This window comes from Larus michahellis, unplaced genomic scaffold, assembly GCF_964199755.1.
Source record: "Larus michahellis unplaced genomic scaffold, bLarMic1.1 SCAFFOLD_340, whole genome shotgun sequence".
Taxonomy (NCBI): Eukaryota; Metazoa; Chordata; class Aves; order Charadriiformes; family Laridae; genus Larus; species Larus michahellis.
In genome coordinates, this window is record NW_027436227.1 from 1 (window position 1) to 70276 (window position 70276).

The window sequence follows — 70276 nt, forward strand, 5'->3', positions numbered from 1 at the left end:
CGTGGGGAGGGAAAGGGGACACCGGGGGGGGCTGTGGGTGCCGTGGGTGGCTGTGGGGCACTATGGGGGGCTATGGGGCGCTATGGGGCGCTGTTCACTTGTGGGGCAGTTCGAGCTGGGGGCCTTCATGCCCAACCTGCCGGCCGCCATGCGGGAGCCGCCCCCCCAGACGAAGGAGCCGCTGACGGAGGGGCAGTTCCTGGCCGCCCTCCCCGCCATGAACACCACGGCCACCGTCCTGGGGGTGCTGTGGGTGCTGCGCAACGAGCCCGTCGACATGGTGAGGGGCCCCTCCCCCACCCCCAACCCCCCCCCCCCCATCCCACCCCCCCATCCCCCCCCATCACCCCAATGACCCCCAGGGCACCCAGGTGCCCCCACCATGACCCCATTGACTCCACTGACCCCATTGACCCCCATTGACCCCATTGACTCCCATTGACCCCATTGACCCCATTGACTCCATTGACTCCATTGACCCCATTGATCCCCATTGACTCCATTGACTCCATTGACCCCATTGATCCCCATTGACCCCATTGACTCCATTGACTCCATTGACTCCATTGACCCCCATTGGCCCCATTGACTCCATTGACCCCATTGACCCCATTGACTCCATTGACTCCATTGATCCCCATTGACCCCATTGACTCCATTGACTCCATTGACTCCATTGACCCCATTGATCCCCATTGACTCCATTGACTCCATTGACTCCATTGATCCCCATTGACCCCATTGACTCCATTGACTCCATTGACTCCATTGACCCCCATTGACCCCATTGACCCCATTGACCCCATTGACTCCATTGACTCCATTGACCCCATTGATCCCCATTGACCCCATTGACTCCATTGACTCCATTGACCCCATTGACCCCATTGACCCCATTGACTCCATTGACTCCATTGACTCCATTGACCCCATTGACTCCATTGACCCCATTGACCCCATTGATCCCCATTGACCCCATTGACTCCATTGACCCCATTGACCCCATTGACCCCATTGACTCCATTGACTCCACTGACCCCATTGACCCCATTGACCCCATTGACTCCATTGACCCCATTGACCCCATTGATCCCCATTGACCCCATTGACTCCATTGACCCCATTGACCCCATTGACCCCATTGACCCCATTGACCCCATTGATCCCCATTGACCCCATTGACCCCATTGACTCCATTGACTCCATTGACCCCATTGGCCCCATTTGACCCCATTGGCCCCATTGGCCCCATTGACCCCATTGACCTCATTGACCCCATTGACCCCATTGGCCCCATTGGCCCCATTGACCCCATTGACTCCATTGGCCCCATTGACCCCATTGGCCCCATTGACCCCATTGACCCCATTGGCCCCATTGACCCCACTGGCCCCATTGACTCCCATGGCCCCAATGACCCCATTGACCCCCATGGCCCCAATGACCCCATCGACACCATTGACCCCATTGGCCCCATTAACCCCAGGCCTTTGGGTGCCCCCATGACCCCATTGGCCCCATTGACCCCCCATGACTCCATTGATGCCAATGACCCCCATGACCCCATTGGCCCCATTCATGCCATTGATCCCATTGACCCCAATGACCCCATTGGCCCCATTGACCCCATTGGCCCCATTGACCCCATTGACTCCATTGACTCCATTGGCCCCATTGGTCCCATTGACCCCTTGACCCCATTGACCCCATTGACCCCAATGACCCCATTGGCCCCATTGACCCCATTGACCTTATTGACTCCCATTGACCCATTGACCCCATTGACCCCATTGGCCCCATTGGGCCCATTGGCCCCATTGGCCCCATTGACCCCATTGACCCCATTGGCCCCATTGACCCCACTGGCCCCATTGACTCCCATGGCCCCAATGACCCCATTGACCCCCATGGCCCCAATGACCCCATCGACACCATTGACCCCATTGGCCCCATTAACCCCAGGCCTTTGGGTGCCCCCATGACCCCATTGGCCCCATTGACCCCCCATGACTCCATTGATGCCAATGACCCCCATGACCCCATTGGCCCCATTCATGCCATTGATCCCATTGACGCCATTGACCCCATCGGCCCCAGTGCCCCCCATGGCCCCATTGGCCCCAATGACCCCCCTCTCCCCTCTCCCCCCCCAGCGCCCCCTGGGCTGTTACCCCGAGCGCCACTTCACGGAGGGCGCCCCCCGGCGCCTCATGCGGGAATTCCGCCGCCGCCTGGCCGCCATCTCCCGCCGCGTGCGGCGCCGTAACGCGCAGCTGCCCCGCCCCTACCCCTACCTCGACCCCCCCAACATCGAGAACAGCGTCGCCATCTGAGGGGGGGGGGGCGTGCCCCACACCTGCCCCACACCTGCCCCACACCTGCTCGCTAACCCAGTGCGGGGCTGTCCCCCACTACCCATACCTGGACCCCCCCCATCCCCCACCATCGAGAACAGCCTTGCCCTTTGGCGGGGGGGGGAGATACCCCATAGCTGCCCCATAAGTGCCCTATAACTGCCCCATAAGCACTCCATAATAGCACCATAACCCATCCATAACTGCCCCATAGCTGCCCTATAACCCAATGTGGGGCTGCCCCCCCCACCCCCCGCCATAAAGAACAGCGTCACCATCGGGGGGGGGGGGCGGGGGGGGGGGGCCACACCCCATAGCTGCCCATAAGCACCCTGTAACTGCCCCATAAGCACCCCGTAACTGCCCTGTAATCACCCCATAAGCGCCCTATAACTGCCCCATAACCACACCATAATGGCCCCATAGCTGCTGCTTAACCGCCCTATAGCTGCACTATAACCACCCTATAACTGCCCCATAGCTGCCCCATAACCACACCATAATGGCCCCACAACTGCCCCATAACCACCTTATAACTGCCCCATAAGTGCACTATAACTGCCCCTTAACTGCACTATAACCACCCTGTAAGTGCCCCATAACCACACCATAATGGCCCCCTAACTGCCCCATAGCTGCCCCATAACTACCTTATAACTGCCCTATAAGTGCACTATAACCACCCCATAAGCGCCTTATAACTGCCCCATAACAGCCCCATAACCGCCCCATAACTGCCCTATACCCACCCCATAGCTGCCCCATAAGCACCTTATAACTGCTCCATAACCACACCATAACTGCCCCATAACCACCCTATAACTGCCCCATAACTGCACTATAACCACCCCATAGCTGCCCCATAGCTGCCCCATAACTGCCCCATAACTGCCCTATAACCGCGCGATACCAGCCCCATCACCGCCCCATAGGTGCCCCATAACCAACTGCTCCTTAGACCCCCAATAACTGCCCCACAGCCCCCCCCCAACCCCCCCATAACTGGGACTGGGGGGGCCAAGCCCAGTGGTGTAAACTGGGGTGTAACCGGGACGGGGCGGGGGCCAAATCCATTGCTGGGGGCTTCAATGGTCCAAACTGGTCTGTACTGGGAGCTGTTACTGGTGTCAATAAAGTGCTGCCCCCAGCGGGGGGGAACTGCTCGTACTGGTCTTACTGGGTTGGGCCCCAGTGGTGTAAACTGGGGTGTAACTGGGATGGGGGGGGATGGGGGGCCAAGCCCAGTGGTGTAACTGGAGTAGGGTTCAAGCCCAGTGGTGTAAACTGGGGTGCAACTGGGATGGGGGGATGGGGGGGCCAAGCCCAGTGGTGTAACTGGAATAGGGGTCAAGCCCAGTGGTGTAAACTGGGGTGTAACTGGGATGGGGGGGGATGGGGGGCCAAGCCCAGTGGTGTAACTGGAGTAGGGGTCAAGCCCAGTGGTGTAAACTGGGGTGTAACTGGGATGGGGGGACGGGGGGGCCAAGCCCAGTGGTGTAACTGGAGTAGGGGTCAAGCCCAGTGGTGTAAACTGGGGTGTAACTGGGGTGGGGGGCCAAAGGCAGTGGTGTAACTGGGATGGGGGCCAAGCCCAGTGGTGTAAACTGGGGTGTAACTGGGATGGGGGGCGGGGCAAGCCCAGTGGTGTAAACTGGAAGGTAACTGGGGTGGGGGGCCAAACGCAGTGGTGTAACTCGGATAAGGGAACAAGCCCAGTGGTGTAAACTGGAGGGGGGGGCTAAACCCAATGGTGTAACTGGGACTGGGGGCCAAAGCCAGTGGTGTAACTGAGATAGGGGTCAAGCCCAGTGGTGTAAACTGGGCTGTAACTGGGATGGGGGGGGGCCAAAGGCAGTGGTGTAACTAGGATGAGGATCAAGCCCAGTGGTGTAAACTGGAGGGTTACTGGGATGGTGAGGGGGGCCAAGCCCAGTGGTGTAAACTGGGGTGTAACTGAGATGGGGGGCCAAAACCAGTGCTCCAAACTTGTGGCTGGGTCTATACTGGGGTGTAACTGGTCATACTGGGCCAGTCCTGGATCAGTGGTGTAAAAGGCTGGTGGGCCAAGACTCAGTGCTGTAAACTGGGGTGTAACCGGGGTGTAGGCCCAGACCCAGTGGCGCAACTGGGGTGGAACTGGGGTGAACTGGGATGCAAGTGGCGTAACTGGGATGGGGGTCAAGCCCTGTGGTGTAACCTGGAGGCGGGGCTAAGCCCAGTGGTGTAAACTGGGGTGTGACTGGGACGAGGGGGCCAAAGCCAGTGGTGTAACCGGGATGGGGGGCAAGCCCAGTGGTGTAAACTGGGGTGTGACTGGGACGAGGGGGCCAAAGCCAGTGGTGTAACCGGGATGGGGGGCAAGCCCAGTGGTGTAAACTGGGTGTAACTGGGACGAGGGGGCCAAAGCCAGTGGTGTAAGTGGGATGGGGAGCCAAGACTCAGTGGTGTAACTGGGATGAGGGGTCAAGCCCAGTGGTGTAAACTGGAGGGGGGGGGGCTAAGCCCAATGGTGTAAACTGGGGTGTAACTGGGATGGAACTGGAGTGAGGCCCAGACCGACCCAGTGGCGCAACTGGGATGGAACTGGGGTGGAACTGGGGTAAACTGGGATGCAACTGGGGTGGGGCCCAGACCCGGTGGTGTAAACTGGGGTGTAACTGGGATGAACTGGGATGCAATTGGGGTGGGGCCCAGACCCGCTGGTGTAAACCAGGGTGTAACTGGGCTGGGGGGGGGCTTTGCTGATGCAAGCAGGGCTGGAACTGGTCTTACTGGGCCCAGTGGTGTAACTGGGTGGGCCCACCCCGGGTGGGCCCCCCCCCGCCCCAGCATTCCTGGGGGGGACTGGGAGGGGCTGGAGGGAACTGGGAGGGACTGGAAAGGGACTGGGGGACACTGGGAGGGGACTGGGGGGGACTGGGGGGCACTGGGGTGGGACTGGGAGGGGACTGGGGGGGCACTGGGAGGGACTGGAGGGGACTGGGAGGGGACTGGGGGGCACTGGGAGGGGACTGGGAGGGACTGGGAAGGGACTGGGGGGCACTGAGGGGGACTGGGGGGCACTGGGAGGGGACTGGGAGGGACTGGGAGGGGACTGGGAGGGAACTGGGGAGGAACTGGGGCGGGACTGGGAGGGACTGGGACTGAGGGGCGGGGCGGGGGGGGGGGGGCAAAGGGACCCAGGAGCGCCCCAGAGGGACCCCAAAAGGACCCCGAGGGACCCCCAGAGGGACCCCCAGAGACACCGCCCCCCCCGAGGGACCCCAAAGGACCCCAAAGACCCCCCCGAGGGACCCCCCGAAGGACCCCCAGAGACCCCCCCCCCCCCCGAGGGACCCCGAGGGACCCCCGAGGGACCCCCCCAAAGACCCCCCCCCGCAGAGGGACAACCCCCCCCAAGGGACCCCGTCACCCTCCCAAGGAGCCGCCCCCCCCCGAGGGACCCTGGCGTCCCCCGAAGCCCCGTCTGTCCCCGAGGGGACCCCCATGGCCCCCGGTGACCCCCCCGCGCCCGGGGGGGTGCGGTACCGGCTGCGGGTGACAACGGGGGGCGCGTGGGGGGGGGGGACGCTGGCGACCGTCACCCTGCGGCTGGTGGGGACGCGGGGCCAGAGCCCCCCCTGTCACCTCGACTGGCCCCGCCACCGCCTGCGCCCCGGCTCCGTGAGTGCGGGGGGGCACTGGGGGGGACTGGGAGCACTGGGAAGGGACTGGGGGGCACTGGGAGAGACTGGGAGGGACTGGGAGGGATTGGGAAGGGACTGGGGGGCACTGGGAGGGGATTGGAAGGGGACTGGGAGCACTGGGGGGCACTGGGAGGGACTGGGAAGGGACTGGGGGGCACTTGGAGGGGATTGGAAGGGGACTGGGAGCACTGGGGGGCACTGGGAGGCACTGGGAAGGGACTGGGGGGCACTGGGAGGGACTGGGAGGGACTGGGAAGGGACTGGGGAGCACTGGGAGGGGATTGGAAGGGGACTGGGAGCACTGGGGGGCACCGGGAGGCACTGGGATGGACTGGGAAGGGACTGGGGGGCACTGGGAGGGACTGGGAGGGACTGGGAAGGGACTGGGGGGCACTGGGAAGGGATTGGAAAGGAACTGGGGGGAACTGGGAGGAACTGGGAGGGCACTGGGAAGAGACTGGGGGGCACTGGGAGGGACTGGGAAGGGACTGGGGGGCACTGGGAAGGGACTGGGAGAACTGGGGGGCACTGGGAGGGACTGGGAGGGGACTGGGGACCACTGGGAAGGGATTGCAAGGGGACTGGGAGAACTGGGGGGCACTGGGAGCCCTGGGGGGCACTGAGGGGCACTGGGAGCACTGGGGGGCACTGGGAGCTCTGGGGGGCACTGGGAGGCACTGGGGGGCACTGGGGGTTACTGGGGGGCACTGGGAGCTCTGGGGGGCACTGGGGGGCACTGGGAGGCACTGGGGGGCACTGGGGGTTACTGGGGGGCACTGGGAGCTCTGGGGGGCACTGGGGGTCACTGGGAGGCACTGGGGGGCACTGGGAGCACTGGGAGCTCTGGGGGGCGCTGGGAGGCACTGGGGGGCACTGGGAGCACTGGGGGCACTGGAGGGCACTGGGGGTTACTGGGAGCACTGGGGGGCTCTGGGAGGCACTGGGAGGCACTGGGGGGCACTGGGGGTTACTGGGGGGCACTGGGAGCACTGGGAGCCCTGGGGGGGCACTGGGGGGCACTGGGGGTTACTGGGGGCACTGGAGGGCACTGGGGGGCACTGGGGGGCACTGGGCGTTACTGGGGGGCACTGGGAGCACTGGGAGCCCTGGGGGGGCACTGGGGGGCACTGGGAGGCACTAGGGGTTACTGGGGGGCACTGGGAGCACTGGGGGTTACTGGGGGGCACTGGGCGTTACTGGGGGGCACTGAGGGGCACTGGGAGCCCTGGGGGGGCACTGGGGGGCACTGGGGGGCACTGGGGGTTACTGGGGGGCACTGGGAGCACTGGGGGTTACTGGGGAGCCCCGGGGGGCATTGAGGGGGGGCACTGGGAGCCCTGGGGGGCACTGGGAGCCCCGGGCGCGGGGGTGACGGCGGGTGCGGGCGCAGACGGTGGTGGCCTCGGTGGCCTCGGCGCAGCCCCTGGGGACCCTCCTGCTGCTGCGGGTCTGGAAGGAGCCGCTGGTGTCCCTTGTCCCCGACCGCTGGTTCTGCGCCAGCGTCACCGTCACCGGGCCCCTGGGGGAGGGGGACGAGGCGGGGGGCGACGACCAGGGGGGCGACAAAGGGGACGACGAGGGGGACGACGTCGAGGGGGACGGGGACGACGGGGGCCCCCCCACGGTCACCTTCCCCTGCCACCGCTGGCTGGAGAGCGGCTGCCTGGAGCTGCGGGAGGCCACCGGTGCGGGGACGCGGGGACAGGAGGGGACAGGAGGGGACGTGGGGACACCACGGGGGTGGGGGACACGGGGGGCCACGGGGGGACGGGGGGACAAGGGGACACCATGAGGAGGTGGGAAATGGGGACACACAGGGACATGTGGGGACACAAGGGGACAAGGAGGTGCCATGGGGACAAGGGGACACCGTGGGGACACCATGGGGACACCATGAGGAGGTGGGACATGGGGACAAGGGGACACCGTGGGGACACCATGGGGATGTGGGACAAGGGGACACCATGGGGACACCATGAGGAGGTGGGACATGGGGACAAGGGGACACCGTGGGGACACCATGGGGATGTGGGACAAGGGGACACCATGGGGACACCATGAGGAGGTGGGAAATGGGGACACACAGGGACATGTGGGGACACACGGGGACAAGGAGGTGCCATGGGGACAAGGGGACACCATGGGGACACCATGAGGAGGTGGGACATGGGGACACACGGGGGGACGTGGGGACACACGGGGACAGGAGGTGCCATGGGGACAAGGGGACACCGTGGGGCCACCATGGGGACACCATGAGGAGGTGGGACATGGGGACACGGGGACACCATGAGGCCACCATGGGGACATGGGGACGCCATGGGGTGTGGGGACATGGGGACACACAGGGGGACATGGGGACACAGGGGACAGGAGGTGCCATGGGGACATGGGGACACCGTGGGGACACCATGAGGAGGTGGGACGTGGGGACACAGGGGACAGAAGGTGCCATGGGGACGTGGGGACGCCATGGGGACACCATGGGGTGTGGGGACATGGGGACACCGGGGGGGACATGGGGACACCATGGGGACACCATGAGGAGGTGGGTCATGGTGACACATGGTGGGACATGGGGACACACGGGGACAGGAGGTGCCATGGGGACAAGAGGACACCATGGAGGTGTGGGACATGGGGACACCATGGGGACACCATGAGGACACCATGAGGACACCATGGGGTGTGGGGACATGGGGACATGGGGGGACATGGGGACGTGGGGGGACATGGGGGGACATGGGGACGTGGCGACACCATGGGGACATCATGGGGATGTGGGACACGGGGACGTGGGGACACATGGGGACAAGGGGCCACCATGGGGCCACCATGAGGAGGTGGGACATGGGGCCACAGGGCCACCATGGGGTGTGGGGACATGGGGACACAGGGCGGGACGTGGGGACAAGGGGGCACCATGGGGACACCGTGGGGACAAGGGGACACGTGGGGGGGACGCCGTGGGGACGCCGTGGGGCCCTGGGGCCACCTGTGAGTCCCATCCCCTGCCGTGACGTGGGGAGTGGGAGCACTGGGAGGGAACTGGAGGCACTGGGGGGACTGTCCCCCGTGACCCCCCTGTCCCCGTGTCCCCCCGTGTCCCCCTGTGTCCCCGTGTCCCCCAGCCCGGACCCCCCGCATGGCCGCCCGGGAGCCGCAGCTGCTGCAGCAGCGCCAGGAGGAGAGGAGGGAGCGGCGGGAGGCCTTCCAGTACGGACTGGGAGCACTGGGAGGGGACTGGGAAAACTGGGAGAGGTTGGGGGGCACTGGGAACGCTGGGAGGACACTGGGAGGGCACTGGGAGCACTGGGAGGGGACTGGGAGGGCACTGGGGGGGGGACTGGGAAAACTGGGAGAGGTTGGGGGGCACTGGGAGGGGATTGGGAGGGGACTGGGAGCTTTGGGAGGGCACTGGGAGGGCACTGGGAGCACTGGGAGGGGACTGGGAGGGGACTGGGAACTTTGGGAGGGCACTGGGAGGGGATTGGGAGAGTGCTCAGAACACGGGGGGGACACTTGGAGGGAACTGGGAGGCACTGGGAACACTGGGAGGGGACTGGGAGGGCACTGGGAGGCACTGGGAACACTGGGAGGGGACTGGGAGAGTGCTCAGAACACTGGGGGACACTGGGAGGGAACTGGGAGGGCACTGGGGGGGGACTGGGAAAACTGGGAGAGGTTGGGGGGCACTGGGAGGGGATTGGGAGGGGACTGGGAGCTTTGGGAGGGCACTGGGAGGGCACTGGGAGCACTGGGAGGGGACTGGGAGTGGACTGGGAGGGACTGGGAGGGACTGGGAGGGAACTGGAAACACTGGGAGGGCACTGGGAGGGGATTGGGAGGGTGCTCAGAACACTGGGGGGCACTTGGAGGGAACTGGGAGGCACTGGGAACACTGGGAGGGCACTGGGAGGGCACTGGGAGGCACTGGGAGGGGACTGGGAGGGGAGTGGGAGGACTGGGAGGAGACTGGGAGGGGACTGGGAACATTGGGAGGGCACTGGGAGGGCACTGGGAAAACTGGGAGGGGACTGGGAGGGGTCTGGGGGGCACTGGGTGGGGCCTGAGAGGGCACTGGGAGGCACTGGGAACACTGGGAGGGCACTGGGAGGACTGGGAGGGGACTGGTAAAACTGGGAGGGGACTGGGAACACTGGGAGGGGACTGGGAGGGGACTGGGAACACTGGGTGGGGACTGGGAGGGGACTGGGAAAATTGGGAGGGCACTGGGAGGGGACTGGGAGGGCACTGGGATAAACTGGGAATGCACTGGCAGGGGACTGGGCAGACTGGGAGGCACTGGAAGGGCACTGGGAGGGGACTGGGAAAAGTGGGAGGGCACTGGGGGGGGACTGGGAGGCGCTGGGAACACTGGGGGGGACTGGGAGGGGACTGGGAGGCACTGGGAGGGACTGAGAGGGCACTGGGATAAACTGGGCGGGCTCTGAGGGGGACTGGGAGGGCACTGGGAGGGGACTGGGAGCATTTGGGATGGGTCTGGGAGCACTGGGAGCACTGGGAGGGGCCTGGGAGGGGCCTGGGAGGTGGCTGGGAGCACTGGGATGGGACTGGGAGTACTGGGAGGGGACTGAGAGGGTGCTGGGAGGTCACTGGGAGGTGACTGGTGGGTGACTGGGAGCACTGGGATGAGACTGGGAGCACTGGGACGGCACTGGAATGGGACTGGGAGGACTGGGATGACTGGGAGGGTGCTGGGAGGTCACTGGGAGGTGACTGGTGGGGCACTGGGACCACTGGGATGTCACTGGGGTGTCATTGGGGTGTCACTGGGGGGGTACTGGGAGCACTGGGATGTCACTGAGGGGATACTGGGAGCACTGGGTTGGGACTGGGAGCACTGGGATGGGACTGGGAGCACTGGGTGGGCACTGGTGGGTGACTGGGATGGCACTGGGATGTCACTGGGGGCGTATTGGGAGCACTGGGTTGGGACTGGGAGCACTGGGATGGCACTGGGGGGGTACTGGGGGGGCACTGGGAGCACTGGGATGTCACTGGGATGTCACTGGGGGAGCACTGGGGTGTCACCGGGAAGTCACTGGGGTGTCACTGGGGGGGCACTGGGGGGGCACTGGGAGCACTGGGATGTCACTGGGATGTCACTGGGGGGGCACTGGGGTCACTGGGATGTCACTGGGATGTCACTGGGGGGGCACTGGGAGCACTGGGAGCACTGGGATGTCACTGGGATGTCACTGGGGGGGCACTGGGAGCACTGGGATGTCACTGGGATGTCACTGGGGGGCACTGGGAGCACTGGGAGCACTGGGAGCACTGGGATGTCACTGGGGGGGCACTGGGGGGGCACTGGGGGGGCACTGGGAGCACTGGGGGGGCACTGGGATGTCACTGGGATGTCACTGGGGTGTCACTGGGAGCACTGGGAGCACTGGGGGGGGCACTGGGAGCACGGGGAGCACTGGGGTGTCACTGGGGGGGTACTGGGGGAGCACTGGGGGGGCACTGGGGTGTCACTGGGGGGGCACTGGGATGTCACTGGGATGTCACTGGGATGTCACTGGGGGGGCACTGGGAGCACTGGGATGTCACTGGGATGTCACTGGGGGGGCACTGGGAGCACTGGGAGCACTGGGATGTCACTGGGGGGGCACTGGGAGCCCTGGGATGTCACTGGGAGCACTGGGATGTCACTGGGATGTCACTGGGGTGTCACTGGGAGCACTGGGGGGACACTGGGAGCACTGGGAGCACTGGGGTGTCACTGGGGGGGCATTAGGGGGAGCACTGGGAGCACTGGGCTGTCACTGGGGGGCACTGGGGGGGCACTGGGAGCACTGGGATGTCACTGGGATGTCACTGGGGGGGCACTGGGGGGGCACTGGGAGCACTGGGAGCACTGGAAGCACTGGGGGGGCACTGGGGTGTCACTGGGGTGTCACTGGGAAGTCACTGGGGTGTCACTGAGGGGGCACTGGGAGCACTGGGGTGGCACTGGGGGGGCACTGGGAGCACTGGGATTTCACTGGGGTGTCACTGGGGGGGCACTGGGGGGGCACTGGGAGCATGGGAGCACTGGGAGCACTGGGAGCACTGGGGTGTCACTGGGCTGTCACTGGGCTGTCACTGGGGGGGCACTGGGGGGGCACTGGGAGCACTGGGAGCACTGGGGGCAGCGTCCCGTGCCCCCCCAGGTGGGCTCCCTACGCCCCGGGGTGGCCCTGGATGCTGCGGGCGCTGCCCCCCGCCCTCTGTCCCTGGCCACCGCCCGCCGCGGCCCCCCCGGCCCCCCCCCGGGCACCGTCGCCACCGTCACCTTCATCCTCACCGTCACCTTCATCCTCACCGTCACCTTCATCATCGTCGCCGTCACCTTCGTCATCGGCCCCGGCCCCGGCCCCCCCCCCGCTGTCCCCCAGCCTGGCCTTTCCCCTGGGCCACCGGGCCAACATCGCCGCCCGCGCCGCCACCGCGTCAGTGTCACTGTCCCCTCCGTGGCCCCACGCTGGCCCCATGGTGTCCCCGGGCCCGTGGCCCCACGGCCCCACGCCCCACGGTGTCCCCATGTCTCCCTCCATGTCCCCATGGGGTTCCCAAGTCCCCACGTCCCACCTCCCTGCACCCCACGGTGGCCCCGTGGTGGCCCCATGGCCCCATCCCCCATGGCCCCGTGTTCCCGTGGTGGCCCCATGGCCTCCTGGTGGCCCCACATCCCCATGTCCCCTTGGTGTCCCCATGGTGTCCCCATATCCCATGTCCCGTGTCCCCCACTGTCCCCGTGTCCCCTCCATGTCCCCTCCATGGCCCCACGGCCCCCCTAGTGGCCCCATGGTGTCCCCAGGCCCATGGCCCCGTGGCCCCACACCCCACAGTGTCCCCACGGCCCCACATCTCACAGTGTCCCCATGTCTCCCTCCATGTCCCCATGGTGTTCCCAAGTCCCCATGTCCCACCTCCCTGCACCCCACGGTGTCCCCGTGGTGGCCCCATCCCCCATGTCCCCGTGTCCCCGTGGTGTCCCCATGGCCCCATCCCCCATGTCCCCGTGTCCCCATGGTGGCCCCATGGCCCCATCCCCCATGGCCCCGTGTTCCCGTGGTGGCCCCATGGCCTCCTGGTGGCCCCACATCCCCATGTCCCCGTGGTGGCCCCATGCTGTCCCCATATCCCATGTCCCTTGTCCCCCACTGTCCCCATGTCCCCTCCATGTCCCCACGGCCCCACACCCCATGGTGTCCCCAGGCCCGTGTCCCCACGTCCCGTGTCCCCACACCCCACGGTGTCCCCACAGCCCCACACCCCATGGTGTCCCCATGTCCCCACACCTCATGGTGTCCCCATATCTCCCTCCATGTCCCCATGATGTTCCCAAGTCCCCACGTCCCACGTCCCTGCACCCCGTGGTGTCCCCATGGTGTCCCCATGGCCCCTGTCTTCTGTCCCTGCACCCCACGGTGTCCCCGTGGTGTCCCCGTGGTGTCCCCATGGCCCCATCCCCCATGGCCCCGTGTCCCCGTGGTGTCCCCATGGCCTCCTGGTGGCCCCACATCCCCATGTCCCCGTGGTGGCCCCATGTCCCCGTGGTGGCACCACATCCCCATGTCCCCTTGGTGTCCCCATATCCCATGTCCCATGTCCCTTGTCCCCCACTGTCCCCATGTCCCCTCCGTGTCCCCTCCGTGTCCCCTCCATGTCCCCACGGCCCCACATCTCATGGTGTCCCCGTGTCTCCCTCCATGTCCCCATGATGTTCCCAAGTCCCCATGTCCCACCTCCCTGCACCCCATGGTGTCCCCATGGTGGCCCCATGGCCCCATCCCCCAAGTCCCCATGTCCCCATGGTGTCCCCACATCCCCGTGTCCCCATGGTGTCCCCATGGTGTCCCCACATCCCCGTGTCCCTGTGGTGTCCCCATATCCCTTGTCCCCATGCCCCTGTGTCCCCACATCCCCATAGTGCCCCCACGTCCCTGTGTCCCCGTGGTGTCCCCATGCCCTCGTGTCCCCGTGGTGTCCCCACATCCCATGTCCCCGTGTCCCTGTGTCCCCATGTCCCCATGGTGCCCCCACGTCCCCGTGTCCCCGCGGTGCCCCCATGTCCCCGTGTCCCCTGTCCCCATGGTGTCCCCGTGGTGTCCCCACATCCCCGCGGTGTCCCCATGTCCCCGTGTCCCCTGTCCCCATGGTGTCCCCGTGGTGCCCCCACGTCCCCGTGTCCCCATGGTGTCCCCGTGGTGTCCCCACATCCCCGTGTCCCCATGGTGTCCCCATGTCCCCTGTCCCCAATGGTGCCCCCACATCCCTGTGTCCCCGCGGCGCCCCCATGTCCCCATGTCCCATGTCCCCATGGTGTCCCCACGTTCCCGTGTCCCCTGTCCCCAATGGTGCCCCCATGTCCCCGTGTCCCTGTGGTGTCCCCCCGTCCCCGTGTCACCTGTCCCCATGGTGTCCCCGTGGTGTCCCCACGTCCCCGTGTCCCCGTGTCCCCTGTCCCCAATGGTGTCCCCACGTCCCTGTGTCCCCGTGGTGCCCCCACATCCCCTGTCCCCATGGTGTCCCTGTGGTGTCCCCTGTCCCCGTGTCCCTGCGGTGCCCCCATGTCCCCGTGTCCCCTGTCCCCATGGTGTCCCCATGGTGTCCCCATGTTCCCTGTCCCCCATGGTGCCCCCACGTCCCCATGTCCCCGTGGTGCCCCCACGTCCCCGTGTCCCCTGTCCCCATGGCGTCCCTGCGGTGCCCCCATGTCCCTGTGTCCCCTGTCCCCATGGTGTCCCCGTGGTGTCCCCTGTCCCCGTGTCCCCATGGTGTCCCCACGTCCCCGTGTCCCCTGTCCCCATGGTGTCCCCGTGGTGTCCCCTGTCCCTGTGTCCCCGCGGTGCCCCCACGTCCCCATGTCCCCTGTCCCCATGATGTCCCCGTGGTGTCCCCTGTCCCCATCTCCCCGCGGTGCCCCCACGTCCCCGCGTCCCCTGTCCCCATGGTGTCCCCATGGTGTCCCCTGTCCCCGTGTCCCCGCAGTGCCCCCACGTCCCCGTGTCCCCTGTCCCCATGGTGTCCCCGTGGTGTCCCCTGTCCCCGTGTCCCCGCGGTGCCCCCACGTCCCCGCGTCCCCTGTCCCCATGGTGTCCCCATGGTGTCCCCTGTCCCCGTGTCCCCGCAGTGCCCCCACGTCCCCGCGTCCCCTGTCCCCATGGTGTCCCCGTGGTGTCCCCTGTCCCCAGCCAGGTGCGGGTGCGGCTGCGGGGACTCGGCTGCGGTGGCTCCTGGCGCAGCTTCGATGACGTGCGGGAGGCGCTGGGACGGCCGGGGACCCCCATCAGCGGTGGGGGACACGGGGGACACGGGGGTGGGGACGGGGGACACGGGGCTTCGGGGGGACCCAGGGGTTTGGGGACACCCAGAGTTTGGGGACAAGGGGGTTTGGGGACAAGGGACCCAGAGGTTTGGGGACAGGGGACAGGGGGGGTTGGGGACACGGGACACAGGGGTTTGGGGGGACCTGGGGGTTTGGGGACAAGGGACAGGGGGTTTGGGGATGGGGGGGTTTGGGGACGGGGGTTCAGGGGGGTCTGGGGTGACCCGGGGGGTTTGGGGACAAGGGACCCGGGGGTTTTGGGGATGGGGGGGGTTTGGGGACCCGGGGGTTTTGGGGACAGGGGATGTGGGGGGGTTGGGGACAGGGGGGTTTGGGGACAAGGGACAGGGGGGTCTGGGGGGACCCAGGGCTTTGGGGACCCGGGGCTTTGGGGACGGGGGGGGTTTGGGGACAGGGGGGTTTGGGGACAGGGGATGTGGGGGGTTGGGGAAGGGGGGGGGGTTTGGGGACCCGGGGCTTTGGGGACGGGGGGGGTTTGGGGACAGGGGGGTTGGGGATGGGGGTTCAGGGGGCTCAGGGGGACCCGGGGTTTTGGGGACAAGGGACAGGGGAGTCTGGGGGGACCCGGGGGGTTTGGGGACAGGGGGGTTTGGGGATGGGGGTTCAGGGGGGTCTGGGGTGACCGGGGGGTTTGGGGACAGGGGATGTGGGGGGGTTGGGGACAGGGGGGTTTGGGGACAGGGGACCCGGGGGGTTTGGGGACAGGGGATGTGGGGGGGTTGGGGACAGGGGGGTTGGGGACGGGGGTTCAGGGGGCTCAGGGGGACCCGGGGTTTTGGGGACAAGGGACAGGGGAGTCTGGGGGGACCCGGGGGGTTTGGGGACAGGGGGGTTTGGGGACAGGGGATGTGGGGGGTTGGGGACGGGGGGGGGTTTGGGGACCCGGGGCTTTGGGGACGGGGGGGGTTTGGGGACAGGGGGGTTTGGGGACGGGGGTTCAGGGGGCTCAGGGGGACCCGGGGCTTTGGGGACAGGGGCCCCGGGGGGCCGTGGGGATGTTGGGGCCCGGGGGCCGTGGACCAGGGGGTTCTGGGGGTCCCGGGGGGGTGGGGGGTGGGTGTGGCAGCGAGGGGGGGTCCCCGTGTCCCCAGAGTACGTGGTGCGGCACTGGCAGGACGACGCCTTCTTCGGGGAGCAGTACCTGAGCGGGGTGAACCCCCTCCTGCTGCGCCGCTGCTCCCGCCTGCCCCCCAACTTCCCCGTCACCCCCCCCATGGTGGCCCCCAGCCTCGGCCCCGCCACCACCCTCCAGCGCGAGATGGAGGTGAGACCGGGGGGCGGTGGGGGGGACGCGTGGCGGGGGGACGTGGGGACAGCGGGGGACAAGGGCCGCGGGCTACGGGGACACGGGACACGGGGGCTCCACGGGGTGTGGGGACGTGGGGACACCATGGGGTGTGGGGACATGGGGGGACATGGGGACATGGGGACACCATGGGGTATGGGGACGTGGGGACGCTGTGGGGACACCATGGGGACATGGGGACACCATGGGGTGTTGGGACATGGGGGGACATGGGAACACCATGGGGTGTGGGGACGTGGGGACACCATGGGGACATGGGGACATGGGGACACCATGGGGTGTTGGGACATGGGGACGCCATGAGGACAGGGGGACATGGGGACACCATGGGATGTGGGGACGTGGGGACACCATGGGGACAGGGGGACACGGGGACACCATGGGGTGTGGGGACGTGGGGACACCATGGGGACAGGGGGACATGGGGACACCACGGGGTGTGGGGACATGGGGACACCACGGGGACAGGAGGACATGGGGACACGGAGGGAACATGGGGGCAGTGGGGGACAAGGGACATGGGGTCTGGGGACACGGGGGCTCCGTGGGGTGTGGGGATGTGGGGACGTGGGCATGGGGACACCATGGGGACGTGAGGACAAGGGGCATGGGGAGAACATGGGGACAGTGGGGGACAAGGGAGGTGGGATATGGGGACACCATGGGGACATGGGACATGGGGACACCACAGGGACACCATGGGGACATGGGGACATGAGACATGGGACATGGGGACACCACGGGGACATGGGGACGACGTGGGGACACCATGGGGACCAGGGGGACATGGGACATGGGGACATGGGGACACCATGGGGACATGGGACATGGGACGTGGGGACACCATGGGGACACCATGGGGACACCATAGGGACCAGGGGGACATGGGACATGGGGACACCACGGGGACATGGGGACGACGTGGGGACACCATGGGGACCAGGGGGACATGGGACATGGGGACATGGGGACACCATGGGGACACCATGGGGACACGGGGACATGGAGACACAGGGACACCATGGGGTGTGGGGACACGGGGACTCCATGAGGACAAGGGACATGGGGACACCATGGGGACAGCGGGGGACAAGGGACGTGGGCTATGGGGACGTGGCACATGGGGGCTCCGTGGGGTTGGGGGAAGTGGGGACGTGGGCACGGGGACACCACGGGGACACCATGGGGACATCGGACACCGAGGGGACATGGGGACACGGGAACACCGTGGGGTGTGGGGACGTGGGCACGGGGACACCATGGGGACATGGGGACAAGGGACACGGGGAGAACATGGGGACGGTGGGGGACAAGGGACGTGGGCTATGGGGACACGGGGACGTGGGACACAGAGGGGACATGGGGACACCGTGGGGACATGGGGGGGACATGGGGACACCGTGGGGTGTGGGGAGATGGGACCTGGGGACACCCTGGGGACACGGGACACGAGGGGACGTGGGGACACCCTGGGGACACGGAGGGGACCCGGGGACGGGGGGGGACGAGGGACGTGGGATTTGGGGACACCAGGGGGACGTGGGGGCTCTGGGGCAGGGTGGGGGGTCCCGGGGGGGGAGCCCCCATGGGGTTTTTTTTGGGGGGGGGGACGACCCTGTCACTGGGGGGGGTCCCGGTCACCTGGGATGGGGTGGGGGGGTCCCGGGGGGGGGAGCACCCCTGTTTTTTTTTGGGGGGGGGGGACAGACCCTGTCACTGGGGCCTGGGATGGGGTGGGGGGGTCCTGGGGGGGAGCCCCCATGGGGTGTTTTTTTTGGGGGGGGGGACCCTGTCACTGGGGGGGGTCCCGGTCGCCCAGGATGGGGTGGGGGGGTCCCGGGGGGGGGAGCACCCATAGGTTTTTTTGGGGGGGGACGGGACACCCCCTGTCGCTGGGGGGGGGTCCCGGTCGCCCGGGGGGGGGGTGGGGGTGCCGGGGGGAGGGGGGTGCACCCCGGTGTTCGGGGCGGTGACGCGGGGGGGCCGCAGGGGGGGCGGGTGTTCCTGGCCGACTACGCGCTGCTGGAGGGGGTCCCCGCGGGGGGCCGGGGGGGGGCCGAGCCCCGTTTCCTGGCCGCCCCCCTCTGCCTGCTCTGGCTCAGCCCCCGCCGCCGCCTCCTGCCCCTCGCCATCCAGGTACCCCCGGCCCCTGGCCCCGTGTCCCCGTGTCCCCATGGCCTGGTGTCCCCATGTCCCTGTGTCCCCATGGCCCCATGTCCCTGTGTCCCCGTGTCCCCATGGCCTGGTGTCCCCATGTCCCAGTGTCTCCATGTCCTGGTGTCCCCATGTCCCTGTGTCCCCATGGCCCCGTGTCCCCATGGCCCCGTGTCCCCATGTCCCTGTGTCCCCATGGCCCCGTGTCCCCATGTCCCCATGTCCTGTTGTCCCCATGGCCTTGTGTCCCCATGGCCTGGTGTCCTGGTGTCCCCACGTCCCCACGTCCCCATGTCCTGGTGTCCCCATGTCCCCATGTCCTGGTGTCCCCATGTACCCACGTCCCCATGTCCTGGTGTCCCCATGTCCCCATGTCCTGGTGTCCCCATGGCCTGGTGCCCCCATGTCCTGGTGTCCTGGTGTCCCCGTGTCCCCATGTCCCCATGTCCTGGTGTCCCCATGGCCCCGTGTCCCCATGTCCCGGTGTCCCCATGGCCTGGTGTCCCCATGTCCTGGTGTCCCCATGGCCCCGTGTCCCCATGGCCCCATATCCCCATGTCCTGGTGTCCCCATGGCCCAGTGTCCCCATGGCCCCATGTCCTGGTGTCCCCATGGCCCCATGTTCCCATGTTCCCATGTCCTGGTGTCCCCATGTCCCCATGTCACCGTGTCCCCATGTCCCCGTGTCCCCGTGTCCCTGAGTCCCCATGTCCTGGTGTCCCCATGGCCTGGTGTCCCCATGGCCCCATGTCCTGGTGTCCCCATGGCCCCATATCCCCATGTCCTGGTGTCCGCATGTCCCCATGTCCCCATATCCCCATGTCCTGGTGTCCCCATGGCCCGGTGCCCCCATGGCCTGGTGTCCCCATGTCCCCATGTCCTGGTGTCCCCATGTCCTGGTGTCCTGGTGTCCCCATGTCCCCATGTCCTGGTGTCCCCATGGCCCAGTGGCCCCATGTGCCTGTGTCCCCGTGTCCTGGTGTCCCCATGGCCCCATGGCCCCATGTCCTGGTGTCCCCATGGCCCCGTGTCCCCATGTCCTGGTGTCCTGGTGTCCCCATGTCCCCATGTCCTGGTGTCCCTATGTCCCCATGGCCCCCTGTCCCCATGGCCCCATGTCCTCGTGTCCCTGTGTCCTGGTGTCCCCATGGCCCCATGTTGCGGTGTCCCCATGTCCCCATGTCCTGGTGTCCCCATGGCCCCATGTCCCCGTGTCCCCATGTCCTGGTGTCCCCCTGTCCCCATATCCTGGAGTCCCATCACCCCCCTGTCCCCCTGTCCCTGCATCCCCACATCCTGGTGTCCCTGTGTCCCCTGTCCCCATGTCCCCGTGTCCCCGTGTCCCCATGGTGTCCCCATGGTGTCCCCATGTCCCATGTCCCCCTGGTCCCCATGGTGTCCCCGTGTCGTCCCCATGTCCCCATGTCCCATCTCTCCCTGGTCCCTATGGTGTCCCTGTGGTGTCCCCACGTCCCATGTCCCCATGTCCCCCTGCTCCCCATTGGTGTCCCCATGTCCCATGTCCCCATGGTCCCTCTGTGGTGTCCCCGTGGTGTCCCCATGTCCCATGTCCCCATGGTCCCCCCATGGTGTCCCCATGTCCCATGTCCCCATGGTCCCCCTGTGGTGTCCCCATGGTGTTCCCATGTCCCATGTCCCCATGTCCCCATGGTCCCCCCATGGTGTCCCCATGTCCCATGTCCCCATGTCCCCATGGTCCCCCCGTGGTGTCCCCGTGGTGTCCCTGTGGTGTCCCCATGTGCCATGTCCCTATGGTCCCCTCGTGGTGTCCCCATGGTGTTCCCATGTCCCATGTCCCCATGGTCCCCATGGTGTCCCCGTGGTGTCCCCACGGTGTCCCCATGTCCCCATATCCCCATGTCCCGTGTCCCCGTGGTGTCCCCATGGTGTCCCCGTGGTGTCCCCATGTCCCATGTCCCCCTGCTCCCCACGGTGTCCCCCTCCTCCCCCCACGTCCCACCTCCTGTCCCCCCCATCCCCGCTGTCCCCCCCGTCCCCGTCCCCACTGACCCCCTCCCTCCGTGTCCCCTCTCTCCCCCCCAGCTCTCCCAGCGCCCCGGCCCCACGGCGCCCATCTTCCTGCCGGGGGGGGGCGCCTGGGGGTGGGCCCTGGCCAAGCTGTGGGTGCGGGGGGCCCACTTCGCCCTCCACGAGATGGTCACCCACCTGCTGCACAGCCACTTCCTGGGGGAGGCCTTCGCCCTGGCCACCCACCGCCTGCCCCACAGCCACCCCGTCCACCAGGTACCGCCCCACACGCCGCCCCACACGCCGCACACCCACCCCCCAAACCCCGATGTCCCCAAAGTCCCATGTCCCCGTCACCCACATGTCCCCCATGTCCCACGTCCCCCATGTCCCCCATGTCCCCACATCCCCGTACCCAAGGTCCCCATGTCCCCAAAGTCCCATGTCCCCGTCACCCACACGTCCCACGTCCCAATGTCCCGTGTCCCCACCACCCACCTGTCCCCATATCCCTGTGCCCAATGTCCCCATGTCCCCAAAGTCCCGTGTCCCCACCACCCACGTGTCCCCATGTCCCCATGATGTCCCAATGTCCCCATGGTGTCCCAATGTCCCCATGTCCCCAAAGTCCCGTGTCCCCACCACCCACGTGTCCCCATGTCCCCATGATGTCCCAATGTCCCCATGGTGTCCCAATGTCCCCATGTCCCCAAAGTCCCATGTCCCCACCACCCACGTGTCCCCATGTCCCCATGATGTCCCAATGTCCCCACCACCCACATGTCCCCCATGTCCCCACAATGTCCCAATGTCCCCACGATGTCCCAATGGCCCCACCACCCACATGTCCCCATGTCCCCATGATGTCCCAATGTCCCCATGTCCCCAAAGTCCCGTGTCCCCACCACCCACGTGTCCCAATGTCCCCATGATGTCCCAATGTCCCCATGTCCCCAAAGTCCTGTGTCCCCACCACCCACGTGTCCCCATGTCCCCAGGATGTCCCAATGTCCCCTGTCCCAATGTCCCCACCACCCACGTGTCCCCATGATGTCCCAATGTCCCCACCACCCACATCCCCCATGTCCCCATGATGTCCCAATGTCGCCTGTCCCAATGTCCCCACCACCCACGTGTCCCCATGTCCCCACAATGTCCCAATGGCCCCACCACCCACGTGTCCCCCATGTCCCCATGATGTCCCAATGTCCCCATGTCCCCAAAGTCCCATGTCCCCACCACCCACATGTCCCCATGTCCCCATGATGTCCCAATGTCCCCATGTCCCCTATCCCAACGTCCCCACCACCCACATGTCCCCCATGTCCCCATGATGTCCCAATGTCCCCATGTCCCCATTCCAATGTCCCCACCACCCACATGTCCCCATGTCCCCATGTCCCCTACCCCAATGTCCCATGTCCCCATGTCCCACGTCCCCAGCACCCACATATCCCCATGCCCAATGCCCCCATGTCCCCTGTCCCCAAAGTCCCATGTCCCCATCGTACCCGTGTCCCCATGACGTCCCGACGTCCCCCTGTGTCCCCAGCTCCTGATGCCCCACTGTCGCTTCACCTTCCACATCAACATTCTGGCCCGGGAGACGCTGCTCAACCCCGGGGGGATCATCGACCAGGTCAGCTGGCCACCGGGGTCCCCTCTGGTGGCACCTGGACACCGGGGTCAAATCTGGTGTCATGTGGATGCTGGTTCCCCTCTGGTGGCACCTGGACACTGGGGTCCTCTCTGGTGGCACCTGGACACCCAGGTCCCCTCTGGTGGCACCTGGACGCTGGGTCCCCTCTGGTGCCACCTGGACACTGTGGTCCCCTCTGGTGGCATCTGGATGCCCAGGTCCCCTCTGGTGGCACCTGGACACTGGGTTCCCCCCTGGTGGCACCGTATGCCCATGTCCCCTCTGGTGGCACCTGGACACTGGGGTCCTCTCTGGTGGCACCTGGACACCATGGTCCCCTCTGGTGGCACCTGGACACTGTGGTCCCCTCTGGTGGCACCTGAATGCCCAGGTCTCTTCAGGTGGCACCTGGACACCTGGGTCCCCTCTGGTGGCACCTGGACACCGGGGTCCTCTCTGGTGGCATCTGGACACCGTGGTCCCCTCTGGTGGCACCTGGACACCGGGGTCCCCTCTGGTGGCACCTGAATGCCCAGGACCCCTCTGGTGGCACCTGGACACCGGGGTCACCTCTGGTGGCACCTGGACACCTGGGTCCCCTCTGGTGGCACCTGGACACCGGGGTCCTCTCTGGTGGCACCTGGATGCCCACGTCCCCTCTGGTGGCACCTGGACACTGGGGTCCTCTGTGGTGGCACCTGGACACCGGGTTCCCCTCTGGTGGCACCCGGACACTGGGGTCCCCCTGGTGGCACCTGGATGCCCAGGTCCCTTTTGGTGGCACCTGGACACCGGGGTCCCCTCTGGTGGCACCTGGACACTGAGGTCCCCCTGGTGGCACCTGGACACCCAGGTCCCTTTTGGTGGCACCTGGACACCGGGGTCCCCTCTGGTGGCACCCGGACACCGGGGTCCCCCAGGGCTGGGGGCAGCTGGGGGTGCAGAGGGGAGGATGGAGGACACTGAGGGGTGACGGATGTCCCCAGGCCACCTCGCTGGGGCGGGAGGGGACGCTGGAGCTGGTGGCCCGGGGGACGGCGGCGCTGACCTACACGGAGCTGTGTGTCCCCGACGACCTGGAGAACCGGGGGGTGACCGACCTGCCCCACTACCCCTACCGCGATGACGCCCTGGAGATCTGGGGGGCCATCGAGAGGTGGGGCGGGGGGGGATGGACACATGACACGTGGGGTGGGGACAACAGGGGTGGGGACAGCAGGGTTGGGGCATGGGGTGGGGACATGGTGGTGGGGACACGGGCATGGGGACAAGAGGGACGGGGACGATGGGGATGGGGACATGGGGGTGGGACATGGTGGTGGGGCCATCGCCATGGGGACAACAGGGATGTGGACATTGGGGTGGGGACAAGAGGGATGGGGACACGGTGGTGGGACCATGGCCATGGGGACAACAGGGGTGGGGACATGGGGATGGGGACGTGGTGGTGGGACACAGGGATGGGACATGGGGATGAGGATGATGGGGATGGGACACGGTGGTGGGGACGTGGGCATGGGGACAACAGGGATGGGGACAACAGGGATGGGGCATGGGGTGGGGACATGGCCATGGGGACAAGAGGGATGGGGACAAGAGGGATGGGGACAAGAGGGATGGGGACATGGGGATGGGGACGATGGGGATGGGGCGTGGGCTGGGGACAGGGTGGTGGGGCCATGGCCATGGGGACAAGAGGGATGGGGACATGGGGGTGGGACCATGGCCGTGGGGACAACAGGGGTGGGGACATGGGGATGGGGACATGGGGATGGGGACAACGGGGATGGGGACATTGGGGTGGGGACAACAGGGATGGGGACAACAGGGATGGGGACAAGAGGGATGGGGACATGGGGATGGGGACATGGGGATGGGGACATGGTGGTGGGACACAGGGATGGGGACATGGGGATGAGGATGATGGGGATGGGACACGGTGGTGGGGACGTGGGCATGGGGACAACGGGGATGGGGACATTGGGGTGGGGACAACGGGGATGGGGACAACGGGGATGGGGACAACAGGGATGGGGACAACAGGGATGGGGCATGGGGTGGGGACATGGCCATGGGGACAAGAGGGATGGGGACAAGAGCGATGAGGACATGGGGATGGGGATGATGGGGATGGGGCTTGGGCTGGGGACAGGGTGGTGGGGCCATGGCCATGGGGACAAGAGGGATGGGGACATGGGGGTGGGACCGTGGCCATGGGGACAAGAGGGATGGGGACATGGGGGTGGGGACATGGGGATGGGGACGTGGTGGTGGGACACAGGGATGGGACATGGGGATGGGGGCGATGGGAATGGGACATGGTGGTGGGGACGTGGGCATGGGGACAACGGGGATGGGGACATTGGGGTGGGGACAACAGGGATGGGGACAAGAGGGATGGGACATGGTGGTGGGACCATGGCCATGGGGACATGGGGATGGGGACAAGGGGATGGGGACGTGGGCATGGGACATGGTGGTGGGGACATGGGCATGGGGACAAGAGGGACGGGGCCATTGGGGTGGGGACGATGGAGATGGGACCACGGGGCTGGGAGGTGCCGGGGGGGGGACGCTGGGACCCGTCCCCGCCTCTCACTGGTGGCTGCGGTGGCCCAGTTTGGTGGAGGGGATCGTGGCCCTCTACTACCCCGAGGACAGTGACGTGGCCGAGGACGAGGAGCTGCAGGACTGGGTGGGGGAGATCTTCACCTACGCCGTCCTGGGCAACGAGAAGACGGGTAGGGGCGTGGGGACGGTGACGGTGGTGGGCGTGGCCGTGGCCGTGGGCGCCGTCACGTCGTCCTCCTGATGGCCGTGGTCGCGGTCCCATCCTGGTGATGACCACGCGGGGTGACGGTGGCCGTCGTGGCCATGGTTGTGGTTGCACTACAGTAATGGCCACGATGAAGGTGACTGTCATGGTGGTCACGGTCACGTCATGGTCATGGTCATGGTCACATCATCATGATGGTCATGGCCACGGTCGTGGTCATGTCACGGTGATGATGATGCGTGGTGATGGTGGCCATCGTGGCCATGGTTGTGGTCACCCTCCAGTAATGGCCATGATGAAGGTGACCGTCATGGTGGTTGTGGTGGTCACATCATGGTCACGTCACGGTCACGTCACGGTCATGGTCACGTTGTCCTGATGGTCATATTCATGGTCATGGTCGCACCACAGTGATGGTGACTGTTGTGGCCATGGCCATGGTGTTGGCCACGGTCCCTGGTGACCACAAGGTCCATGGTGGCCATGGTCCATGGTGACCACAAGGTCATGGCCATGGTGGTGGCCATGGTCACGCCCCAGTAACGACCGTGACCACCATCACTGTTATGGCCGAGGTCTGCCATCAGAGTCATGGCCGCCATCATGGCCATGGGCACGGTCATGGTCATGGCCACGGGCAGGACACAGGATGGGCACGTCCGTGGTTATGGTCACAGTCATGGTCAAGGTTAAGGTCAAGACGTAGAGTGGGCACAGGCATGTCCATGGTTGTGGTCATGGTGAAGACATGGATGGGCAGGGGCGTGTCCATGGTCATGGTCAAGACACGGATGGACGTGTCCATGTCATGGCCACGGTCGAGACACGGAATGTCCGTGGTCCTGGTCGTGATCAAGACGTGGAAGGGGCGTGGTCATGGCCATGGTCATGGTGAACAGATGGAATGGGCACGGGCGTGGTCAGGGTCAAGGTCAGGACATGGGGTGGGCATGGACACGTCCACGGGCACGGTCAAGGCATGGGGTGGGCACGGGCGTGTCCATGGGCATGGTCAAGACACGGGGTGGGCGTGTCCATGGGCATGGTCAAGACACGGGATGGGCGTGTCCGTGGGCACGGTCATGGTGAAGACACGGGATGGGCGTGTCCACGGTCATGGTCATGGTGAAGACACGGGATGGGCATGTCCGTGGTCATGGTCATGGTGAAGACACGGGATGGGCGTGTCCACGGTCATGGTCATGGTGAAGACACGGGATGGGCGTGTCCATGGTCATGGTGAAGACACGGGATGGGCGTGTCCGTGGGCATGGCCAAGACACGGAATGGGCGCGGGCGTGTCCAGGGTCACGCCAGGAGACGAGCACGTGGTGGCCACGGGGCCGGGTGGGTTGTGGGGGGTGGGCAGGGCGGGGCGGGGCGGGGCCACGTGGGGGGGGTGAGGTCAGCGCCCAGCTCTCGCCCCGCCCCCTCCCCCCCCCAGGCTTCCCCTCCGCCCTGCGCAGCCGCCCCGAGCTGGTCAAGTTCCTCACCATGATCATCTTCTGCTGCTCCGCCCGGCACGCGGCCGTCAACAGCGGGCAGGTGGCACCCGGGGGGACGCGGGGGGACGCGGGGACATGGGGGGACACGGGGGGACGCAGGGGCACGAGGGGAGGGGACAGACCCCAGCACCCACGCGGAGCTGCGAGGTGGCCACGGAACCACCTTGGTGGCACCTGGGGGGACGTTGGGGCACATGGGGGTTGGAGGGACCCAAGTAGTCGTGTAGGACTCAGAGGTGGCCACGGAACCACCTTGGTGGCATCTGGGGGGACATGGAGGGTAGAGGGACCCAAGGAGCCACATAGGGCTCCGAGGTGGCCACAGGGTCACCTTGGTGGCATCTGGGGGGACGTTGGGGCACATGGGGGTTGGAGGGACCCAAGTAGCCATGTAGGACTCAGAGGTGGCCACGGAACCACCTTGGTGGCATCTGGGGGGACATGGAGGGACATGGCGGGTGGAGAGACCCAAGTAGCCGTGTAGGTCTCAGAAGTGGCCACAGGGTCACCTTGGTGGCATGTGGGGGGACATGGGGGGACATGGCGGGTGGAGAGACCCAAGGAGCCACACAGGGCTCCGAGGTGGCCACAGGGTCACCTTGGTGGCATCTGGGGGGACATGGGGGTTGGAGAGACCCAAGTAGCCATGTAGGACTCAGAGGTGGCCACGGGGTCACCTTGGTGGCACCTGGGGGGACATGGAGGGACATGGAGGGTGGAGGGACCCAAGTAGCCATGTAGGTCTCAGAGGTGGCCATGGAACCACCTTGGTGGCATCTGGGGGGACGTGGAGGGTAGAGGGACCCAAGGAGCCACATAGGGCTCCGAGGTGGCCACAGGGTCACCTTGGTGGCATCTGGGGGGACATGGAGGGACGTGGGGGGATGTGGGGTGGAGGGACCCAAGTAGCCATGTAGGACTCAGAGGTGGCCACGGAACCACCTTGGTGGCATCTGGGGGGACATGGAGGGACATGGAGGGTGGAGGGACCCAAGTAGCCGTGTAGGTCTCAGAAGTGGCCACAGGGTCACCTTGGTGGCATGTGGGGGGACATGGGGGGACATGGAGGGTGGAGGGACCCAAGGAGCCACACAGGGCTCCGAGGTGGCCACAGGGTCACCTTGGTGGCATCTGGGGGGACATGGGGGTTGGAGAGACCCAAGGAGCCACGTAGGACTCAGAGGTGGCCACAGGGTCACCTTGGTGGCATCTGGGGGGACATGGCGGGTGGAGAGACCCAAGGAGCCACATAGGGCTCCGAGGTGGCCACAGGGTCACCTTGGTGGCATCTGGGGGGACATGGGGGTTGGAGGGACCCAAGTAGCCATGTAGGTCTCAGAGGTGGCCATGGAACCACCTTGGTGGCATCTGGGGGGACGTGGAGGGTAGACGGACCCAAGGAGCCACATAGGGCTCCGAGGTGGCCACAGGGTCACCTTGGTGGCATCTGGGGGGACATGGAGGGACGTGGGGGGATGTGGGGTGGAGGGACCCAAGTAGCCGTGTGGGTCTCAGAGGTGGCCACGGAACCACCTTGGTGGCATCTGGGGGGACATGGAGGGACATGGAGGGTGGAGGGACCCAAGTAGCCGTGTAGGTCTCAGAAGTGGCCACAGGGTCACCTTGGTGGCATGTGGGGGGACATGGGGGGACATGGAGGGTGGAGGGACCCAAGGAGCCACACAGGGCTCCGAGGTGGCCACAGGGTCACCTTGGTGGCATCTGGGGGGACATGGGGGTTGGAGAGACCCAAGGAGCCACGTAGGACTCAGAGGTGGCCACAGGGTCACCTTGGTGGCATCTGGGGGGACATGGCGGGTGGAGAGACCCAAGGAGCCACATAGGGCTCCGAGGTGGCCACAGGGTCACCTTGGTGGCATCTGGGGGGACATGGGGGTTGGAGGGACCCAAGTAGCCATGTAGGTCTCAGAGGTGGCCATGGAACCACCTTGGTGGCATCTGGGGGGACGTGGAGGGTAGACGGACCCAAGGAGCCACATAGGGCTCCGAGGTGGCCACAGGGTCACCTTGGTGGCATCTGGGGGGACATGGAGGGACGTGGGGGGATGTGGGGTGGAGGGACCCAAGTAGCCGTGTGGGTCTCAGAGGTGGCCACGGAACCACCTTGGTGGCATCTGGGGGGACATGGAGGGACATGGAGGGTGGAGGGACCCAAGGAGCCGCACAGGGCTCCGAGGTGGCCACGGCACCACCTTGGTGGCACCTTGGGGGGACCTTGGGGCACATGGGGGTTGGAGGGACCCAAGTAGTCGTGTAGGTCTCAGAGGTGGCCACAGGGTCACCTTGGTGGCATCTGGGGGGACATGGAGTGTAGAGGGACCCAAGGAGCCACACAGGGCTCCGAGGTGGCCACGGGGTCACCTTGGTGGCATCTGGGGGGACGTTGGGGCACATGGGGGTTGGAGGGACCCAAGTAGCCATGTAGGACTCAGAGGTGGCCACGGGGTCACCTTGGTGGCATCTGGGGGCACATGGAGGGACGTGGGGTGTGGAGAGACCCAAGTAGCCATCTAGGTCTCAGAGGTGGCCACGGCACCACCTCGGTGGCCGCAGCGGCCTGGGGGCCGCTCCCAATCCCCCGGGGTGGCCCCGTTGGCAACCGGGTGACCTTGGAGGAGGTTGGCGGGGGGGGCCCCCCGCCCCCCACTGACCGCCCCACTTCCCGCCCCCCAAGTACGACTACGCCGCCTGGATGCCCAACACGCCGGGGAGCCTGCGGCGGCCACCGCCCCCCCGGCAGGAGGTGGCCACCCCCGAGCTCTTCCTGGCCACCCTCCCCTCCCCCCGGGCCACCGGCGCCCTCCTGGCCCTGCTCAGCGTCGTCAGCTACGAGGGGGGGGAGCCGGTGAGGAGGGGGGGAGGGAGGGACCCCCCCGCGACCCACAAGTGGTCCCGGACCCCCACGACCCCCCCCCAGGGACCCACACATTGGGGTGGGACCCACCGTGACCCCCCAAGTGGTCCCGGACCCCCATGACCCCCCCCAATGGGTCCCATGTGTCCAGGTGGGACCCACAAGTGGTCCCAGACCCCCCATGACCCCCCAGGGACCCACACGTCCCGGTTGGACCCACCGTGACCCCCAAGTGGTCCCGGACCCCCATGACCCCCCATGACCCATGACCACCCTGGAGGGGTCATGGGACCACTTGTGGGTCCCACCAGGACCATGTGGGTCCCCCTGTGACCCCCAAGTGGTCCCAGACCCCCTGACCCCCATGGGACCCACATGTCCTGGTGGGACACACAAGTGGTCCCATGACCCCTCCAGGGACCCACACATCCATGTGGGACCCACTGTGACCCCCAAGTGGTCCCAGACCCCCAGGGGACCCACACGTCCATGTGGGACCCACCGTGACCCCCAAGTGGTCCTGGACCCCCATGACTACCCCATGGGACCCACACGTCTGGGTGGGACCCCCATGACCCCCCAAGTGGTCCCAGACCCCCAAGGGACCCACACGTCTGGGTGGGACCCCCATGACCCTCAAGGGACCCACACGTCCCAGTGGGACCCACCGTGACCCCCAAGTGGTCCCAGACCCCCAAGGGACCCACACGTCCATGTGGGACCCACCGTGACCCCCAAGTGGTCCCAGACCCCCAAGGGACCCACACGTCCATGTGGGACCCACCGTGACCCCCAAGTGGTCCCACACCCCCATGGGACCCACACGTCTGGGTGGGACCCCCATGACCCCCCAAGGGGTCTGGGCCCCCCCCTCCCCTAACGCCCTTCCCTCCCCCCCCAGCGCCCGCTGGGTTCTCGCTCGCAGGAGCTCTTCAGTGGGGCAGCCCCACGGCGCCTCCTGGCCGCCTTCCGCCGCCGCCTGGGCGCCATCTCCCAGCGCATCCGGCGCCGCGATGGGGGGCTGCCGCTGCCCTACCCCTACCTGGACCCCGCCCGCGTCCAGGAGAGCGTCGCCATCTGACCCACGGCGTGTCCCCGACCCCCCCCCCATGTCCCCAACCCCCCCACAGATGTCCCCAACTCCCCCCAAGGTGTCCCCAACCCCACCCAAGGTGTCCCCAACCTCCTTGGACCATCCCCAACCCTCCCCATGGTGGCCCCAACCTCCCCAGATGACCCTCCCTGAGATGTCCCCAACCCCCCCCAGATGTCACCAACCCCCCACAGATGTCCCCAACCCCACCCAAGGTGTCCCCAACCTCCTTGGACCATCCCCAACCCTCCCCATGGTGGCCCCAACCTCCTCATCCGACCCCCCCCGAGATGTCCCCAATCCCCCCGAGATGTCCCCAACCCCCTTGGACCGTCCCCAACCCCCCCCAGATGTCCCCAACCCCCCTGAGTTGTCCCCAACCACTCAAGGATGTCCCCAACCTCATTGGATTGTCCCCAACCCTCCCCGTGGTGGCCCCAACCTCCTCATCCGACCCCCCCGAGATGTCCCCAACCCCCCTGAGATGTCCCCAACCCCCCCCAAGGTGTCCCCAACCCCCTCCGAGATGTCACCATCCCCCCCCAGGTGTCCCCAACCACTCAAGGATGTCCCCAACCTCCTTGGACCATCCCCAGCCCTCCCCATGGTGGCCCCAACCTCCTCATCCGACCCCCCCCGAGATGTCCCCAAACCCCTTGAGATGTCCCCAACTTCCCCCCAGATGTCCCCAACCCCACCCAAGGTGTCCCCAACCTCCCCGAGATGTCCCCAACCTCCTTGGAGCATCCCCAACCCTCCCCATGGTGGCCCCAACTTCCTCATCCAACCCCCCCGAGATGTCCCCAAACCCCCTGAGATGTCCCCAACCCCCCCCGAGGTCTCCCCAACCCCCCCCAGATGTCACCAACCCCCCCCAGATGTCCCCAATCCCCCTGAGTTGTCCCCAACCACTCAAGGATGTCCCCAACCTCCTTGGATTGTCCCCAACCCTCCCCATGGTGGCCCCAACCTCCTCATCCGACCCCCCCTGAGATGTCCCCAACCCCCCTGAGATGTCCCCAATCCCCCTGAGATGTCCCCAACCTCCTTGGACCGTCCCCAACCCCCCCCAGATGTCCCCAACCCCCCCCGAGGTCTCCCCAACTCCCCCCCAGATGTCCCCAACCCCCCCCAGATGTCCCCAACCCCACCCAAGGTGTCCCCAACCTCCCCAAGGTGTCCCCGACCTCCTTGGACCATCCCCAACCCTCCCCATGGTGGCCCCAACTTCCTCATCCGACCCCCCCCGAGATGTCCCCAAACCCCCTGAGATGCCCCCAACCCCCCTGAGATGTCCCCAACCCCCCCCGAGGTCTCCCCAACCCCCCCCAGATGTCACCAACCCCCCCCAGATGTCCCCAATCCCCCTGAGTTGTCCCCAACCACTCAAGGATGTCCCCAACCTCCTTGGATTGTCCCCAACCCTCCCCATGGTGGCCCCAACCTCCTCATCCAACCCCCCCTGAGATGTCCCCGACCCCCCTGAGATGTCCCCAATCCCCCCGAGATGTCCCCAACCTCCTTGGACCGTCCCCAACCCCCTTGGACCGTCCCCAACCCCCCCCAGATGTCCCCAACCCCCCCCGAAGTCTCCCCAACTCCCCCCCAGATGTCCCCAACCCCCCCCAGATGTCCCCAACCCCACCCAAGATGTCCCCAACCACTCAAGGATGTCCCCAACCTCCTTGGACCATCCCCAACCCTCCCCATGGTGGCCTCAGCCTCCCCAGATGACCCCCCCCCGAGATGTCCCCAAACCCCCCCGAGGTCTCCCCAACCCCCCCCAGATGTCCCCAACCCCCACCCGAGATGTCCCCAACCCTCCCCAGATGTCCCCAGTTTCCTTGGATTGTCCCCAACCCTTCCCGTGGTGGCCCCAACCTCCTCATCCGACCCCCCCGAGGTGTCCCCAACCCCCCCCCCCAAGGTGTCCCCACCCCCCCCCAGATGACCCCCCTCAGATGTCCCCAACCCCCCCCCCCTCCCCCAAGGTGTCCCCAACCTCCTTGGACCATCCCTGTCCCCTTCGTGTCCCCCCCCCCCATTGTCATTGTCCCCATCCGCTCCCGCCCCCCGCCCCACTGTCCCCCCCAGTGTCCCCCGTGTCTCCTGTCCCTGCCCCACGGCGGGGGGGCGGGGATGGACACAACGACACGGGGAATAAATGGGGCTCCTCTCCCCACCCCCCGTGTGCCTCGGGAGCGGGTCTGGGGACAAGGGACACCCCGATGTGGGGCTGAGGGACAGCGGGACCCATGGGGACACCCCGATGTGGGGCTGAGGGACACCATGGCCATGGGGACACCATGACCCATGGGGACACCTTGGCCATGGGGACATGGGACACCAGGACCCATGGGGACACCAGCGCTGTGGGGCTGAGGGACACCAGGACCCATGGGGACAACCCCGATGTGGGGCTGAGGGACACCAGACCCATGGGGACGCCAACGCTGTGGGGCTGAGGGACAGCGGGACCCATGGGGACACCTTGGCCATGGGGACATGGGACACTGTGACCCATGGGGACACCAAAGCTGTGGGGCCGAGGGACACCGGGACCCATGGGGACGCCAACGCTGTGGGGCTGAGGGACACCGGGACCCATGGGGACAACCCCGATGTGGGGCTGAGGGACACCATGGCCATGGGGACACTGTGACCCATGGGGACACCAACGCTGTGGGGCTGAGGGACACCAGGACCCATGGGGACAACCCCGATGTGGGGCTGAGGGACACCATGGCCATGGGGACACTGTGACCCATGGGGACACCAACGCTGTGGGGCTGAGGGACACCAGACCCATGGGGACGCCAACGCTGTGGGGCTGAGGGACAGCGGGACCCATGGGGACAACCCCGATGTGGGGCCGAAGGACACCATGACCCATGGGGATACCAACGCTGTGGGGCTGAGGGACACCGGGACCCATGGGGATGCCAACGCTGTGGGGCTGAGGGACACTGTGACCCATGGGGACAACCCCGATGTGGGGCTGAGGGACACCGTGAACCATGGGGATGACCCCGATGTGGGGCTGAGGGACACTGGGACCCATGGGGACGCCAAAGCTGTGGGGCTGAGGGACACCTTGGCCATGGGGACAACCCTGATGTGGGGCCGAGGGACACCATGGCCGTGGGGACACTGTGACCCATGGGGACACCAACGCTGTGGGGCTGAGGGACGCCATGGCCAGTGGGGCCCAGACGCCTGGGTCACCTGTGGGGCTGGGACGTGTGGGTCCTCAGTGGGGCACAGACACTGCTGTGGGGCACAGATGCCTGGGTCCCACATAGGGCTTGGACATGTGGGTCCCCTATGGGGCAGAGACCCCACTATGGAACCCAGCCCCCGCCATGGGGCACAGACCCCGCTATGGGGCTCAGAGCTCGCTATGGGTCACCAACCCTTCTATAGGGCTCAGACCTCAGTATGGGGCAGAGACCCCCACTATGGGGCACAGACCCTGCCATGGGGCTCAGACCCTGCTATGGGGCACAGACCCCTGCCATGGCGCACAGACCCCTGCTGTGGGCCCCAGCCCCTGCTATGGGGCAGAGACCCTGCTGTGGGGCACAGACCCCACTATGGGGCTCAGACCGCGCTATGGGTCCCAGCCCCCGCTATGGGGCTCAGACGCCGCCATGGGTCCCAGTCCCCGCTATGGGTCCCAGACCCCGCCATGGGGCTCAGACCCTGCTATGGGTCCCAGCCCCCACTATGGGTCCCAGTCCCCGCCATGGGGCACACACCCCTCTATGGGGCACAGACCCCCACCATGGCGCACAGACCCCTGCTATGGGTCCCAGTCCCTGCCATGGGGCTCAGACCCTGCTATGGGGCACAGATCCCACCATGGGGCTCAGACCCCCGCTATGGGGCACAGACCCCGCTATGGGGCACAGACCCTGCCATGGGTCCCAGCCCCCGCTATGGGTCCCAGCCCCCCGCCATGGGGCACAGACCCCTCTATGGGGCACAGACCCCTGCCATGGGGCACAGACCCCGCTATGAGTCCCAGCCCCCGCTATGGGGCTCAGACCCCTGCCATGGGTCCCAGCCCCCGCTATGGGTCCCAGACCCCGCTATGGGGCACAGACCCCTCTATGGGGCTCAGACCCTGCCATGGGTCCCAGCCCCCGCTATGGGGCACAGCCCCTGCTATGGGTCCCAGCCCCCGCTATGGGTCCCAGCCACTTGCTATGGGTCCCAGCCCCCGCTATGGGTCAAAGCCCCTTGCTATGGGTCCCAGCCCCCCGCCATGGGTCCCAGCCCCCGCTATGGGTCCCAGACCCCGCTGTGGGGCACAGACCCCTCTATGGGGCTCAGACCCTGCCATGGGTCCCAGCCCCTGCTATGGGTCCCAGCCGTCCGCCATGGGTCCCAGCCCCCGCTATGGGTCCCAGCCCCTGCTATGGGGCACAGCCCCTTGCTATGGGTCCCAGCCCCCCGCCATGGGTCCCAGCCCCCGCTATGGGTCCCAGCCCCTGCTATGGGTCCCAGACCCCTCTATGGGGCTCAGACCCCTCTATGGGTCCCAGCCCCCGCTATGGGTCCCAGCCGTCCGCCATGGGTCCCAGCCCCTGCTATGGGTCCCAGTCCCCGCCATGGGGCACAGACCCCTCTATGGGTCCCAGCCCCCGCTATGGGTCCCAGCCCCTGCTATGGGTCCCAGCCGTCCGCCATGGGTCCCAGCCCCCGCTATGGGTCCCAGTCCCCACCATGGGGCACAGACCCCTCTATGGGTCCCAGCCCCTGCTATGGGTCCCAGCCCCCGCTATGGGTCCCAGCCCCCCGCACGCCTGGGTCCCCTCGGTGGGTCCACAGTCCAGCCCCAAGGCCACCTGCCGTCACCCGTGATGTCATCGGTGATGTCACCTGTGACCTTCCACACACACCCCCCCCTCCCCCCGCCCCTCCCCCCTCCCTCCCCCCCCCCCCGCGGGGGTCGGCTCTGGCCGGGATTGGGGGGGGTGGGGGGGGAGGGGCGCCGCAAAGGCTTCTGGGCAAGGCCGCCCCTCCCCCACTGATGAAGCAATGGGGGGGGAGGGGACACTCCCCCCCCCATCCCCTCCCCCCCCCCCCTTTTTTTTGGGTGGGTGGGGGGGGTCCCTTTTTGGGGGGGGGAGGGGCAGCACCCAACCCTGGGACCCTATTTTTGGGGGGGGAGGGGGGGGATTCCCAAATTTTGGGGGGGGGTCACTTTTTGGGGGGGGGAGGGGGTTGTCCCCTTTTTGGGTCCCTTTTTTTTGGGGGGGGGTCCCTTTCTGGGGGGGGGAGGGGCGGCACCCCAACTCTTGGGACCCTTTTTTTGGGGGGGGAGGGGGGGGATCCCCAAATTTTGGGGGGGGGTCACTTTTTGGGGGGGGGAGGGGGTTGTCCCCCTTTTGGGTCCCTTTTTTTGGGGGGGGGGGTCCCTTTTTGGATGGGGGAGGGGCAGCACCCAACCCCTGGGACCCTTTTTTTGGGGGGGGAGGGGGTGGATCCCCAAATTTTGGGGGGGGGGTGTCACTTTTTGGGGGGGGAGGGGGGGCACCCCAACTCTTGGGACCCTTTTTTTGGGGGGGGAGGGGGGGATTCCCAAATTTTGGGGGGGGTGTCACTTTTTTGGGGGGGAGGGGAGTCTCCCAGCTCCTGGGTCCCTTTTTTTTGGGGGGGGGGGTAGGGGGGTGTCCCCTTTTGGGTCCCTTTTTTTTGGGGGGGGGTCCCTTTTTGGATGGGGGAGGGGCAGCACCCAACTCCTGGGACCCTTTTTTTTGGGGGGGGAGGGGGGGGGATCCCCAAATTTTGGGGGGGGTGTCACTTTTTGGGGGGGGAGGGGGGTCTCCCAGCTCCTGGGTCCCTTTTTTTTGGGGGGGGGAGGGGGTGGATCCCCAAATTTTGGGGGGGGGGGGGTCCCTTTCTGGGGGGGGAGGGGCAGCACCCCAACTCCTGGGACCCTTTTTTTTGGGGGGGTCCCTTTTTTGGGGGGGGAGGGGGTTGTCCCCTTTTTGGGTCCCTTTTTTTGGGGGGGGGGTGTCCCTTTTTGGGGGGGGAGGGGCAGGACCCAACTCCTGGGACCCTTTTTTTGGGGGGGGAGGGGGAGGATTCCCAAATTTTGGGGGGGGGGGGGGGTCCCTTTCTGGGGGGGGAGGGGAGTCTCCCAGCTCCTGGGTCCCTTTTTTTCGGGGGGGGGAGGGGGTTGTCCCCTTTTTGGGTCCCTTTTTTTGGGGGGGGGTGTCCCTTTTTGGATGGGGGAGGGGCAGCACCCCAACTCCTGGGTCCCATTTTTGGGGGGGTCCCTTTATTGGGGGGGGGAGGGGGTTCTCCCAGCTCCTGGGTCCCTTTTTTTGGGGGGAGGATCCCCGTTTTTTGGAGGGGGGAGGGGGGAAGGGGGGGGTGGGGGGGGGCAGCGCCCGGACGCCGCGGTCCCTTTAAGGCGGAAGGGGGGAGGAGGCGGAGGGTGGGCGTGGCTAGACGTGGCCCCGCCCCCTCCCTCCCCTCCCATTGGCCTCGCCCCCCTTCGGCCCCGCCCCTTCCCTCTGGCCCCGCCCCTTCACTTCTGGTGGCGCGCGCGCGGCGGCGGCGGGGGCAGAGGCTGCGGAGCGGCGCGAGGTGAGGGGGGGTGCCACGCGTGACGTAGCGTGACGTGGCGTGACGTAACCTATGGGGGACCCCCCCCCCCCACGCGCGAGATATTGGGGGGGGGTGGTCGCGTGGGCTGGGGGGGGGGGGGGGGATCATCCGGCGTGGGGTGCACGTGGCGCGGGGGGGAGGGTGTGACGTAGGGACCCCCCCGGAGTGACGTAATGCGGGGGGGGAAGGTTTAGGGGGGCGTCGAGGGGGGGGGGTGTCCCCGAGGTTTGGGGGGGCCCTGAGGGATGGGGGGGGTCCCCGGGGGGGGGGGTTTAGGGGGTCCCTGAGGGTCCGGGGGGTCCCGGAGGTTTGGGGGGTCCCGGGGGGGGGTTTTGGGGGTCCCGGGGGGTTTGGGGGGTCCCGGGGGTCCCGGGGGGGGGTTTAGGGGGTCCCCGAGGGTCCGTCCCGAAGGTTTGGGGGGTCCCCGGGGGTCTGGGGGGTCCTGGGGGGTTTTCGGGGTCCCCGGACTTTGGGGGTCCCGGGGGGTCCTGGAGGTTTTGGGGGGTCCCGGGGGGGGTTTAGGGGGTCCCCGAGGGTCCCCGAGGGTTGGGGGGTCCCGGGGGGGGGGTCCCCGAGGGTTGGCGGGTCCCGGGGGGGGTTTAGGGGGTCTCCGAGGGTCCGGGGGGTCCGCAAGGTTTGGGGGGTCCCCGGGGGTCTGGGGGGCACGGGGGGTTATGGGGGACCCCGAGGTTTTGGGGGGTCCCGGGGGGGTTTACGGGGTTCCCGGGTGTCCCGGGGGGGGGGTTTGGGGGGTCCCGGGGGGTTTTGGGGGTCCCCGAGGTTTGGGGGGGCCCTGAGGGTTGGGGGGGTCCCCGGGGGGTTTTGGGGGTCCCGGAGGTTTGGGGGGTCCCGGGGGTCCCGGGGGGGCGTTTAGGGGGTCCCCGAGGGTCTGGGGGGGCCCTGAGGGATGGGGGGGGTCCCCGGGGGGGGGGGGGTTTAGGGGGTCCCCGAGGGTCCGGGGGGTCCCCGGGGGTCCCGAAGGTTTGGGGGGCCCTGGGGGATCCCGGGGGTCCTGGGGGGGGGTTTAGGGGGTCCCCGAGGATCCGGAGGGGTCCCCAAGGGTGGGGGGGTCCCCTGGAGTCCCGAAAGTTTGGGGAGTCCCCGGGGGTCTGGGGGGGTCCCGGGGGGGTTTTGGGGGTCCCTGCAGTTTGGGAGGGGGGGGGTCCCCAGATTTTGGGGGTCCCTGGGGGTTTTGGGGGGGGGGTCCCCAGCCTTTGAGGGTCCTCGGGGTCTTGGGGGGGGGGGGGGTTGTCCCCAGATTTTGGGGGGGTGCTGGGAGGGGGGGTGGGGGTCCCTCGATTTGGGGGGGGGGGGGTCCGTCAAGTTTTGGGGTGCCGGGGGGGTCCCGTGGGGGGGGGAGGTGTGTGTGTGTGTCCCTGAGTTTTGGGGGGTGCCCCTGACTTTCGGGGTGCCCCCCCCCCCCCCCCCCCAGATGCAGGTGCTGCGGTTCTACGTGCGGCCGGGCCCCCCCGAGCGGGTGGAGGGGGGGTCGTCGTCATCGTCGTCGGCCCCCCCGGGCGGAGGGGGGGGGTCGCTGCGGGGGTCCCCCCTGCGGGTGGCGCGGGCCGTGGAGCCGGGGGTCACCGCCGTCACCTGCGAGACCTGCTACTACCTGGGCTGGGACGGTACGGGGGGGACACGGGGGGGACACGGGGGGGGGACACGGGGGGGGGACGACACATGGGGGGACGTGGGGACACAGGGGGGATGGGGGGACGGGGGGGGACGTGGGGACACGGGGGGGGCACAGAGGATGGGGGGGGATGGGGATGGGGGGGATACAGGGACATGGGGGGGACATGGGGGACGGGGGGGACACGGGGGGGACGTGGGACACGGGGGGACATGGGGGGACGGGGGGGACACAGAGGATGGGGGGGGACACGGGGACGGGGGGGACACGGGGGGGACACAGGGGATGGGGGGGGTGTGGGGATGGGGGGGGATACAGGGACATGGGGGGGACATGGGGGACGGGGGGGACACGGGGGGGACGTGGGACACGGGGGGACATGGGGGGACGGGGGGGACACAGAGGATGGGGGGGGGACACGGGGACAGGGGGGGACACGGGGGGGACACAGGGGGATGGGGGGGGTGTGGGGATGGGGAGATACAGGGACATGGGGGGGACATGGGGGACATGGGGGGGGATATGGGGGGGCCGTGGGGTGACAGGGGGTGGGGGGACGGGGGGGGACATGGGGTCGTGGGGGGCATTGGGGACATGGGGGGGACATGGGGATGTGGGGGGACGTGGGGCATTGGGGACAGGGGGGGACGCGGGGACATGGGGGGATGTGGGGGGGTTGGGGACATGGGGGGCAGGGGGGGACACGGGGACACTGGGGACAGGGGGACATGGGGACGTGGGGGGACATGGGGGGGACACTGGGGACATGGGGGGCAGGGGGGGCAGGGGGATTGTTGTGGGTCAGGGAAGGTCGCTGTGGGTCAGGGGGAGTATCTGTGGGTGAGGGGGTGTATGTGGGGGGGTCGCTGTGGGTCGGGGGGGTATCTATGGGTCAGGGGATGTATGTGGGGGGTGTCTGTGGGTCAGGGGGGGAGTATCTATGGGTCAGGGGGTGTATGTAGGGGGATCGCTGTGGGTCAGGGAGTGTATGTGGGGGGGTCGCTGTGGGTCGGGGGGGTATGTGAGGGGGTATCTATGGGTCAGGAGGTGTATGTGGGGGGGGTGTCTGTGGGTCAGGGGGGTATCTATGGGTCAGGGGGTGTATGGGGGGTGGTGTCTGTGGGTCACGGGGGTATCTATGGGTCGGGGGAGTATCTATGGGTCAGGGGGTGTATGTGGGGGGGTCGCTGTGGGTCAGGGAGTGTATGTGGGGGGGTCGCTGTGGGTCAGGGGGGTTGCTGTGGGTCAGGGGGTGTATGTGGGGGGGTCGCCGTGGGTCGGGGGGGTTTGCCGTGGGTCAGGGGGGGTGTGTGTGTGGGGGGTCGCCGTGGGTCGGGCCGTGTGGGGCAGGGTAACCCATGTGTGGGGCGCAGGCGAGGCCCCCCCCACGGCGGAGGAGGGGCGGGTGCTGCGCTGGCTGCTGGGGGCCCCCCTGGGGGGGGGGGAGGAGGTGGCCCCCCACAGCTTCCTGCGCCCCCACGGCCCCCACCTGCTGCTGGAGATCGGGCCCAGGTACGGGGGGGTCCCATGGGTGCGGGGGGGGCTGGGGGTGCTGGGGGGGCTGGGGGGGGTGTCCTATGGGAGTCCCATGGGTGCTGGGGGGGGCCATGGGTGCTGGGGGGGTGGTCCCATGGGTGCTGGGGGGGGGCTATGGGTGCTGGGGGGGGGGGGTCCCATGGGTGTTGGGGGGGGTTCCATGGGTGCTGGGGGGGGCCATGGGTGCTGGGGGGGGGCTATGGGTACTGGGGGGGCTGGGGGGGGGGTCATACGGGGGTCCTATGGGTGCTGGGGGGGGTCCCATGGGTGCTGGGGGGGGCTGTGCATGCTGGGGGGGGTTCCATGGGTGCTGGGGGGGGGCTATGGGTGCTGGGGGGGCTGGGGGGGGGTGTCCCATGGGGGTTAGGGGGGTCCTATGGGAGTCCCATGGGTGCTGGGGGGGGTTCCATGGGTGCTGGGGGGTCCCATGGGTGCTGGGGGGGCTGGGGGGGGGTCCTATGGGGGTCCTATGGGTGCTGGGGGGGGGTCCTATGGGTGCGGGGGGGGTCCCATGGGTGTCGGGGGGGTCCCATGGGTGTTGGGGGCGTGGTGGCTCAGGGGGTCCCGTGGGTCCCGGGGGTCCCGGGGGGGTCCCGTGGGGGTGTGGTGGCTCAGGGGTGCCATGGGTGTCGGGGGGTCCCGGGGGGGGTGCGGTGGCTCAGGGGGTGCCGGGGGGGTGCTGTGGGGGCGCGGTGGCTCAGGGGTACCCTGGGTGCCGGGGGGGTGCCGGGGGGGTGCCGGGGGGGTGCCGTGGGTGCCGTGGGTCGCGGTGGCTCAGGGGGTCCCGTGGGTGCCCAGGCTGGGGGTCTGCACGGCCGCCTCCACCAACGCCGTCTCCCTCTGCCGCGCCGCGGGGCTGGGCCGGGTGCGGCGCCTGGAGCGAGCCCGGAGGCTCCTGCTGGAGGTGACACCGGGGACACGGGGACGGGGGGGGACACGGGGGGGGCGGGGGGGTTTGGGGACACGGGGGGGTTTGGGGACAGGGGGACACGGGGGGACACGGGGGGGTTTGGGGACACGGGGGGCCTGGAGCGAGCCCAAAGGGTCCTGCTGGAGGTGACACCGGGGACACGGGGACGGGGGGGGACACGGGGGGGGCGGGGGGGTTCGGGGACACGGGGGGGTTTGGGGACAGGGGGACACGGGGGGGGCACTGGGGACACAGGGGGTTTGGGGACATGTGGCACCTGGAGCGAGCCCGGAGGCTCCTGCTGGAGGTGACACCGGGGACACGGGGACGGGGGGGACACAGGGGGACGGGGGGGTGTTTGGGGACACGGGGGGGTTCGGGGACAGGGGGACACGGGGGGACACGGGGGGGTTCGGGGACACGGGGGGGTTTGGGGACATGGGGGGCCTGGAGCGAGCCCAAAGGGTCCTGCTGGAGGTGACACCGGGGACACGGGGACCCGGGGACGGGGGGGACGTGGGGGGGGTTGGGGACGGGGGGGGGCATTGGGGACACAGGGGGACATGGGGGGACACGGGGGGGTTTGGGGACAGGGGGGACATTGGGGACATGGGGGGGTTTGGGGACATGGGGGGGTTCAGGGGACATGTGGCACCTGGAGCGAGCCCAAAGGCTCCTGCTGGAGGTGACACCGGGGACACGGGGGGGACGGGGGGGACACGGGGGGGGTTCGGGGACAGGGGGGGGACACGGGGACGGGGGGGTTCGGGTACATGGGGGGGGTTTGGGGACACGGGGGGGCTTTGGGGACATCAGGGACGCGGGGGACACAGGGGACAGGGTGGCTTCGGGGACATTGGGGACAGGGGGGGACATTGGGGACGGGGGGGGCGCGAGGACATCGGGGCCTGGGGGGGGTGGGGACGGGGGGGGGGGGTGGGTTGGGGACACGGGGGACCCCGGGGACACGTCCTGGGGTCCCGTGTCCCCTGTGTCCCCCTGTCCCCTGTTGTCCCCAGTGTCCCCCCAGCCCTGTCTGTCCTCGGGGTCCCCAGTGTCCCCTTGTCCCCTGTGTCCCCCCCCGTTCCCCCCGCCCCCCCCCCCGGCAGGAGGTGACAGGACTGTCCCTGTGTCCCCAGCTGGAGGCCCCCCCCTCGGTGGGGGTGGCAGCTCCCAGTGTCCCCAGTGTCCCCCTGTCCTTGTGTGTTCCCCTGTCCCCAGTGTCCCCAGTGTCCCCTTGTCCCCCCCTGTCCCCTGTCCCCCCCCGTCCCCCCCTGGTGGGAGGTGACAGGACTGTCCCTGTGTCCCCAGCTGGAGGCCCCCCCCTCGGCGGGGGTGGCAGGTCCCAGTGTCCCCAGTGTGCCCCTGTCCCTGTGTCCCCTGTCCCTGTGTGTCCTCCGTGTCCCCTTGTCCCCTGTGTGTCCCCCTGTCCCTATTGTCCCCTGTCCCCCCCCCCCGGCAGGAGGTGACAGGACTGTCCCTGTGTCCCCAGCTGGTGGCCCCCCCCTCGGTGGGGGTGGCGGGTCCCAGTGTCCCCAGTGTCCCCAGTGTCCCCCTGTCCCTGTGTGTCCCCCTGTCCCTATTGTCCCCTGCCCCCCCCATCCCCCCCCCGGCAGGAGGTGACAGGACTGTCCCTGTGTCCCCAGCTGGAGGCCCCCCCCTCGGCGGGGGTGGCGGGGCCCAGTGTCCCCTGTGTCCCCCTGTCCTTGTGTGTTCCCCTGTCCCCAGTGTCCCCAGTGTCCCCTTGTCCCCCCCGTCCCCTGTCCCCCCCCGTCCCCCTCTGTCAGGAGGTGACAGGACTGTCCCCATGTGCCCAGCTAGTGGCCCCCCCCTCGGTGGGGGTGGTGGGTCCCAGTGTTCCCTGTGTCCCCCCGTCCCTGTGTCCCCCCCTGTCCCCTGTGTCCCCCTGTCCCCTGTGTCCCCCCCTGTCCCCTGTCCCCCCCTGTCCCCCCCCGGCAGGAGGTGACAGGACTGTCCCCATGTCCTCAGCTGGTGGCCCCCCCCTCGGTGGGGGTGGTGGGTCCCAGTGTCCCCAGGGTCCCCCGTCCCTATTGTCCCCTGTGTCCCCCTGTCCCTGTGTCCCCCCCTGTCCCCTGTGCCCCCCCTTTCCCCCCCCGGCAGGAGGTGACAGGACTGTCCCCGTGTCCCCAGCTGGAGGCCCCCCTGTCGGTGGGGGTGGCGGGTCCCAGTGTCCCCTGTGTCCCCCCGTCCCTGTGTCGCCTGTTCCTGTGTCCCCCTGTCCCTATTGTCCCCTGTGCCCCCCCTTCCCCCCCCGGCGGGAGGGACACTGGAGGCCCCCCCCCTCGGCGGGGGGTGGCAGGTCCCAGTGTCCCCAGTGTCCCCAGTGTCAGTGTCCCCAGTGTCCCCAGTGTCCCCCTGTCCCTGTGTCCCCTGTCCCTGTGTGTTGTCCGTGTCCCCTTGTCCCCTGTGTGTCCCCCTGTGCCTATTGTCCCCTGTCCCCCCCGTCCCCCCCCGGCAGGAGGTGACAGGACTGTCCCCGTGTCCCCAGCTGGAGGCCCCCCCCTCGGCGGGGGTGGCGGGTCCCAGTGTCCCCAGTGTCCCCGGTGTCCCCCCGTCCCTGTGTCCCCTGTCCCTGTGTGTCCCCTGTGTCCCCCCCTGTCCCCAGTGTCCCCCCCGTCCCCCCCCGGCGGGAGGTGACCGGGCTGTCCCCGTGTCCCCAGCTGGAGGCCCCCCCCTCGGCGGGGGCGAGGGGACGCCTGGCCCGGGCGCTGCGGGACCCCATGACGGAGCAGCTCTACCCGGAGCCACTCGTCACCTTCGACGTCCCCACGCGCCCCGTCCCCGTCACCACCATCGACGTCCTGGGGGGGGGCAGCCGCGCCCTGGAGGAGGCGGACAAGGAGCTGGGTGAGGGGACACGGGGACCCGGGGGGGGGACGGGGGGACGTTGGGGACAAGGGGGACACTGGGGACATGGGGGGACATGGGGACATGGGGGGACATGGGGACAAGGGGACAAGGGGACACAGGGGGACATGGGGACATTGGGGGGGACACGGGGATGTGGGGGGCCATGGGGGACATTGGGGACATGGGGGGACATTGGGGACATTGAGAACTTGGGGGACATTGGGGACATTGGGGATATTTGGGACATTGGGGACATGGGGGATGTGGGGGGACATGGGGGACATTGGGGACACTGGGGGACATTGGGGACATTGGGGACATGGAGGACATTGGGGGACATTGGGGATATTTGGGACATTGGGGGCCATGGGGGACATTGGGGACATGGGGGGACATTGGGGACATTGAGAACTTGGGGGACATTGGGGACATTGGGGACATTGGGGATATTTGGGACATTGGGGACATGGGGGATGTGGGGGGACATTGGGGACATTGGGGACACTGGGGGACATTGGGGACATTGGGGACATGGAGGACATTGGGGACATTGGGGGGACATTGGGGGGACATTGGGGACATTGGGGACATTGGGGACATTGGGGACATGGGGGACATGGGGGACATTGGGGACATTGGGGACATTGGGGGACATTGGGGACGTGGGGGATGTGGGGGGACATTGGGGACATTGGGGACATGGGGGACATGGGGGACATTGGGGACATTGGGGACACTGGGGGACATTGGGGGACATTGGGGACATTGGGGACATTGGGGGGACATTGGGGACATGGGGGATGTGGGGGGACATTGGGGACATTGGGGGGGCGTTGGGGACATGGGGGACGTGGGGGGGGGGCATTTGGGGGGGGGAGGGGGCCGAGGTGCCCTCGGTGCCCCTGGGTGACGCTGTCGTGTGTCCCCCGTGTCCCCCCCCGTGTCCCCCCCCGCCCCGTGTCCCCCCCCCGTGTCCCCCCCCCGTGTCCCCCCCCGTGTCCCCCCCTGCCCCGTGTCCCCCCCCCCGTGTCCCCCCCCCGTGTCCCCCCCCCCAGGCCTGGCCTTCGACCCCTGGGACGTGCAGTTCTACACGCGGCTCTTCCGCGCCGTGGGGGGCGCAACCCCACCTCGGTGGAGTGCTTCGACCTGGCCCAGTCCAACAGGTGCCTCTGCCCCACGGCTCCGCCCCACACCTCCCCCCCCCACCCCCCACAGCCCCGCCCCACGCGGCCCTGCCCCCCCCCCCCCCCCCCCCCCCCGTCACCGTGTCCCGTGCGCCCCGTTGATGTCACCCCGTCACCGCGGCCCCCATTGACCCCCCCATGGGCCCCATTGACCCCACCCCCCATGTGCCCCATTGACCCCATTGACCCCACCCCCCATGACCATGTGCCCCATTGACCCCCCATGGGCCCCATTGACCCCATTGACCTCACCCCCCATGACCACAGCCCCCATTGACCCCCCCATGGGCCCCATTGACCCCATTGACCCCATGGACCACGCCCAATGACCATGTGTCCCATTGACCCCCCCATGTGCCCCATTGACCCCACCCCCCATGACCACGGCCCCCATTGACCCCCCCATGTGCCCCATGTGCCCCATTGACCCCATTGACCCCACTGACCCCGCCCCATGACCATGTGCCCCATTGACCCCACTGACCCCATTGACCCCGCCCCCATCACCGTGTGCCCCATTGACCCCGCCCCATGACCATGTGCCCCATTGACCCCCCCATGTGCCCCATTGACCGCATTGACCCCATTGACCCCACCCCCTATCACCATGTCCCCATGTGCCCCATTGACCCCATTGACCCCACCCCCCATGACCATGTGCCCCATTGACCCCCCCATGGGCCCCATTGACCCCATTGACCTCACCCCCCATGACCACAGCCCCCATTGACCCCCCCATGGGCCCCATTGACCCCATTGACCCCATGGACCCCGCCCAATGACCATGTGTCCCATTGACCCCCCCATGTGCCCCATTGACCCCACCCCCCATGACCACGGCCCCCATTGACCCCCCCATTGACCCCATTGACCCCATTGACCCCACCCCCCATGACCGTGTCCCCATGGGCCCCATTGACCCCATTGACCTCATTGACCCCACCCCCCATGACCGTGTTCCCATGGGCCCGATTGACCCCCCCATGGGCCCCATTGACCCCACTGACCCCATTGACCCCACTGACCCCACCCCATGACCGTGTGCCCCATTGACCCCATTGACTCCATTGACCCCATTGATCCCACCCCCCATGACCACGGCCCCCACTGACCCCCCCATGTGCCCCATTGACCCCATTGACCCCATTGACCCCACTGACCCCGCCCCATGACCATGTGCCCCACTGACCCCACTGACCCCATTGACCCCACCCCCCATCACCGTGTGCCCCATTGACCCCGCCCCATGACCATGTGCCCCATTGACCCCATTGACCCCATTGACCCCATTGACCCCACTCCCCCAACCACGTCCCCGTGTGCCCCATTGACCCCCCCATGTGCCCCATTGACCCCACCCCCCATCACCATGTCCCCCATTGACCCCCCCATGTCCCCATGTGCCCCATTGACCCCACTGACCCCGCCCCATGACCATGTGCCCCATTGACCCCATTGACCCCACCCCTCATCACCGTGTGCCCCATTGACCCCGCCCATGTCCCCATGTGTCCCATTGACCCCACTGACCCCATTGACCCCGCCCCATGACCATGTGCCCCATTGACCCCATTGACCCCATTGACCCCACTCCCCCAACCACGTCCCCGTGTGCCCCATTGACCCCCCCATGTGCCCCATTGACCCCACCCCCCATCACCATGTCCCCCATTGACCCCCCCATGTCCCCATGTGCCCCATTGACCCCACTGACCCCGCCCCATGACCATGTGCCCCATTGACCCCATTGACCCCACCCCTCATCACTGTGTGCCCCATTGACCCCGCCCATGTCCCCATGTGCCCCATTGACCCCACTGACCCCATTGACCCCGCCCCATGACCATGTGACCCATTGACCCCCCCATGTGCCCCATTGACCGCATTGACCCCATTGACCCCACCCCCATCACCATGTTCCCATGTGCCCCATTGACCCCACTGACCCCATTGACCCCGCCCCCCATCACCGTGTGCCCCATTGACCCCGCCCCATGACCATGTGCCCCATTGACCCCATTGACCCCACCCCCCATCACCATGTGCCCCATTGACCCCGCCCATGTCCCCATGTGCCCCATTGACCCCATTGACCCCACTGACCCCATTGACCCCACGGACCCCGCCCAATGACCATGTGTCCCATTGACCCACCCATGTGCCCCATTGACTCCATTGACCCCACCCCCTATGACCGTGTCCCCATGGGCCCGATTGACCCCCCCATGTGCCCCATTGACCCCACTGACCCCGCCCCATGACCATGTGCCCCATTGACCCCATTGACCCCACCCCCCATGACCACGGCCCCCATTGACCCCCCCATGTGCCCCATGTGCCCCATTGACCCCATTGACCCCATTGACCCCACTGACCCTGCCCCATGACCATGTGCCCCACTGACCCCCCCATGTCCCTGTGTGCCCCACTGACCCCACCCCCCCACCACTATGTCCCATGTGCCCCGTTGATGTCACCCCACCACCACGTCCCCCATTGCCCCCACACCCCCATGACCATCTGCCCATGGGCCCCATTGACCCCACCCCCCCAACCACATCCCCGTGTGCCCCATTGACCCCCCCATGACCCCATTGACCCCATTGACCCCACCCCCCATCACCATGTCCCCCATTGACCCCCCCCATGTCCCCATGTGCCCCATTGATCCCACTGACCCCATTGACCCCATTGACCCCAGCCCCCATCACTGTGTGCCCCATTGACCCCGCCCATGTCCCCATGTGCCCCATTGACCCCACTGACCCCATTGACCCCAGCCCCCATCACCGTGTGCCCCATTGACCCCGCCCCATGACCATGTGCCCCATTGACCCCATTGACCCCACCCCCCCAAGCACGTCCCCGTGTGCCCCGTTGACCCCCCCATGTGCCCCATTGACCCCACCCCCCATCACCATGTCCCCCATTGACCCCCCCATGTCCCCATGTGCCCCATTGACCCCACTGACCCCGCCCCATGACCATGTGCCCCATTGACCCCATTGACCCCACCCCTCATCACCGTGTGCCCCATTGACCCCGCCCATGTCCCCATGTGCCCCATTGACCCCACTGACCCCATTGACCCCGCCCCATGACCATGTGCCCCATTGACCCCATTGACCGCACCCCCCCAACCACGTCCCCGTGTGCCCCATTGACCCCCCCGTGTCCCCATTGACCCCACTGACCCCATTGACCCCATTGACCCCGCCCCATGACCATATGCCCCATTGACCCCCCCATGTGCCCCACTGACCCCACCCCCCCCACCACGTCCCATGCACCCCGTTGATGTCACCCCATCACCACGTCCCCCATTGACCCCGTTCCCCACCACCGCGTCCCCCACTGCCCCCCGCCCCGTCGCCGTGGGCCCCCCTGACCGTGTCCCCTGCCCCACAGCGAGCACAGCCGCCACTGGTTCTTCAAGGGGCGGCTGGTGGTGGACGGGCGGGAGGAGCCGCAGTCGCTCTTCCAGAGCATCATGGGAACCCAGCGCTCCAGCAACCCCAACAACGTCATCAAGTTCTCCGACAACAGCAGGTGGGACCCACGGCTGCCCCACGGCTGCCCCACGGCCTCCAGGCCTCGCGGCGGGGCTGGGGGGAGAGGGGGGCCGTGGGGAAGCCCGGTCAGGCAGGGGAGGAGTGGGGGGGGCGGGGAGGTTGGGGGGCGTCCCATCGCCCATGGGTGACCATGACGTGGAGGTTGGGGGTCCCACCACCCTCAGGTGACCACGACATGGGGGTTGGGGGTCCTGTCATCCATAGGTGACCACGGCGTGGAGGTTGGGGGTCCCATCGCCCATGGGTGACCATGACATGGGGGTTGGGGGTCCCGTCACCCATGGGTGACCATGACGTGGAGGTTGGGGGTCCCGTCACCCATGGGTGACCACGACATGGGGGTTGGGGGTCCTGTCATCCATAGGTGACCATGGCGTGGAGGTTGGGGGGTCCCATTGCCCATGGGTGACCATGGGGTGGAGGTTGGGGGTCCCACCACTCATGGGTGACCACGGCATGGGGGTTGGGGGTCCCGTCACCCATGGGTGACCATGACATGGGGGTTGGAGGTCCCGTCACCCATGGGTGACCATGGGGTGGAGGTTGGGGGTCCCACCACCCATGGGTGACCATAACATGGAGGTTGGGGGTCCCGTCACCCATGGGTGACCATGACACGGAGGTTGGGGGTCCCATCACCCATGGGTGACCCTGGGGTGGAGGTTGGGGGTCCCACCACCCATGGGTGACCATGACACGGAGGTTGGGGGTCCCATCACCCATGGGTGACCCTGGGGTGGAGGTTGGGGGTCCCACCACCCATGGGTGACCATGACATGGAGGTTGGGGGTCCCATCGCCCATGGGTGACCACGACATGGGGGTTGGGGGTCCCGTCACCCATGGGTGACCATGACATGGGGGTTGGGGGTCCCACTATCCACGGGTGGTGCTGCCATGATGGTTGAGGTGCCCCCTCACCCACGGGTGGTGCCGCCATGACCCTTGGGGTGTCCCCTCACCCACGGGTGGTGACGCCATGATGGCTGAGGTGTCCCCTCACCCACGGGTGGTGCCGCCATGACCCTTGGGGTGTCCCCTCACCCACGGGAGGTGCCGCCATGATGGTTGAGGTGCTCCCTCACCCACGGGTGGTGACGCCATGATGGCTGAGGTGTCCCCTCACCCACGGGTGGTGCCGCCATGACCCTTGGGGTGTCCCCTCACCCACGGGTGGTGACGCCATGATGGCTGAGGTGTCCGCTCACCCACGGGTGGTGCCGCCATGACCCTTGGGGTGTCCCCTCACCCACGGGTGGTGCCGCCATGACGGTTGAGGTGCCCCACCACCCACGGGTGATGACACCATGAAGCTCGGCAGCACCCCACCACCCATGGGTGCCCGTGTGACACCCCGGTGGGTGAGGACGGGGTGTGTGACGTGTCCCCCGTGTGTGTGTGTGTGTGTGTCCCCCCCCCAACCAGTGCCATCCGGGGGGTGCCGGTGACGGCGCTGTGGCCCCAGGACCCGGCCGCCCCCAGCCCCTATGAGAAGAGAACCACCATCCGCCACGTCATCTTCACCGCCGAGACCCACAACTTCCCCACCGGTGCGGCGGGTTGGGGGGCCGGGGGGGGGGCACGCGTGGGGCTGGAGGAGACGCCTCCTCTCATGTGGTGTGTGTGTGTCCCCCCCCCCGCCCTTCCTTCTCCCCGCCCCATAGCGGTGGCCCCTTTCAGTGGGGCGACGACGGGGACGGGGGGGCGCATCCGGGACGTGCAGTGCACCGGCCGCGGGGCCCACGTCATCGCCGGCACCGTCGGCTACAGCTTCGGCAACCTCCTCATCCCCGGTGAGAGCCACCCCCCCGCCCCCCCCCCAACCCTGCCCCACGGGGAACCGTCCCCCCCCACCAACCCCGACCCCATGGGGAGCCCTCCAAAACCCACCCCACCCCCCCCCAAACACCCCAAAACCCCCCTGGGACCCCCCCAGACCCCCCCAAAACCCCCCGGGACCCCCCCCAAAACCCTCCCTGACCCCCCCATCACCCCCCGGGCCCCCCCAAAACCCCCCCAAACCCTCCCAGACCCTCCCCCACCCCCAGCACCCCCTGCCCCCCCCCCGCCCACTCCCAAACCCCCCCGAACCCCCCCAAAAACCCCCTGTGCCCCCCCCAAACCCCCCCCCAATACCCCTGGGACCCCCCCAAAACCCTCCCTGACCCCCCCATCACCCCCTGGGTCCCCCCAAAACTCCCCGAAACCCCCCCGTGACCCCCCCCAAAACCCTCCCTGACCCCCCCATCACCCCCCGGGTCCCCCCAAAACCCCCCCAAACCCCCCCGGGACCCCCCCCAAAACCCTCCCTGACCCCCCCATCACCCTCCCGGGCCCCCCCAAAACCCCCCCAAACCTCCCCGGGACCCCCCCCAAACCCTCCCAGCCCCCCCCCCCACCCCCAGCACCCCCTGCCCGCCCCCGCCCACTCCCAAACACCCCCGAACCCCCCCAAAACACCCCCTTTCCCCCCAAACTCGGGCTCCCCCCCCTCCCCCCCCTGCCTGGATGGGGACTGAGGTGTCCCCCCCCCTTCTCCGTGTCCCCCCCCAGGCTATGAGCTGCCGTGGGAGGACGGGGGGCAGCCGTACCCCACGGCCTTCGCCCGCCCCCTGGAGGTGGCCATCGGGGCCAGCGACGGCGCCAGCGACTACGGCAACAAATTTGGGGAGCCCGTGCTGGCCGGTGAGCGGGGACCCCCCCGGGGACCCCCCCGGGGGCCTCTGGGGATGCTCAGAGTCCTCCGTGGCCTTGAGGACCCCTGGGGACCCTCCAGGTGCCACCCAAAGTGCTCCAGACCCTTAGAGCCCCTTGGGGTCACTCTATGGCCTTGGGGACCCTCCAGGTGCCACCCAAAGAGCTCCAGACCCTTGGGGACACCCTATGGCCTTGGGGACCCTTGGGGACCCTCTAGGTGACACCCAAAGTTCTCCAGACCCTTAGAGCCCCTTGGGGACACCCTACGGCCTTGGGGACCCTCCAGGTGACACCCAAAGATCTCCAGACCCTTGGGGTCACTCTATGGCCTTGGGGACCCTTGGGGACCCTCTAGGTGACACCCAAAGTTCTCCAGACCCTTAGAGCCCCTTGGGGTCACCCTACGGCCTTGGGGACCCTCCAGGTGACACCCAAAGATCTCCAGACCCTTGGGGACACCCTATGGCCTTGGGGACCCTTGGGGACCCTCCAGGTGACACCCAAAGATCTCCAGACCCTTAGAGCCCCTTAGGGACACCCTACGGCCTTGGGGACCCTTGGGGACCCTCTAGGTGACACCCAAAGTCTTCCAGACCCTTGGGGACCCTTGGGGACACTCAAAGTTTTCCAGACCCTTAGGGACACCCTACGGCCTTGGTGACCCTCTAGGTGCCACCCAAAGTTCTCCAGACCCTTGGGGACACCCTATGGCCTTGGGGACCCTGTAGGTGCCACCCAAAGTTCTCCAGACCCTTAGAGCCCCTTAGGGACACCCTACGGCCTTGGGGAGCCTTGGGGACCCTCTAGGTGCCACCCAAAGTTCTCCAGACTCTTAGGGACCCTTAGGGACACCCTACGGTCTTGGGGACCCTCAAGGTGCCACCCAAAGATCTCCATGGCCTTGGGGACCCCTGGGGACCCTGTAGGTGCCACCCAAAGTTCTCCAGACCCTTGGGGACCCTCGGGGTCACTCTATGGCCTTGGGGACCCTCAAGGTGACACCCAAAGATCTCCAGATCCCTAGAGACCCTTAGGGACACGCTACGGCCTTGGGGACCCTCTAGGTGCCACCCAAAGTTCTCCAGACCCTTGGGGACACCCTATGGCCTTGGGGACCCTCAAGGTGACACCCAAAGTTCTCCATGGCCTTAGGGACCCTTGGGGACAGCCTACGGCCTTGGGGACCCTCTAGGTGACAGCCAAAGACCTCCATGGCCTTGGGGACCCTTGGGGACCCTCCAGGTGCCACCCAAAGTTCTCCAGACCCTTGGGGACCCTCGGGGTCACTCCATGGCCTTGGGGACCCTCAAGGTGACACCCAAAGATCTCCATGGCCTTGGGGACCCTTGGGGACACCCAAAGTTTTCCAGACCCTTACAGACACCCTACGGCCTTGAGGACCCTTGGGGACCCTCTGGGTGCCACCCAAAGTTCTCCGGACTCTTGGGGACACCCTACAGACTTGGGGACCCTCAAGGTGCCACCCAAAGTCCTCCAGACCCTTAGAGCCCCCTGGGGACACCCTACGGCCTTGGGGACCCTCCAGGTGACACCCAAAGATCTCCAGACCCTTAGAGCCCCTTAGGGACACCCTACGGCCTTGGGGACCCTTGGGGAGCCTCTAGGTGACACCCAAAGTCCTCCAGACCCTTGGGGACCCTTGGGGACACCCAAAGTTTTCCAGACCCTTAGGGACACCCTACAGCCTTGGTGACACTCTAGGTGCCACCCAAAGTCCTCCAGACCCTTGGGGACACCTTATGGCCTTGGGGACCCTCTAGGTGACACCCAAAGTTCTCCAGACCCTTAGAGCCCCTTAGGGACACCCTACGGCCTTGGGGACCCTTGGGGACCTTCCAGGTGCCACCCAAAGTTCTCCAGACCCTTGGGGACCCTTGGGGACACCCTATGGCCTTGGGGACCTTCAAGGTGACACCCAAAGACCTCCATGGCCTTGGGGACACCCAAAGTTCTCCAGACCCTTGGGGACACCCTGTGGTCTTGGGGACCCTCAAGGTGCCACCCAAAGATCTCCATGGCCTTGGGGACCCTTGAGGACCCTGTAGGTGCCACCCAAAGTTCTCCAGACCCTTAGAGCCCCTTAGGGACACCCTATGGCCTTGGGGACCCTTGGGGACCCTCTAGGTGTCACCCAAAGACCTCCATGGCCTTGGGGACCCTTGGGGACACCCAAAGTTCTCCAGACCCTTGGGGACACCCTACGGCCTTGGGGACTTTTGGGGACCCTGGAGGCGTCCCCCCTCCCCCGAAGCCCTGCGACGCCCTTGGGGGCCAAGGCCCCGGGGGGGGGGGCGGGGCGGTGTCCCCGGCCATGGGGCAGGAGGTGACGCCGCTGTGGGGCGGCCCCCCAGGTTTCGCCCGTTCCTTCGGGCAGGTGCTGCCGGGGGGGCAGCGGCGGGAGTGGATCAAACCCATCATGTTCAGCGGCGGCATCGGCGCCATCGAGGACCAGCACGTCCGCAAGGAGCCCCCCGAGCCCGGTCCGCACCCCCCCACCGCGACCCACAAGTACCCCCCCCCACCTCCCCGCGACCCACAAGTCCCCCCGCGACCCCCAAATCCTCCCCAGAACCCCCCAGATCCTCTCGGGATCCCCCAAACCATCCTTGGGACCTCCAAGCCCTCCATGGGACCCCCAACCTCCCCCCCTCGCGACCCCCAAGTCACCCCCCGGGACCCACAAGTCACCCCAGGACCCACAAGTCCCCCCGTGACCCCCAAATCCTCCCCAGAACCCCCCAAATCCTCTCGGGATCCCCCAAACCGTCCTTGGGACCCCCAAGCCGTCCTTGGGACCCCCAGCCTCCCCCTCCCCGGGACCCCCAAGTCACCCCCCGGGACCCCCAAGTCACCCCAGGACCCACAAATCCCCCCCCGCGACCCACAAGTCCCCCTGCGACCCCCAAATCCTCCCCAGAACCCCCCAAATCCTCTCGGGATCCCCCAAACCGTCCTTGGGACCCCCAAGCACCCCATGGGACCCCCAACCTCCCCCTCCCCGGGACCCCCAAGTCACCCTCCGTGACCCACAAGTCACCTCTGGACCCCTAAGTCTCCCCCAGGACCCACAACTCCCCATGGGACCCCCAAATCCCCCCCAGGACCCCCAAATCCTCTCGGGATCCCCCAAACCGTCCTTGGGACCCCCAAGCCCTCCATGGGACCCCCAACGTCCCCCCCGCCGTGACCCCCAAGTCACCCCCCGGGACCCCCAAGTCACCCCAGGACCCACAAGTCCCCCCCCCCGCGACCCACAAGTCCTCCCGTGACCCCCAAATTCCCCCCAGAACCCCCCAGATTCTCTCGGGATCCCCCAAACCGTCCTTGGGACCCCCAAGCACCCCATGGGACCCCCAACCTCCCCCCCCCGGGACCCCCAAGTCACCTGTGACCCCCAAGTGCCCCCCCCGACCCCCAAATACTCCCACAAGGCTGTCAAATCCCCCCCCAACCCCCCTCTGACCCCCCCAAATTCCCCCCCAGGCCCCCAAATTGCCCCCCAACCCCCCCCCTTCACCCTTGGGACCCCCAAATTCCCCCCCCCAGACCCCCCCAAAACCCCCCTGACCCCCCCAAATCGCCCCCCACACCCCCAAACTGCCCCCCACACCCCCTCTGACACCCCCAAATTGCCCCCCCAACACCCCCAAATCCCCCCACACCCCCAAATTGCCCCCCCGACACCCCCAAATTCCCCCCCAACCCCCCCAACACCCTCAAATCCCCCCCAAATGACCCCTCCAACACCCCCAAAACCCCCCTGACCCCCCCAAATCCCCCCCCACACCCCCAAATTGCCCCCCACACCCCCTCTGACACCCCCAAATTCCCCCCCAACACCCCCAAATCCCCCCCCACCCTGAATGACCCCCCCCAACCCCCCGCCGACACCCCCCAACCCCCCCCGACCCCCCCAAATCCCCCCCCCAACCCCCCCCATCACCCTTGGGACCCCCAAATCTCCCCCTCCCCCGTCACCCTTGGGCCCCCCGAGCCCCCCCCCCCACCGTTTCCCATGGGGGGGGTTCGGGGGGGTCTCACCCCTGTGTTCCCCCCCCCTCCAGGGATGCTGGTGGTGAAGGTGGGGGGCCCCGTGTACCGCATCGGCGTCGGGGGGGGGGCCGCCTCCTCCATCCAGGTAAAGGGGGGGGGGGGTTGGGGGTGTCGGGGGCGTTGGGGAGGGATTTGGGGGTCCCAGAGGTGGGGGGGGGGCGATATGGGGGTTTCTGGGGGGGTCTGGGGGGGGATTTGGGGGTCCCAAGGGTGAGGGGGGGGGGATTTGGGGGTCCCAGAGGTGGGGGGGGGGCGATATGGGGGTTTCTGGGGGGGTTGGGTGGGTCATTTGGGGGTGGGGGTGGGGGGGATTTAGGGGGTCCCAAAGGTGATGGGGGGAGGGGAATTTGGGGGGGGGGGTGTCCCCACCGTGGTGTGTCCCCTCCCCCCCCCCAGTGTCCCCTGAATGTCCCCAACGTCCCCCAATGTCCCCAATGTCCCCAATATCCCCAATGTCCCCCATGTCCCCCATGTCCCCAATGACCCCAATGTCCCCAATGTCCCCAATATCCCCAATGTCCCCCATGTCCCCCAATGTCCCCAATGACCCCAATATCCCCAGTGTCCCCAATATCCCCAATGTCCCCCATGTCCCCCAATGTCCCCAATGTCCCCCATGTCCCCAATATCCCCAGTGTCCCCAATATCCCCAATGTCCCCCATGTCCCCCAATGTCCCCAATATCCCCAATGTCCCCCATGTCCCCAATGACCCCAATGTCCCCAATGTCCCCAATATCCCCAATGTCCCCAATGTCCCCAATATCCCCAATGTCCCCAATGACCCCAATGTCCCCAATGTCCCCAATGTCCCCAATGTCCCCCAATGTCCCCAATGTCCCCAATATCCCCAATATCCCCAATGTCCCCAATGTCCCCAATATCCCCAATGTCCCCCATGTCCCCAATGACCCCAATATCCCCAATGTCCCCAATATCCCCAATGTCCCCAATGTCCCCAATATCCCCAATGTCCCCCAATGTCCCCCATGTCCCCAATGACCCCAATATCCCCAATGTCCCCAATATCCCCAATGTCCCCAATGTCCCCAATATCCCCAATGTCCCCCAATGTCCCCAATGTCCCCAATATCCCCAGTGTCCCCAATATCCCCAATGTCCCCCAATGTCCCCAATGACCCCAATATCCCCAATGTCCCCAATATCCCCAATGTCCCCAATGTCCCCAATGTCCCCAATGTCCCCCAATGTCCCCCATGTCCCCAATATCCCCAATGTCCCCAATGTCCCCCAATGTCCCCATGTCCCCAATATCCCCAATGTCCCCAATGTCCCCAATGTCCCCATGTCCCCAATATCCCCAATGTCCCCAATGTCCCCAATGTCCCCAATGTCCCCAATATCCCCAATGTCCCCCATGTCCCCAATGACCCCAATGTCCCCCAATGTCCCCAATGTCCCCAATGTCCCCAATGTCCCCAATGTCCCCCAATGTCCCCAATGTCCCCAATGTCCCAAATGTCCCCCATGTCCCCCAATGTCCCCCATGTCCCCAATGTCCCCAATGTCCCAAATGTCCCCAATGTCCCCCAATGTCCCCAATGTCCCCAATGTCCCCCATGTCCCGCAATGTCCCCAATGTCCCCCATGTCCCCAATGTCCCCAATGTCCCCCATGTCCCCAATGTCCCCCGTGTCCCCAATGTCCCCAATGTCCCAAATGTCCCCAATGTCCCCCAATGTCCCCAATGTCCCCAATGTCCCCCATGTCCCGCAATGTCCCCAATGTCCCCCATGTCCCCAATGTCCCCAATGTCCCCACGTCCCCAATGTCCCCCCAATGTCCCCAATGTCCTCCATGTCCCCAATGTCCCCAATGTCCCAAATATCCCCCATGTCCCCAATGTCCCAAATGTCCCCAAATGTCCCCAACGTCCCCAATGTCCCCCATGTCCCCAATGTCCCCAATGTCCCCCATGTCCCGCAATGTCCCCAATGTCCCCAATATCCCCAATGTCCCCCATGTCCCCAATGTCCCCCATGTCCCGCAATGTCCCCAATGTCCCCAACGTCCCCAATGTCCCCCGTCCCCAGGTGCAGGGGGACAACGCGGAGGAGCGGGACGCGGGGGCGGTGCAGCGGGGGGACCCCGAGATGGAGCAGAAGCTGAACCGGGTGCTGCGGGGGTGCATCGAGAGCGGGGGGGGGAACCCCATCGCCAGCATCCACGACCAGGGCGCCGGCGGCAACGGTAACGGGGGGGGACACCTGGGGACACCTGGGGACGGGGGGGGACATGGGGGACGTTGGGGACATTGGGGACATTGGGGGCATTGGGGACATTTGGGGACATTGGGGGACATGGGGGACATTGGGGACATTGGGGACATTGGGGACATTGGGGACATTTGGGGACATTGGGGGACATGGGGGACATTGGGGACATTGGGGACATTGGGGACATTGGGGACATTTGGGGACATTGGGGGACATGGGGGACATTGGGGACATGGGGGACATTGGGGACATTGGGGACATTGGGGACATTTGGGGACATTGGGGACATTGGGCATATTGGGGGACATTGGGGACATGGGGGACATTGGGGACATGGAGGACATTGGGGACATTGGAGACATGGGGGACATTGGGGACATGGGGACATTGGGGACATTTGGGGACATGGGGGACATTGGGGACATTGGGGACATTGGGGGACATTGGGGACATTGGGGACATTGGGGGACATTTGGGGACATTGGGGACATTGGGGACGTTGGGGACATTGGGGACATTGGGGACACTGGGGGGACACTGTGGGGACCGCGGGGGCCGTGGGGGGGACGCGGGGGGGTGTCCCCACGGTCCCCGTGTCCCCCCCCCAGGGAACGTGCTGAAGGAGCTGAGCGAGCCGGCGGGGGCCGTCATCTACGCCAGCCGCTTCCAGGTGACCCCCCCGGGACCCCCCCCCAGGGACACCCCACCCATGGGACACCCCCCCCTTCCCAGGGGACACCCCCCCCCAGGGACACCCCCCCCAGGGACCCCCCCCCACCCAGGGACACCCCCCCCACCCACAGGACCCCCCCACCCATGCGACACCCCACCCCCATGGGACCCCCCCCCACCCAGGGACACCCCCCCCACAGGACCCCCCCACCCATGGGACACCCCCCCCCAGGGACACCCCCCCCAGGGACCCCCCCTCCCCCATGGGACCCCCTCCCTATGGGACCCCCCCACCCAGGGACCCCCCACCCAGGGACCCCCCACCCATGGGACCCCCAGTGCCCCCCCCGCTATCCCCTGGTGCTCCCTGTCCCCTCGGTGCCACTTGTCCCCCCCGCTGTCCCCCGTCCCCTTGTGCCCCCCCATTCCCCTGGTGCCCCCCGTCCCCTTGGTGTCCCCTTGTGCCCCCCCTCCCCGCGGTGTCCCCTGGTGCCCCCCGTCCCCTTGTGCCCCCCCGTCCCCTGGTGCCCCCCATCCCCGTGGCGTCCCCCACTGCCCCCCGTCCCCTTGGTGTCCCCTTGTGCCCCCCGTCCCCTTGTGCCCCCGTCCCCATGGTGTCCCCGCAAAGACCCCTGTCCCCGCAGTGTCCCCCACTGCCCCCTGCCCCCTTGTGCCCCCCATCCCTGTGGTGTCCCCCAGTCCCCCCCGTCCCCTTGTGCCCCCCCGTCCCCCTGGTGTCCCCTTGTGCCCCCCATCCCCTTGTGCCCCCATCCCCTTGTGCCCCCCGTCCCCATGGTGTCCCCACAAAGCCCCCTGTCCCCACAGCGTCCCCCGTCCCTGTGGTGTCCCCCAGTCCCCCCCGTCCCCCCGCTGCCCCCCCGTCCCCTTGTGCCCCCCCATCCCCGCGGTGGGACACCCCGTCCCCTTATGCCCCCCGTCCCCTTGTGCCCCCCGTCCCCGCAGTGTCCCCCGCTGTCCCCCGTCCCCACGGTGTCCCCTTGTGCCCCCGTCCCCTTGTGCCCCCCATCCCCTCGGTATCCCCTGGTGCCCCCCGTCCCCCTGGTGTCCCCTTGTGCCCCCCGTCCCTGCAGTGTCCCCCAGTCCCCCCCGTCCCCTTGTGCCCCCCCGTCCCCCTGGTGTCCCCTTGGGCCCTCCGTCCCCACAGTGTCCCCGGTGCCCCCCGTCCCCGCGGTGTCCCCTTGTGCCCCCCCTCCCCGCGGTGTCCCCTGGTGCCCCCTGTCCCCTTGTGCCCCCCCGTCCCCTGGTGCCCCCCCTCCCCGTGGTGTCCCCCACTGCCCCCCGTCCCTGCGGTGTCCCCTTGTGCCCCCCGTCCCCTTGTGCCCCCCATCCCCGTGGCGTCCCCCGCTGCCCCCCGTCCCTGCGGTGTCCCCTTGTGCCCCCCGTCCCCTTGTGCCCCCCGTCCCTGTGGTGTCCCGCTGTGCCCCCCATCCCCGCAGTGTCCCCCAATGCCCCCCATCCCCCTGGTGTCCCCTTGTGCCCCCCGGCCCCTTGTGCCCCCCATCCCCGTGGCGTCCCCCGCTGCCCCCCATCCCCACGGTGTCCCCTTGTGTCCCCCGTCCCCTTGTGCCCCCCGTCCCCATGGTGTCCCCGCAAAGACCCCTGTCCCCGTGGTGTCCCCCACTGCCCCCTGCCCCCTTGTGCCCCCCGTCCCTGTGGTGTCCCCCAGTCCCCCTGCTGCCCCCCCGTCCCCTTGTGCCCCCCCGTCCCCCTGGTGTCCCCTTGTGCCCCCCGTCCCCACCGTGTCCCCGGTGCCCCCCATCCCCGCGGTGTCCCCTTGTGCCCCCTGTCCCCTTGTGCCCCCCATCCCCATGGTGTCCCCTGGTGCCCCCCGTCCCCTTGTGCCCCCCCTCCCCGCAGTGTCCCCCGCTGCCCCCCGTCCCCGCGGCGTCCCCCCGGTGGTGACGCGGGGGGTGGCAGCGGGGTGACCCCACGCTGAGCGTGCTGGAGCTGTGGGGCGCCGAGTACCAGGAGTCCAACGCGCTGCTGGCGCGGCCGGCGGGGCTGGGGCTGCTGCGGCGCCTGGCGGCCCGCGAGCGCTGCCCCCTCAGCGTGGTGGGGACCATCACCGGCGACGGCAGGGTGAGGGGGCGGGGGGCAGCGTGGGGACGGGGGGCGTGGGGCGGGAGGGGCACGGGGGACACCGTGGGGACGTGGGACGGGGGAGTGGAGGGACATGGGAGACACCATGGGGACGTGGGACGTGGGGGACACCATGGGGACGTGGGGGTGGAGGGATGTGGGGGACACCATGGGGATGTGGGACACGGGGGACACCATGGGGACGTGGGACATGGGGGTGGAGAGACACATGGGACACCATGGGGATGTGGGACACGGGGGACACCATGGGGACGTGGGGATGGAGGAATGTGGGGGACACCACGGGGACGTGGGACATGGGGCTGGAGGGACACCATGGGGACGTGGGACGTGGTGGACACCATGGGGATGTGGGGATGGAGGGATGTGGGGGACACCATGGGGACGTGGGACATGGGGGTGGAGGGACACCATGGGGACGTGGGACGTAGGGGACACCATGGGGACGTGGGGATGGAGGGATGTGGGGGACACCATGGGGATGTGGGACATGGGGGACACCATGGGGACGTGGGACATGGGGGTGGAGGGATGTGGGAGACACCGTGGGGACGTGGGACACAGGGGACACCATGGGGACGTGGGATGTGGGGGTGGAGGGACACATGGGACACCATGGGGATGTGGGGATGGAGGGATGTGGGGGACACCATGGGGACATGGGACATGGGGGACACCATTGGGACGTGGGACATGGGGGACACCATGGGGACGTGGAATGTGGGGGTGGAGGGACATGGGGGACACCATGGGGACATGGGACGTGGGGGACACCATGGGGACATGGGGATGGAGGGATGTGGGGGACACCATGGGGACATGGGACATGGGGGACACCATGGGGATGTGGAACGTGGGGGTGGAGGGACATGGGGGACACCATGGGGACATGGGACGTGGGGGACACCATGGGGACATGGGGATGGAGGGATGTGGGGGACACCATGGGGACGTGGGACGTGGGGGTGGAGGGACATCCATGGGGACACGGGAGATGGGGACATGGGGGACACCGTGGGGACATGGGGATGGAGGGATGTGGGGGACACCATGGGGACGTGGGATATGGGGGACACCATGGGGATGTGGGGATGGAGGGACGTTGGGGACACCATGGGGACATGGGAGATGGGGACATGGGGGACACCATGGGGGACACCATGGGGACATGGGAGGTAGGGATGTGGGACGTGGGGGACACCGTGGGGCTGTGGGACGTGGGGACATGGGGGACACCATGGGGACATGGGACGTGAGGGTGGAGAGACGTTGGGGACACCATGGGGACGTGGGAGGTGGGAGACACCGTGGGGACATGGGATGTGGGGCCGTGGGGAGGTGGGGCCATGGGAGATGGGGTTGGGGGACGTGGGGGACACCAGGGGGACGTGGGACGTGGGGGTGGAGGGACGTGGGGGACACCATGGGGACGTGGGGCATGAGGAGATGGGGGACACCATGGGGACCTGGGCCGTGGGGCCATGGGGCGGTGGGGACGTGGGATGTGGGGCCGGGGGGGGACGTTGGGGACACTGTGGGGACGCGGGATGTGGGGCCATGGGGCGGTGGGGACATGGGACATGGGGGACACCATGGGGACGTGGGGGACACCATGGGGCTGTGGGGCCGTGGGGCGACGTGGGGCTGGGACACAGGAACCTGGAGGCACCTGGGGGGACATCGAGGACCATGGCGGGGGGGGGTTCCTTTGGGATCCCTGGGGACGGGGAAGGCTGCTGGGGGGTGCTTGGGGGGTGCCCCACACCTTCTGACCGCCCCCCCCCCCCCCACCTGCCCCACAGATCGTGCTGGTGGACGACCTGGAGGCGCCGGTGCCCGAGGGGGGGTCCCACGAGGGGCTCCCCACCCCCGTCAACCTGGAGCTGGAGTGGGTGCTGGGCAAGATGCCCCGCAAGGTGAGGGGGGGCTGGGGGGCGGGGGGGGGCGGGGGGGGACGGACACCCCCCCACGTGGGGGGCTGGGAGTTGAGGGACACGCCTGGTGACCCCCCCCCCCCCCGCCAAGACCCAGTAGGGATCTCCCAGTTGGGCGCTGGGGGGCACCCAACGGGGATGGAGAACGCCATGATGGGGGGGGGCACCCAACGGGGACCTCCCAGTTGGGACTGGGGACCTCCCAGTTGACATTGGGACCTCCCAGTTGGGGATGGGGACCTCCATGGGGATGGGACCACCATGATGGTGGAGACCACCCAATGGGGACCTCCCAGTTGGGGATGGAGCCACCCAACGGGGATGGGACCTCCATGATGGTGGCGACCACCCAATGGGGACCTCCCAGTTGGGACTGGGGACCTCCCGACCTCCCAGTTGACACTGGGACCTCCCAGTTGGGGATGGGGACCTCCATGATGATGGGGGGCACCAACGGGGACCTCCTAGTTGACATTGGGACCTCCCAGTTGGGGATGGAGCCACCCCATGGGGATGGGACCACCATGATGGTGGCAACCACCCAATGGGGACCTCCCAGTTGGGACTGGGGACCTCCCAGTTGACATTGGGACCTCCCAGTTGGGAATGAGGACCTCCATGATGATGGGGGGCACCCAATGGGGACCTCCCAGTTGGGGATGGAGCCACCCAACGGGGCTGGGGATCTCCATGATGGTGGAGACCACCCAATGGGGACCTCCCAGTTGGGCATTGGGACCTCCCAGTTGACATTGGGACTTCACAGTTGGGCATGGGGACCTCCAGTGGGGCTGGGACCTCTGTGATGATGGGGGGCACCCGATGGGGACCTCCCAGTTGGGACTGGGGACCTCCCAGTTGACATTGGGACCTCCCAGTTGGGGATGGGGCCACCCAATGGGGCTGGGACCTCCATGGCCATGGAGACCACCCAACGGGGACCTCCCAGTTGGGACTGAGGACCTCCCAGTTGGGGATGGAGCCACCCAACGGGGCTGGGGACCTCCATGATGGTGGAGACCACCCAATGGGGACCTCCCAGTTGGGACTGGGGACCTCCCAGTTGGGCATTGGGACCTTCCAGTTGGGGATGGGGATCTCCATGATGATGGGGGGCACCAACGGGGACCTCCCAGTTGGGGATGGAGCCACCCAACGGGGCTGGGACCTCCATGATGGTGGCGACCACCCAATGGGGACCTCCCAGTTGGGACTGGGGACCTCCCAGTTGGGAATGGGGACACCCAATGGGGCTGGGACCTCCATGATGGTGGCAACCACCCAATGGGGACCTCCCAGTTGGGCATTGGGACCTCCCAGTTGGGGATGGGGCCACCCAACGGGGCTGGGGCCCTCCATGATGATGGGGGGCACCCAGTGGGGACCTCCCAGCTGGGACTGGGGACCTCCCAGTTGGGGATGGGAACACCCAACGGGGCTGGGGATCTCCATGATGGTGGCGACCACCCAATGGGGACCTCCCAGTTGGGCATTGGGACCTCCCAGTTGGGGATGGAGCCACCCAACGGGGCTGGGGACCTCCATGATGATGGGGGGCACCCAGTGGGGACCTCCCAGCTGGGACTGGGGACCTCCCAGTTGGGCATTGGGACCTCCCAGTTGGGAATGGGGACCTCCATGATGATGGGGGGCACCAACGGGGACCTCCCAGTTGGGGATGGAGCCACCCAATGGGGCTGGGACCTCCATGACCATGGAGACCACCCAACGTGGACCTCCCAGTTGGGACTGGGGACCTCCCAGTTGGGGATGGGGCCACCCAACGGGGCTGGGGACCTCCATGACCCCCCCGTGTGTGTGTGTGTCCCCCCCAGGAGTTCGCGCTGCAGCGGGTGCCCCCCACCCTGCGCCCCCTGGAGCTGCCCCCGGGGCTGTCGGTGCGGCAGGCGCTGGAGCGGGTGCTGCGGCTCCCGGCCGTGGCCAGCAAACGCTACCTCACCAACAAGGTGACACCGCCACCCGTCACCCCTGTCACCCCTGTCACCCTGCGTCACCGTGTGTCACCTCCTGTCACCCCCTGTCACCCCTGTCACCCCCTGTCACCCTGAGTCACCGTGTGTCACCCCTGTCACCCCCTGTCACCCCTGTCACCCCCTGTCACCCTGCGTCACCGTGTGTCACCCCTGTCACCCCCTGTCACCCCTGTCACCCCCTGTCACCCTGAGTCACCGTGTGTCACCTCCTGTCACCCCCTGTCACCCCTGTCACCCCCTGTCACCCTGAGTCACCGTGTGTCACCCCTGTCACCTCCTGTCACCCCTGTCACCTCCTGTCACCTCCTGTCACCCTGTGTCACCGTGTGTCACCCCTGTCACCCCCTGTCACCTCCTGTCACCCCGTCACCCCCCGTCACCCCCGTCACCTCCTGTCCCCCTGTGTCACCCCCCGTCACCCCCTGTCATCCCTGTCACCCCCCATCACCCTGTCATCCCTGTCACCCCCCATCACCCCCAGTCACCCCGTCACCCCTGTCACCCCGTGTCACCCCCTGTCACCCCGTGTCACCCCCTGTCACCCCGCGTCACCCCCTGTCACCCTGTGTCACCCCCCATCACCCCCTGTCACCCCGTCACCCTCCGTCACCCCCGTCACCTCCTGTCCCCCTGTGTCACCCCATCTCCCCCTGTCACCTCCTGTCAGCCTCCGTCACCCCCTGTCACCCCGTGTCACCCCCATCACCCCCCATCACCCCCGTCACCTCCTGTCCCCCTGTGTCACCCCATCTCCCCATTACCCCGTGTCACCCCGTCACCCCCGTCACCCCTGTCACCTCCTGTCACCCCCTGTCACCTCCTGTCACCCCTGTCACCCCTGTCACCCCCCATCACCCCCTGTCACCCCCTGTCACCTCCTGTCACCCCTGTCACCCCCCGTCACCCCCCATCACCCCCTGTCACCTCCTGTCACCCCCGTCACTCCCCGTCACCGTGTGTCACCCCTGTCACCTCCTGTCACCCCCCATCACCCCCCGTCACCCCCGTCATCTCCTGTCCCCCTGTGTCACCCCATCTCCCCGTTACCCCGTGTCACCCCCTGTCACCTCCTGTCACCCCCCGTCACCCCCCGTCACCTCCTGTCGCCCCTGTCACCCCCCGTCTCCCCCCGACACCCCGTGTCACCCCTTGTCACCTCCTGTCACCCCTGTCACCCACCGTCACCCCCGTCACCCCGTGTCACCCCCTGTCATCCCCTGTCACCCCCATCACCCCCCGTCACCCCTGTCACCTCCTGTCACCCCTGTCACCCCCTGTCACTCCTGTCACCTCCTGTCACCCCCCATCACCCCCTGTCACCCCCTGTCACATCCTGTCACCCCGTGTCACCCCCGTCACCCCCTGTCACCCTGTGTCACCTCCTGTCACCCTCTGTCACCTCCTGTCACCTCCTGTCACCCCCTGTCACCTCCTGTCACCCCGTCACTCCCCGTCACCGTGTGTCACCCCTGTCACCCCCCGTCACCCCCATCACCCCCCATCACCCCCCGTCACCCCCCGTCACCTCCTGTCACCCCGTGTCACCCCGTGTCCCCCTGTCACATCATATCCCCTCGTGTCCCCTCATGTCACCTCCTGTCCCCCCCGTGGCCACCGTCCCCTCCATGTCCCCAACTTACTGGTGGCCACCGTTTCCTCCATGTCCCCAACTTACTGGTGGCCACCGTCCCCTCCAAGTCCCCAACCCACTCGGTGGCCATGTCCCCCCCCTCTCCTCCCCCCAAACCCATCCCCGTGGCCACCCCCCCACCATCCCCGTGGCCACCCCTGACCCCTCTCTCCCCCCCCCGGGGCAGGTGGACCGCTCGGTGACGGGGCTGGTGGCCCAGCAGCAGTGCGTGGGCCCCCTGCACACGCCGCTGGCCGACGTGGCCGTGGTGGCCCTGTCCCACTTCGACACGGTGGGGGCGGCCACCGCGCTGGGGGAGCAGCCCATCAAGGGCCTCTTGGACCCGGCGGCCGGCGCCCGGCTGGCCCTGGCCGAGGCCCTCACCAACCTCGTCTTCGCCCGCGTCACCGACCTCCGGGTGAGTCCGGCGCGGCCACGGGGTGGCTACGGGAGCGGGGATGTGGCTACGGGGGGGACACACCATGGGGGACATGCCACCAGCACGGCTTGGCCACGGGGTGGCTACGGGAGCGGGGATGTGGCTACGGGGGGGACACGCCATGGGGGACACGCCACCACCACGGCATGGCCACGGGGTGGCTACGGGAGCGGGGATGTGGCTACGGGGGGGACACACCATGAGGGACACGCCACCAGCACGGTGTAGCCACGGGGTGGCTACGGGAGCGGGGACGTGGCTACGGGGAGGGACACGCCATGGGGGCCACGCCACCAGCACGGTGTAGCCACAGGGTGGCTACGGGAGCGGGGACGTGGCTACGGGGGGGACACGCCATGGGGGACACGCCACCAGCACGGTGTAGCCACGGGGTGGCTACGGGAGCGGGGACGTGGCTACGGGGGGGACATGCCATGGGGGACACGCCACCACCACGGCATGGCCACGGGGTGGCTACGGGAGCGGGGACGTGGCTACGGGGGGGACACGCCATGGGGGGGACGCCACCAGCACAGTGTAGCCACAGGGTGGCTACCAGAGCAATGACGTGGTGGTGATGTGGCTACTTGATGGCCACGCCATGGGGGACACGCCCCCACCATGGGGTGGCTACGGGAGCGGGGACATGGCTACGGGGAGGGACACGCCATGGGGACACGCCGCCAGCACGGCATGGCCACGGGGTGGCTACCAGAGCAATGACTTGGTGGTGACGTGGCTACGGGGCGGCCACGCCATAGGGACATGCCACCACCATGGCATGGCCACAGGGTGGCTACGGGAGCAGGGACATGGCTACGGGGGGGGACATGCCATGGGGGCCACGCCACCAGCACGGCATGGCCACGGGGTGGCTACCAGAGCAATGACATCGTCATGATGTGGCTACTTGATGGCCACCCCATGGGGGACACGCCACCACCACGGGGTGGCCACGGGATGGCCAAGGGTGACCACTATGGCACGGCCACGGCATGGCCAAGGGTGACCACCACGGCGTGGCCACGGAGCGGCCAAGAAGGGCCACCACGGTCCCCAGCTCTGGGCCGTGGGGCCAACAGGGTGCAGGCCGTGGCCACCGGGGGGCCCGTGGCATTGTCACCTCACGGCCGCGGGGGGGCCACCAAAGCCACCTCCTGGTGGCCACCTGGGCCGTGCCGTGGGGCGGGAGGGGCCGGGAGGGTCGGGGGCAACCAGGGGACGATGGCGGGGGAGGGGCAGGAGGGGCCGGGGCACGCGGCGGCTCTGACCCGGCCCCTCCCCCCCCGGGCCCTGCCCCACACGGCCCCGTGTCCCCGTCCTCTCCTGCCCCACATCTCCCCGTCCTCTCCTGCCCCACATCTCCTTGTATTCTCCTGCCCCACATCTCCCCGTCCTCTCCTGCCCCACATCTCCCCGTCCTCTCCTGCCCCACATCTCCCCCTCTTCTCCTGCCCCACACGTCCTTCTTTTCTCCTGCCCCACATCTCCCCGTCCTCTCCTGCCCCACATCTCCTTGTATTCTCCTGCCCCACATCTCCCCGTCCTCTCCTGCCCCACATCTCCTTGTATTCTCCTGCCCCACATCTCCCCGTCCTCTCCTGCCCCACACGTCCTTCTCTTCTCCTGCCCCCGACATCTGTGTCTTCTCCTGCCCCACATGTTCTTCTTTTCTCCTTGCCCCCCATGCCCTTCCCTTCTCCTGCCCCACACGTCTGTGTCTTGTCTGTGACCCACATGTCCCCATGTCCCCGTCTTCTCCTGCCCCACATCTCCATCTCTTCTCCTGCCCCACATGTCCCTGTCTTCTCCTGCCCCCCACGTCCTTCTCTTCTCCTGCCCCACATCTCCTCGTATTCTCCTGCCGCCCACGTCCTTCTGTTCTTCTTGCCCCACATGTCCATGTCTTCTGCCCCACATGTCCCCGTGTCCTTTTCTTCTCCTGCCCCCCATGTCCTTGTCTTCCTCTGCCCCACACGTCCCCGTGTCCTTGTCTTCTTGCCCCCAACGTCCTTCTCTTCTCCTGCCCCACATCTCCTCGTCTTCTCCTGCCCCCCACGTCCGTGTCTTCTCCTGCCCCACATGTCCTCTCCTGCCCCGCATCTCCTTTTCTTCTCCTGCCCCACATCTCCTTGTCTTCTCCTGCCCCACATGTCCCCATGTCCTTGTCTTCTTGCCCCCCATGTCCTTCTCTTCTCCTGCCCCACACATCCTTCTCCTGCCCCACATGTCCCCATCTTCTCCTGCCCCCCATGTCCTTGTCTTCTCGCCCCCCACATCTGTGTCTTCTCCTGCCCCACATCTCCTCGTCTTCTCCTGCCCCACATGTCCTTCTCTTGTCCTGCCCCACATGTCCCCGTCTTCTCCTGCCCCACATCTCCTTGTCTTCTCCTGCCTCCCACCTCTGTCTTCTCCTGCCCCCCACGTCCTTCTCTTCTCCTGCCCCACATGTCCTTGTGTTCTTGCCCCCCACGTCCTTGTCTTCCCCTGCCCCACATTCCCTTGGCTTCTCCTGCCCCACATCTCCTCGTCTTCTCCTGCCCCACGTGTCCGTGTCTTCTCGCCCTCCACGTCCTTCTCTTCTCCTGCCCCACATGTCCTCGTCTTCTCCTGCCCCACATCTCCTTCTCGTCTTGCCCCACGTCCGTGTCTTCTCCTGCCCCACATCTCCTCGTCTTCTCCTGCCCCACATCTCCTTCTCTTGTCCTGCCCCACATGTCCGTGTCTTCTCCTGCCCCACATCTCCTCCTCTTCTCCTGCCTCCCACATCTGTTTTCTCCTGCCCCACACCTCCTTTTCTTCTCCTGCTCCCCACGTCCTTCTCTTCTCCTGCCCCACATGTCCGTGTCTTCTCCTGCCCCCCATGTCCCCCCCCTTCTCCCCCCGCCCCGTTTCTGGCGCCCCCCAGGACGTGAAGTGCTCGGGGAACTGGATGTGGGGGGCCAAGACGGGGGCGGAGGGGGGGGCGCTGGTGACGGCCTGCGAGGGGCTGGTGGGGCTCCTGCACCGCCTGGGGGTGGCCATCGACGGGGGCAAGGACTCGCTCAGCATGGCGGCCCGCGTGGGCTCCCACACCGTCATGGCACCCGGTGAGTCCCGGCCACGCCCCGGGGGGGGGTGTGGGGGGGGAGGGGGCCACAGGCGGGGCAACCAGGGGAGGGGGGTGGGGAGGGAAGGGGGGGGGGCACGGCCAGGAGGAGGGGGCTCGGGGCCACCACCGTGGCGCTGGGACCCGTGGGGGCCACCGGGATGGGGGATGGGGGCCACCACCATGATGGTGGTCACGGGGGCCACCACCGTCATGATGGTCACGGGGGCCACCACCAGGCTGCTGTGACCCATGGGGGCCACCATGATGGGTGATGGGGGCCACCACCATGATGGTGGGTGATGGGTGCCACCACCATGGTGACGG

The 70276-nt window shown here is 67.6% G+C and overlaps 3 protein-coding genes across 3 annotated transcripts in view; all 3 read left to right on the plus strand.

Annotated features, from left to right (window-relative positions):
• Positions 1-82: 82 nt before the first annotated feature.
• On the plus strand, positions 83-3499 carry LOC141737108 (hydroperoxide isomerase ALOXE3-like). Its single transcript, XM_074571724.1, has 2 exons — positions 83-280; positions 2154-3499. The coding sequence occupies exons 1-2, from the start codon at positions 83-85 to the stop codon at positions 2331-2333; spliced, it is 378 nt and encodes a 125-aa protein (XP_074427825.1). The 3' UTR covers positions 2334-3499.
• Positions 3500-5840: 2341 nt separating this feature from the next.
• LOC141737110 (polyunsaturated fatty acid lipoxygenase ALOX15B-like) lies at positions 5841-30726 on the plus strand. The gene is made up of 14 exons (XM_074571726.1): positions 5841-6017; positions 7431-7725; positions 9172-9256; positions 12220-12498; positions 15247-15347; positions 16493-16665; positions 18697-18843; positions 20926-21126; positions 22403-22489; positions 23476-23645; positions 25109-25230; positions 26710-26810; positions 29466-29636; positions 30547-30726. The coding sequence occupies exons 1-14, from the start codon at positions 5841-5843 to the stop codon at positions 30724-30726; spliced, it is 2289 nt and encodes a 762-aa protein (XP_074427827.1).
• Positions 30727-37209: 6483 nt separating this feature from the next.
• The window catches only part of LOC141737109 (phosphoribosylformylglycinamidine synthase-like), a 42942-nt gene continuing 9875 nt past the window's right edge, over positions 37210-70276 (plus strand). Inside the window, 20 exon segments of the mRNA XM_074571725.1 lie at positions 37210-37338; positions 38792-38984; positions 40366-40504; positions 41327-41432; positions 44120-44306; positions 45365-45420; positions 45423-45472; positions 48902-49042; positions 50490-50614; positions 50729-50857; positions 51618-51749; positions 54134-54262; positions 55847-55920; positions 57889-58045; positions 58680-58741; positions 60682-60843; positions 62667-62780; positions 64634-64765; positions 66610-66840; positions 69770-69950. Coding sequence (XP_074427826.1) covers positions 38792-38984; positions 40366-40504; positions 41327-41432; positions 44120-44306; positions 45365-45420; positions 45423-45472; positions 48902-49042; positions 50490-50614; positions 50729-50857; positions 51618-51749; positions 54134-54262; positions 55847-55920; positions 57889-58045; positions 58680-58741; positions 60682-60843; positions 62667-62780; positions 64634-64765; positions 66610-66840; positions 69770-69950 — 2500 coding nt within the window. The 5' untranslated portion in view covers positions 37210-37338.

Coding starts and splice junctions, on each gene's coding strand:
- LOC141737110 (XM_074571726.1), top strand. CDS start 5,841: ATGGCCCCCGGTGACCCCCCCGCGCCCGGGGGGGTGCGGTACCGGCTG. Junction 6,018..7,430: donor ACCGCCTGCGCCCCGGCTCC/GTGAGTGCGGGG, acceptor GTGCGGGCGCAG/ACGGTGGTGGCCTCGGTGGC. Junction 29,637..30,546: donor GCTACGAGGGGGGGGAGCCG/GTGAGGAGGGGG, acceptor CTCCCCCCCCAG/CGCCCGCTGGGTTCTCGCTC.
- LOC141737108 (XM_074571724.1), top strand. CDS start 83: ATGGGGCGCTGTTCACTTGTGGGGCAGTTCGAGCTGGGGGCCTTCATG. Junction 281..2,153: donor GCAACGAGCCCGTCGACATG/GTGAGGGGCCCC, acceptor CTCCCCCCCCAG/CGCCCCCTGGGCTGTTACCC.